General features: G+C 42.7%; 3 protein-coding genes and 2 long non-coding RNA genes across 5 annotated transcripts in view; 2 read left to right on the top strand and 3 right to left on the bottom strand.

The window, feature by feature from the left end:
• The first annotated feature begins 2,703 nt into the window (after positions 1 to 2,703).
• Positions 2,704 to 4,044, top strand: LOC307045234 (uncharacterized protein). Its single transcript, XM_079690758.1, has 4 exons — positions 2,704 to 2,720; positions 2,943 to 3,110; positions 3,277 to 3,425; positions 3,516 to 4,044. The coding sequence occupies exons 2-4, from the start codon at positions 3,100 to 3,102 to the stop codon at positions 3,704 to 3,706; spliced, it is 351 nt and encodes a 116-aa protein (XP_079546884.1). The 5' UTR covers positions 2,704 to 2,720; positions 2,943 to 3,099; the 3' UTR covers positions 3,707 to 4,044.
• Positions 4,045 to 15,139: 11,095 nt separating this feature from the next.
• Positions 15,140 to 18,010, top strand: LOC307042691. The gene is made up of 2 exons (XR_013809219.1): positions 15,140 to 15,217; positions 15,757 to 18,010. It is a non-coding gene; the product is annotated as an uncharacterized lncRNA (long non-coding RNA).
• Positions 18,011 to 18,200: 190 nt separating this feature from the next.
• LOC307042688 (uncharacterized protein) lies at positions 18,201 to 22,895 on the bottom strand. Its single transcript, XM_079686708.1, has 15 exons — positions 22,822 to 22,895; positions 22,460 to 22,629; positions 22,271 to 22,369; positions 21,825 to 22,055; positions 21,558 to 21,736; positions 21,379 to 21,472; positions 20,843 to 21,187; positions 20,584 to 20,701; positions 20,416 to 20,507; positions 20,187 to 20,304; positions 19,739 to 19,855; positions 19,430 to 19,617; positions 19,032 to 19,184; positions 18,562 to 18,761; positions 18,201 to 18,393 (listed from the first exon to the last, which is right to left on the bottom strand). Exons 5-12 carry the CDS (start codon positions 21,614 to 21,616, stop codon positions 19,547 to 19,549), a joined length of 1,014 nt encoding a protein of 337 aa, XP_079542834.1. The 5' UTR covers positions 21,617 to 21,736; positions 21,825 to 22,055; positions 22,271 to 22,369; positions 22,460 to 22,629; positions 22,822 to 22,895; the 3' UTR covers positions 18,201 to 18,393; positions 18,562 to 18,761; positions 19,032 to 19,184; positions 19,430 to 19,546.
• Positions 22,896 to 22,907: 12 nt separating this feature from the next.
• On the bottom strand, positions 22,908 to 24,191 carry LOC307042689. Its single transcript, XR_013809217.1, has 3 exons — positions 24,060 to 24,191; positions 23,603 to 23,729; positions 22,908 to 23,029 (listed from the first exon to the last, which is right to left on the bottom strand). It is a non-coding gene; the product is annotated as an uncharacterized lncRNA (long non-coding RNA).
• Positions 24,192 to 42,500: 18,309 nt separating this feature from the next.
• setbp1 (SET binding protein 1) overlaps positions 42,501 to 72,089 on the bottom strand; it is a 36,982-nt gene continuing 7,393 nt past the window's right edge. Inside the window, exons 2-7 of the mRNA XM_079689419.1 lie at positions 70,944 to 71,530; positions 55,053 to 55,456; positions 52,492 to 54,462; positions 52,190 to 52,397; positions 51,033 to 52,098; positions 42,501 to 47,305 (exon numbers count right to left, since the gene is read on the bottom strand). Coding sequence (XP_079545545.1) covers positions 46,800 to 47,305; positions 51,033 to 52,098; positions 52,190 to 52,397; positions 52,492 to 54,462; positions 55,053 to 55,456; positions 70,944 to 71,372 — 4,584 coding nt within the window. The 5' untranslated portion in view covers positions 71,373 to 71,530 and the 3' untranslated portion in view covers positions 42,501 to 46,799. The remainder of the gene's footprint in view (positions 47,306 to 51,032; positions 52,099 to 52,189; positions 52,398 to 52,491; positions 54,463 to 55,052; positions 55,457 to 70,943; positions 71,531 to 72,089) is intronic.

The raw sequence follows: 72,089 nt of genomic DNA on the forward strand, positions 1-72,089 counted from the left end.
TTACCACTGTCCCTCTGACATCAAAATTCCTATCTCAACTTGATGAGTGCTCTGACCAGCTGGTAAAAGTCTTCATCAAAAAAGGAGGTGCTGCAGGAAAAGAAATCAGGAGCACCATTGCAGTCATGGATAGGGTAAATTATTCTGCTTTATTAATCTATCAAACTTAATCTTTACAGTCAGAACAGCACAAATTCCTATGGATTTTATTTGTCATGTTGTATGGGTTGTAGTATTAGTGAAATAGTGTATGAGCCATTCTCCATTCAGCTGTCTGTGTTGTGCGATGTCAGAGGTTCTGTTAAAGAGCAACTTGCAGGTTTTTTTTTTTCCTATATTTATGCTTAACCTTGCCTGAAAATTAGGTTAATGTCAATGCAGGATTTGATATGTTTTACGAGAGACGAGAAAGGAATTCAGAGGGAAAAGGAGCCTTTTTGAGCTTTTTAGAAATTAAAATCAATGTTTTGATGGTATAATGTAGCTTAAACATACCGTCAGTTTAAATGCTGTTTTATACAGGAAAAAAAACAGAAATTCTCGTGCACAAGCTTAAGCTTTTATTCTGAAAATCCTTCATCTCCGGTTAGCATTTAGCATGTGGCTAATATACTATTTCCTAGAGGTGAATTTAGTAGCGAAATGACATGGAGTGATGCACACCGAAACCTACTGATTTAACACTACAACTATAGATGTTGAAATACTGCCTGAAAATTAGGTTAATGTTAATGCAGGATTTGATATGTTTTACGAGAGACGAGAAAGGAATTCAGAGGGAAAAGGAGCCTTTTTGAGCTCTGCTACTAAAAACTGCTTTTTTTTTAAGGTTATACGTCAAGCGCGTCATATGGGGGAGTCCTTCTCTTTGACCAATTCGCGGTAGTAGTTGGTAGTTGGTTTGAGCGGTTGTGTTTTATTGAGCTGGTATTTTTCGGGAGTTTTACATTGTATTTCACCATTTGTAATCATGGTGAAGTATTGTGTTTGTGCAGGTTGCACACATTCCAGCCTGTCAGGACGGAATGGATAATGTTAGCTAGAATTGGCATCCTATTTTGTAAAACCTACCATTAGGCATAATTGGTCACTTCAGTTTGTTAATGTTATATCCCCGAAGTGTGGTTACGTAACTAGCGTGGGGACTTTATTTGCATAGCTAATGGCGCAGTTGCTATTTATTTTCATGTGTAATGTTGGTGTGTTTCAAGACTTTGGGAGACAACGGTACTGCATGTAACGAAGGGACAGATTCACCTACAGCCAGTGATGCTGGGCTTATAGACCCAGAGCAAGAGCTGATGTCCTTGTTCACCATTTGACCTGCCTATTGTGGGGAAACCCAGGGTAATGTGGAGCAGCAAGAGGGAACGTATGTCAAGATAAAACGAGTAAGAGGATATGTGTGAATTCCACTGATGTAAAAATAAAGGTTGTATCATAACCTGTATGTAAATGTTGGTTTTATTTGTATGTTTTATCAATTCACTGTGTATATACTTCATTAGTTCTATGGTATAATTGATTTTCGACTGACTAAGAGTTGTACTGGCAATGTTCTGCTTTTCACATCTCTTAGGTCTGTGCAACATGTGGGTATGAGCGTTTTTGGCAGAACCAGCCAAATCTGCACAGAAACATGCCAGCCTGCAACCTGTTACTGAGTGGGGCCATCCACTTTTCAGGTTGCATGGCTACCCAGACAATAAGGATGTTGAAACTGTTTGGGCTTCAGTGCATCAGTGCCAGCACCTTCTTCCGCCATCAACGCCTGTACACAATCCCTACTATCGTGCAGGCCTGGCAAAATGAGCAGGCTGGGATTATCCGAGAACTGAAGGAGATGGGGGGGGGTGGGCTAATCCTCTCTGGTGACTGCAGGTAGAACACTTCAGCTTGTATTATTGATATAGAAAAGAGGTCTAAACAATATTTAAATTACATTCATTTAGCTTTATCCAAAGCAACTTACAATAACGGCATTGCATTGTTTTTTAGGCTTTAATGTCTGATTTAAACAGTTTTTAACACTCATAGGTCAGACTCTCCTGGCCATTGTGCCAAATATGGCACCTACTCCTTGATCGAGTACAGAATAAACAAGGTTTTGGATCTTCAACTTGTCCAGGTAAGTTAACATTATCAGTCACACAAATCTGATGTGCTTTCGTCTGATGTGTCACGGTTAGTGATAGGACTGCATAATGTTGTTTTACAGAGCTCAGAGGTCCCAAGCAGCACCTGGTGTGAACTAGAGGGTCTGAAACGCAGCAGTGACTTCCTTAAGGAGCGACACATGCAAGTTTCAGCCCTTATTACGGACAGAAATCGCCAAGTAAAGACACACAAGAACGAACAGACATATGTACACACAAAGATTCTTGGCGCACCATATTAACAGCAAAAAATACATTTCTTACTAGTTAGTAAGCAATTAAGGTGTTGTGTTTCACTCTTTAGGTTGTCAAGTGGGTGCGGGAGGATTTGTGTCCAGGAAGAACGAGTCATTTCTTTGATATCTGGCATGTTGGTAAAAGTATGTATCTTGATGTTGGTAGGTTTGATTAGGCTGGCTTTTGTTTATAATGACATTTTCTTTTTTAACATTTTGTTTCTGTTGTGAAACAGGTCTAGGGAAAGCTTTGGATGCTGCTGCAAAGGAGAGGGAGTGTGAAGACCTGAAGCTGTGGAGGCCAGCCATCATTAATCACCTGTACTCGGTACACTGTTGCTGACAATTCGTCCAAGTGCTTGTTGGTGCTTAGTTTATTTTGGTTCCAGAGCACTCCATCAACATATAACCCAAAATTTGCTAACACATTAACAAGGCATTATATAAATAACACCTGATGGTATCACACAATCGTGCTTTATCAGTGTAGGTAATAAATGCATATGTAGACAATTCTAGTAACATCAGAACAAAATATGTGTTTGTACAGGAACAACTGCAGCCATTAAACTGGAGAGGGTGACTTTGAGAACAGCATTGGTGATGTTCGGAAGTTGTCTCCACAGCATCAGACCTATTCCCTGGAGGCATTTCACCCCCTCATCCTCCACTTTGCACCAAAGCACACTGGGTTCTCCTTCCTTGGGATGTACAGCAGGTAAATATGATGTGATGGTGAAAGAATGTGTACGTCTTTGGGATGTTAATAATTAACCATTTAACCGTTACCGGACAATAAGAAGTTTAACCGATTAATGCAATCAGTTAAACAGTTTATTCACATATGTACAACTTGTGAACTGCATAATCTGCTTTTTCTACAGGCTTCTCATGGCAGCCCTGCACTTTAACCATAATAGCAGCAGAGAGGTTGCTCGAACCAGTGATGGTGAGGTGCATTATGCAGTTGTCTACCCAAGGTTCTGCAAAGGTGGCTGGGTAGTTCGCCCTATCAAGGAGAAGCCATCATACGGTTAGCTGTTTTACTCGGTCCCTAAATATTATTTATTGTGTGATGCATCTATAATATCACTGAATGTGATCACTTGTTTCCTTCCTTCAGCATACGCTGCAGCCCTGATGGAGTCTCTGAGAGAGGGCTACTCCAGGTCACCAGAGACTCTACGAGAGAGCAGAGCAGTCTTGTCCTCCACTGCCCCTGCCCCTCTTTCCACTTCCTGCCAGGAGATCGCCAAGGATGAGGCAGTTGGCCTTTATCTCGCACGGCATTCCCGGTTTAACACAAGAAATTAGTGTGAAACCAGCAGATTCTGTGGTTCACAGTTTTCAGGTTAAGATTATTCTAAATTGACATTTGTTTATTTGTTAGATAAAACCTGGTAAGAGATTTTGATGAAATCTGGTCAATAATTGGGCCAAGGAGGCAAGGATCAAGTTATTTAATAAAAAAAAAACATTGCAAGATTCTCTCTCTCTCTCTCTCTCTCTCTCTCTCTCTCTCTCTCTCTCTCTCTCTCTCTCTCTCTCTCTCTCTCTCCGAGGTAAATTGTGATTTGGGATAGGGACATAATATCTACCCGGAAAACTTGATAGCCTTGTTAAAGGTGACATGTGATGCTTTTCCAGTTATTAGCCGTCCCCTTGTGTGTTATGAAGGTTTTTCTGCATGTAAACGGTGTGCAGAGTCAAAACCCTCAAAGTACACCCTGTAGCGAGTAAAACTCTAACACAAAAAATACCTCCCCAAAACGCCTCGTTGGTGAAACGTCGTAATGACGTCATCATCCATTTGATTCTTCCGGGTACGTGCTTACGAAAGCACGTACCCGGAAATAAATGGGCCAATCTGTGGAGCCGTTACGTTACGTCCGCAGAGCCGTTACGTTAAGCCCCCGCTGATTGGTCCAAATTGACCACTCCACACACACATACTCAGTGCAGGCAGCCCTGCTGATTTCTGCTCCGTGCTGCAGGCTGATAACAGACAGTTGGGATCGCGCGAAATTCTCTCTGCAGACCCATTCTCACAGCGTTTATCAACCTATAAACCTTTTTCGTACTCAATATCAAGCCACACTTATTGTTTTTATTTCGGCTGTGACTTTGTGTGTGTTCAGGTTGAGTTTGGCTGTGTTTGGCTGTGTATCGCTAAACAAGGAAATCACGGAGGGGGGGGGGGGGGGGAGCTGCAGCGAGCAGTTTAGTGGAGAAATTGAATACTGCTGAATACACATACTTTACAGAGATGCTCTATGCGAAACCAATGTGAGTTTGGAAAATTGCACAGTATTTTTCTATTTTAGTATACCTCAACAATGGAATTATGATCAGTGTAAATCGCCATGACACCTCTCCTCAAAAAATGTGATATAGGTATACTATTTGCAATTATTATTAAACCCTTTCAACTTGACAAAAGATGCAGTATAATTAAAATCACAGGTTCTGGGTTTTGAAACCTGCTAAACACTCGGGCTCAATAGCAACTTTATTTTACTGTTCTCCACTGGTTCTCCTCACACCAAAGCTCCATTTCTCTCCGATGGCCGTTATTTCTTGTAATCCTTGGCTCCTGGTCTCTTGTACGCCTAGCAGGCTCATAATTATACGGTTGTGGTCCGTCATATGCATTCGAATATACATGTTCAACCTCTTCTGTGTCAAAACTAGCATTGGGATCCATATTTATTCATACGTTAGACCGGCCGTTAGACGCGGGAGGTCACGTGCGGAGGCTTTTTTATGCGGAAGTGAAAATGTCTTACTTAAACGACGGCAGATGTCACTGTAGTGTATATTTCGGTATATTTTTTTGAAAATCTAGTGTATTCATCATTTTCCTACACATTTATTCACTGGTGTCTCTAACCTGCAAGTTGTTCTTTAAGGTCAGAATGGGGAACACAGGCAGGCAGGATACGGCACTCTATGAATGGGGTTTAATGAGAGATCCGGGACAGGTGGCACAAGTCAAACGGGATCGAAAGATAATATTTCTCTCTCCATTGACTTCAAAACATCATTTTTTCGAAATAAGATCCCATGGAGGTCCACCGGAAGGGGAGGGACTTCGCCACTCTCCCTCACCTTCTAAATTGTGCCACGAATTACACATATGATGTTTAAAAGACAATTTTGCAAGTAAAAAAATAAATGACGTGTCGTAAAACTGTGAAGTAACACATTTGTTTGTGTGAAACTCTCAATCAACTACATCTCTGGTCTCGCAGAACAACACAAGTCACCAATGAATGATAGGTGTGTAGGCTGTCTTTCATTTTGACACACAGAACAATGGGGGCTATCCACCCTTATCCACAATGTAAAGTAATTCACACAGCCTCTTCCCTCTTCTCTCTTTGAGGAGCAGCAGGTTCAGCTTTCAGAACAAAGAAACTAAAAACTAAAATGGCACTCATTTTTTAAAATATGTTGTGTAGTGATAGATTTATTTATTTTTCTTCTCAAGAGAGTAGGCTACCAGAATGTGTATTCTATGTTAGTATTTCAAATTTTTTTTGGGGAGATTCCCCCCAGACCCCCCTGCAGGGGTTGGGTTTTCAGCATGTCAACTCTTTCACTTGTGGGAAGATTGCAGGATTGGCTCCAGGTCGCCCTTTTTATGCACTACAAGACTTTATATACTAATAAAGGACTGGCTTATCTAAAGCCAGTTGAGTAGCACTTGAAATGTTTGGCTCTATGAAACCTGATGTACTTATATGATTCTGTTTTCTTCTACTTTGTATCTTCCTGGTCGAATGTACTTATTGTAAGTCGCTTTGGATAAAAGCGTCAGCTAAATGCAATGTAATGTAATGTAAAAGACAAATGTGCCTCTTTATTTCATACCGTTCAATTTGGATTGAGACAGGGAAATAATCTAAACCTCACGTGTGGCGTTTCACTGTCAAGAGGGGCGATAGCGTGTATGTAATTACATTGCAAATACTGACTTGAGCCCCACCACTGTATGGGTAAGCCCTACCCAACAAAAATACTCTGGCGCCGCCACTGCTACTTACAGATGGACAATGCGATGGCAGAGGGGTGTGTTTATTCCTTAAGCATTTATTTAGTCGTTAAACACAATTACAGAGCTGATGAGCAGCATTGATTGCTGCCGCAGACATCAAGACATCGCCGAAAAGGAAAAGGAGTAGCCTGAAAGACATTTCCAACATGGTTTCACATTTGGACACACGACATGCACATTTTTTCACCAAATCTGTCTTTCCTAGCAAACCCAATACAGTGCTGTATAGTTGTAAAATATACACCAATTACAGTCCTACTTCTATCAATTCATTTATAATGTATGTAGCTTATTTTAATGCTCTTAGAAGAGTGAGTGATTTCAAGCAGTTTAAATACTTTGTAAAATCTGTCGGGTAAACAGACATAACTTGAAAACAAATTTAAGAAAACACAGTCAAATTAAACAACAGCGAAGTCCAGGTATAACTGAGCATGCCTTCAAATAAACAAAAAATACAAACAAACTAAAATCTGTTGAAGGAATGCATCTGTAGGGAGCTCCCCAGTGGGCGGATTCCCTGCAACTGTTTGGTCTCAAAAAGCCTGCTGGTACCAATGTACTTAGGTAAATACATACATGATGTAAAGGCAACCGAACAACAAATATTTGCCAGTGAGGGATATGGTGTGAAGCTTTTCCAGACGCGTGATGTTGACAGCAAATCAGGTCTTCTCTTTTAGTAAATTTAAGATGTTTATTTGGATTGCAGGATGATGACAGCAAAACAAGAGCCGGGTGTTTGACTGATAACTAAACAACTAACTGTGATAAAGAAATAAACCGAAATTAACTCAAAACAAACAGAAAATAAGCGAAAACACACACGGTTGAAAAACTGTGTGGCTTCCCTCTGGTGATTCCCAATCCCTAATGCTGTGCACCTGTGTCCTCCACAAATAGTAGGCTGTACCCTGAAATTGGCTGAGTCCCCGCCTATGCCCAGGTCAATTCAGTAGTATCACAGAACCTTCGTATACAAATATTAAAATACATCAAATTGGCTGCAACACATGACGTTGTACCAAAGATACTGTACATAACCAAATCAAACAGGGAAGTCGCTTTCAAATCATAATAAACTTGGATTAGCAGCACAGGAAATCTCGGTAGTGCTTTGGGGACTTATTAGCATAGCTAAGAGCAGTGGCGGCGCCAGGGTATGGCTGGGGTAGGCTACAGCCAGCCATACCAAGAAATGGCTTAGCCCCACCATGAAAAATGATGTTAAAGTAAGCAAAATAAAGTCCGCAAACTCGCGCAGATTAAATTGCACAGACAGCAGTTAGTACGATTGATTTCAGTAGCCACTTGTCTGGAAATACCGAAGACTAGAAACGGTTTTGAAAACTTTTGTCACGTAGTGATCGTTTTCTCAATAGAACATCTCTGATAATGTCTTCTGGCCATTCAGAATCAAGATAACGGCGTGGTGTTGTTGCAGGAAGTCCCGACGGAGAATACTTTTGCTGTAGTACATCTCTCTATACATCGATGCGATATGACCCCACGGTTTGATGATTGATAGGTGTGTGGGCTGTCTTTCATTTTTTCACACAGAACAATGGGGGCTATCCACCCTTATCCACAATGTAAAGTAATTCACACAGCCTCTTCCCTCTTCTCTCTGCGAGGAGCAGCAGGCTCAGCTTTCAGAACAAAGTAACACAAAACTAAAATGGTATTCATTTTTTTAAATGTGTAGTAATAGATTTATTTATTTTTCTTCTCAAGAGAGTAGAATGTATGTATTATGTTAGTATTTCAAAAAATCTCCTATTGTGGAGAATACCCCAGACCCCCCTGCAGGGGTTTTCAGCATGTCAACTCTTTCACCTGTGGGGAAATTACAGGATTGGCTCCAGGTCGCCCTTTTGTGCCTTTTTATTTCATACAGTTGAATTTGGATTGAGGCAGGGAAATAATCTAAACCTCACGCGTGCCGTTTCACTGTCAAGGGGAGCATGTACGGTGTATGTAATTACATTGCAAATACTGATTTGAGCCCCACCACTGTATGGGTTAGCCCTACCATAGATTACCCAACAAAAATACTCTGGCACCGCCACTGGCTAAGAGTCAATAGAGGGACAATGTGGTATCTATGAACTAGAGCTAAAACACCAGAAACATGAAGTCTGAACTCGAAAGGGAAACCAGCAGTGCTGAGGTAATGTCTGCATCTCTCCCAGAAAAAATGAACTCCTTCTATGCACGGCATGAGAATAAGTTCCCAGATGAGGAAGATCAGAAGGCCCAGGACCCCTGCCCACTTATAATATCAAAGGCAGATGTGTGCAGATACTTTCGAAAGGGATTTATCCACGAAAGGCACCTGGACCTTATAGCAGAGCTCTGTAGGTGTGTTTAGATCAACTGGCAGATGTCTTCAAAGAGATGTTCAAACTCTCACTGCTCCAGTCTGTAGTCCCCACATATTTCAAGAAGACCACCAGTGTCCCTGCCCACGAGTTAAGACCAAAGCTTAAAGAGCCTGTGACACGATTTTCCCCCATCATCCAAACCCATCAATTTGAGTAAATATTGTCCCCTTGAAAACCGTTACTGAACTGATTTTGGATATTTGTACTTTGATAACCATTAATCTGCCCTTCAATGTTGACCATTTCCTGGATCTTCTCGGGGATTCTTCAAATCCCGCCAAATTATGGGTGACGTCAATGCGGGCACAGCGCTCCAGCTGCACTGTTCAGGATCCCAGCATCTGCATGTAAACGCACGATGGCGCACACAGCAGCAAGCTCAGACAGCGATGACAGTTTAATTTTGAACGTGTCTGAGAGCTCATATGAGGCTGAAGGATCGGTTTATTTTGTATCTGTTAGAAGTTTAGGAATTAGGTGCGTCAATATGGGCGATCATACGGTCATGTAGCCAGTGGTGGACTGGGACTAAAAATCAGCCCGGGACTCTCGACCGGCCCACTTCGGTACCACTAGTAAATTGTCAACGGGGGGAGTGGGGGATGTGCTAGTGACTTATCCGACCGGCCCACTTCGGTACCGGCCCATCGGGATTCGTCCCGATGGCCAGTCCGCCACTGCACCCAGCCCAGCCCACGTAAACTGTCAACGGGGGGAGCCTCGCTGCGGGGAAACGGTGGACCTAGTGTCCCGCTCCGAGTGGGAATAATAATAATAATAATAATAATCCGTGCATTTTATCCATTAATTTCCCCAACATTGTGGTAAAAAAAAACACACGTTTAATCCATGTTGGTGTACTACTACAACCAGTGGTGTAGTGGGGATGTTTTTACTGGGTGGACGGGGTGGTGGGTGGACGGGAGACACTATGGACGTGCTCGTGAACTGTCAACGGGGGGGGGGGCTTGGGGACCTCTGTGTCGCCTGTCAGCGCAACTTACATGATGCCGTTTAGACAATATAATAATAAAGGGCGGTGCCGGCTGTCAGCGAACCGATCCGGCCTTTCTGCGCGACTATCACTCAAATGCGGGACATAGTCTCAATGTGTGGGACGCGGGACAAATAATAAAAATGCTGTGTGTGCAGTCTCGCACAGTGCGGGACACCTGGTCACCCTACACACACAGTTCTGCCCCTCACACACACACGCTTCAAATCAAGTTGCATAAATGCTTGAGCTACGTTTTTATTATAATTACTGTGAAATCTGCCTATTATGTTTTCGTCATTATTACAACAAACACACACTTGCAACTGATAACACTGGCAATGATTTTAGATGTATTAGACTATTACAAAAAGAAATCATGTTTCAAATAAGTGGGGGTACGGCGTATCCCCGCGTCCAACGCCCACTACACCACTGACTGCAACTACAAAAAGCTAAGGTTTGTTTTCTCATCAGGAAATGCAGACCGGCTCAAACAAAAGATTTTTAAATCATCATCCTCACGATCATTTAATGTATCATATGTTCGCCGAATTGACATGAAAGCACTAATAAATGTAGTTTCATCCACTTGAGTTTACAAAAATAATCGATTTGTTTTTATATCACATCCGACGGGAGGAAATTCAGCAGATCTCACTACCGATTTTTAATCCTAATTTAATCATCATCTTCACCACGATCATTTATGTTTATGTTCGCCGAATTGACATGAAAGCACTGACAAATATGAATATACTGTAGTCAACTTCATTAAAACGTTATTAACGTGCCTAAACTCAGTAATTCACCATTTCTACGCATGACAACACACTTTGTCCGTGTTTGGCTCTCTCGCCGCACAGTGAAGCGTTCCCGCATTGACGTCACTTCCGGCTTCCCCCAAAACCTCAAAATGAGTCGAAGGAATTTTCCCGCGATGTTCGAAATTATTGATATTTATCGGAACGGTATCGCTTTTTCTTTTTTAAACTGACGGTTCGAGATTACTAGTAGCCCACTATTTCATTGCACAACAGTTGTTGGGTTCGTGTCACAGGCTCTTTAATCACTACAATCCAGTAGCACTCACGTCCAACATCATGAAGCGCTTTTTAGTCAAAATCTGAATCCCCTCCTTCATCACTGACTCACTGGTTCCACTTCAGCTTTATTAACAGGCCAAACAAGTCCAGTGTGAGAAAAAGTTTTTAGAGAGTACTTGTCCATGGACAAGTGAGTTTGGCAATTTACTTGTCCGAATACATTTTCACTTGTCCAGAATGGACACCAATTGGGGCCACTGGAATCTTCTTCTTCGCCATCGTATTTCACATTTTCCCACGGTTTTTACGACACCGCTCACGTGAGTGAGCGGTAAGATTTTACTGCATCACACATAGGGCTGGGTATCGTTTAGATTTTAACGATTCCGGTTCGGCTTTTCGATTCCAGTTATTTTCGGTTCTCGATTCCGGTTCTTTGAGAGGGTAAAAATAAGTCCCATGACAAACTGGGAGAAAAATATATTTATGAAAACATTAAGTCAAATCTGTATTCCTATTTACAAATCAGTTCATACTGTTAAATTTATTACGGTTATTGAATACAATTATATAAACATAATCTCTGCATTGTTTTGTTAGTTCTAAGTGGTGCAGTTTAAGAATGTACAATTGGCCCAGTCTCCTCTGATGTTACACTGCAACCTGCCTGTGAGACAGAGTCCAACCACACAATCTGTGTGTCCAACACATGTCCTGCAACACACATGCTGCAACCTGCCTGTGAGACAGAGTCCAACCACACATGTCCAACACATAGGCCTAATAATAATAATAATAATACATTATATTTATAGCCTATAGGCCTAGCGCTTTTCTAAAACTCAAAGACGCTTACACATGTCCTGCAATACACATGCTGCAGCTGCCCAGCTGTTCACTGTTTGTAAAAGTAAATAGATAGTATTTTAATTTCAATAATTTCTATACCCTGCCTTATAAACAATACTGACATCCCTGTGCTCCTCCGAGTATGGGGGTCCGGGGATATGATTACAGCGCGAGGACACAGGGAGGCTGCTTCACTTCATAAAGGAAATGGCGGTCAATATTAACAACAAAGGAGCTAAAAGTCCTAATAACCTTCATTACGTGTTAGAGAAAGAACATAAGAAAGTTTGACAAAGATGAGGCTGTTAAACGGGCAGTGAATCCGCTGTGTGTAGAGAGAGAGAGAGAGAGAGAGAGAGAGAGAGAGAGAGAGAGAGAGAGAGAGAGAGAGAGAGAGAGAGAGAGAGAGAGAGAGAGAGAGAGACGCAGCGATCAGCTGATCCGGAGCAGAGAGAGGGAGCTGCGGTCCGCGGGGCTCGGCTTCGCCTCCTGTCCTCACAACTCTTATCAATCCCGGGAACGGACAATTGTTATTTGTTCCTACTCGGAACCGAGTTTTGCTTCCCAACCCTGCCACTGTGCTACACTTCCCGCCCCGCCCCTGCACAGAAAGCGGCGAGATGCATTTCATTAGGAATCGACAAACAGAACCGAAACTAACATTTCTAAACGAACAATGGCGGACACGTCCAATTTGCGAATGAGTTCTGCCTTTTGTAAACTGAATCTATCAATAATATAACAATAAATCCGGGCGAAAAACGTCACTTGTCCGCCGGACAAGTCAATTGAAAGATCTACTTGTCCGATATTGTAAATAACACGTCCCGGACGGTGGGACGTGTACTTTTTCGCACACTGATCCATAGGGGCGTTCACACCAAGTTCTTTTCCCACAATAGTTCATGAGAACTCAGTTCATGAGAGCTCTTTTAGTTCTGATGAACTAAAGCATATTGCGTTCACACCGCAATGAGTTCCTGGGGGTGGATTAGGCAAATGAAGCCGCTGACGTCACTTCTTCTTCTTCTGCTTTGAGTTTACTGGCAGGCCGCAAACAACTTCACGGCGAGTACAGTAGGTGGCGGTATGCACCTTAAAGTTGCAATCCGCCAAAAAACCGAGAGAAGAAGAAGAAGTCAAACTTCCGCTTCCACTGTATATGATGCGTCTGTTTACCTTCCGACCTCAGACATGATGGAGTTGACATGCGCACAGGCACAGCCCTTATGAGGCATCTGAACAGCATGTCAATTGTACATTGACAATAAAGCTGATCTTTTATACAGTGGTTTTGGTTCTCTCTTTCATTTACCACAGCCAACAGACAAAATTACAATAGTGCAGATGTAACCTGTGTGGTTAAGCGGCAGAGGTGGGGACTCGAGTCACATGACTTGACTCGAGTCGCATATTTTTTGACTTGAGACTTGCTTGACTAACATTGATAAAAGACTTGACCTGACTTTGACTTGGTATTCATGACTTGAGACTTGACTTAAGCTTGAGATAGATGTCTTGAAAGGACTTGACTGTTTAAAATTAAATATTTGCGTTTGTTTCTGTAGTGGGATATTACGTTTAGTTTTTTCGAAAAACGTGATTATAACGCCATGCGCGCAAACCTGGCAACCCACTAGACGGCAGGAGTGTCAGTTAACATGGCAGCGGCTAGCTTTACTCCAAAAATAGTTACGTTTGGATTCAAGGATTATTTTGTCGATGACGCTAATAAGAATAGAACAGCGGTATGCAGGGTCTGCAGCATAAAGATCAGTGACAGGACCACCACATCCAACTTCATTCGTCACTACAAAAAAAAAACACAGAGAAAGGTAGGCTACGTGACTGTGTTGTGTTAGCTAGAAAGCTAACGTTAAGTTTAAGCTACGTTAGACTTGGTTTCAAATCGATTAAGCAAAGAGAAGACAAAACGGGGTAAATGAACACTAGAACCGCCAAGGGATTCATTTTGACTAACCCTGATACTGACGGGCTGTCAGGAGAGAGAGAGAGAGGGAAAAAGATGCCTCGTTTATTTCCCCTGTGTTATTATCAGAAGTTACTGGAAACTTTTGAATAATGTGGTTCATCTACTTTACGTTTGTTTAAAAGTTTTAATTATGTTGTTTTGTTTGTAGAAGTGCATCATTCCTTGATTTATTGTAAAATTAATCTGAATTTTTTGATCTGTTATGATGATAAACTGAAGCCATTTCTAAATTAACCCAATTAACCGAGTTATTATTAGGAAATTATGAAGAGGAACAAATTAAATGATTTGAAAATGATATCTATGTAGGTGCTGACGCTGTTGGCGGTTTTAGTGTTAACAGACAACCCAGTCTCACGGCATTTCGTGTTCACCAACACGATTTTAATCTATTGATTCGTGTTCACCAACACGATTTCCCCCTTTTTTTCGTGTTGCACAGCACGATTTTAAAAGCAATGTATTTCTATTGGTAGTCTTTCCCCTTTTTTTTCGTGTTGCACAGCACGATTTTAAAAGCAATGTATTTCTATTGGTAGTCTTTCCCCTTTTTTTTCGTGTTGCACAGCACGATTTTAAAAGCAATGTATTTCTATTGGTAGTCTCACGGCATTACGTGTTATAGGAAGACCGGAAGCTGTGTGGTTCATAAAAACATGTTCTTACTCAATATCAAGCCACGATTATTGCTTTTATTTAAAATCGTATCATTTCGGACTTTTGTTGCTGTCTGTGAGGAAAATAAATGGGGCTCATTTTTCCTTCTAATTTGTTATTCTTTTCAAAATAACCCACTGTTATTTAGTCAACAATAACACACAATTATCCTTGTTTTTATTTATTTGTTTAATTCTATAATCTCTGGCTTTTTTGCCGTCCTTCAGGAACTGAATTTCAAAATAAAAATAACCGGAAACAGACGTAGGCCTATAAGGGACATTTCGAGCATCATCGAGTTTAGGATGGCCGAAGACGCTACACTACCCATAATCCCCAATTAAAATGAACCGATTAAACATCTCTCTGACACAGTTTAAATGCATTTCAAGTGGAAGAATTGTTCTTGTCTCCTCTTCGTGTCTCGGGAAGCTTGAAGCTGTATTATTTAAAATATATATATATATATATTTTTTTTTTTAACCATAACGTGTACTTTACACAACATTGAGTCAAACTTATCCTTGTTTTAATCCTTGTTTTATTTATGTTAAATTGTTGTTGTCGGTTAATTTTCCATTTTATTTATTTTGGTTTAAGATATCATTATTTTTTATTTATTATTATCATGTTAGATGTTTAAACTTTTCTGCATTTTATAAGGCAATATATACTTTTTTGTTTTTGTCCGTAGGCTACTTAGGTTATTAAAGAGTTATCGTGTCAAAATATAGGAAATGTATTAATATTTTATTATATAATCGGCACAGGAAATTACATCATTCAGAGCACCACCTATTGGCCAAAGACGCTGCCACCGGCATTGCGATCCATCCTCTGACAAAGTAAGTTGGGTCACTAAAGTCTGATACATGTTTTGCTTAGATTTAATAATTGGGGCTTTTTTTTAAGCCTTTACTCGCATGGTTCATCATACATACTGAACTGTTCTAAGTCTGAGAAATGCTTTCGCCATAATCAGCAAAGCAACATTAATGTGAAATTATTCTTGCGGGCGGCTAGCTAGCTAGCTCACGTTCAACATAAGCTTAAACTAGTTTAGCTACATTTATATCGGCTCATAAGTGGTGTGTGAAAAATATTTGTCTTAATTACGGCTACATACGTCGGTGTTAAAGTGTGAGTTATACGTTATCTTAATCGCTTTTGTTTTACACATGACAGTACTAACGCTGGCCGACATTTTAATATATGTTTGGGGGGGAGGGGCATAGTCCACGTCCATGTGCTTGTTACGCGTATGAAACAGGAAACACGTTAATGAACTCAGTCTGTCTAAAGCTAAAGTAGTTAAACCGTCACAATGTGCATTTAAAAAAGCTAGTTTCACTACATAATTCACTTTTTCTGTTCTCTCCTGCAGCTCCTGTACCCACACCACAAACCCATACACTGATCTACACCATCATAAAACCAACGGCACTTTCAAGAGCCAAACTCAACCTATCTCCCTATCTAGCTCTCTTATATCTATCATCTATTTATTTATTCACCCTTCTATCTATGCTGTGTACTTCTCTACTTTCCTGTGTTTGACAGTCTGTCTGTCTGTCTGTTTGTAACGCACACACGCCGGAAGAACTACAAATATGTCAGCTCTGTGTACTTCGTAACGATTGTTGGGCGCGTATCTAATGGGAATTGTAGTTTGTAGCACTGCTCTCATATCATTTCAATGGGTTAACTTTCTATTCTTCTGTGTTTTTGTATGTTTTGAGCTGAGGTGCCAACTCAACATACAATGTTGATGAAATGAATGAAATTTGGTGATGATTCATGGTTTTTGTGTTAATGTAATAGCAGTTAAAACAGGACCGGTCAAATTTGACCGCGAACACCAAAGTAAGGGGGGAAACGAATACAATAGGAGGGTTTTAATGTAACCATTGCTTATGACATTGATGATATTTTAAATCAAAAAACATATTCCCTAAAATGTGGAAGCTCTGGATGCCATACAAATGAATAGTTGATATATGTTTTTAGGGCCACAACTTTGGCACTAGAGCACCTAGTGTTATCAAACGCATTTCAATGGTGAAACTATCCAAACATATTGCATATGACAACATTTTCCACTACGATGAAAGGCGTGTAAGCCATCATGGGTAACCCCATCCATCCTCTCCACCTGCAGCTGGACAGACGGACTCCAACTTGTGTTTATTAATCAAACAAATAAATACACACAAGGATACTTATGTGTTGTTGAGTAAATAACAGTGTGTGGTTTAGAAAAGAATACAAAATTAGAAGGAAAAAACGATGAAACAATACAGATTTCAGTATTCTGAGCCCCTACTCTCCCCATAACTGACGGCAACAAAAGTCCTACATTATTCAATTAAAATAAAGAAGTAAAAACAATAAGTGTGGCTTGATATTGAGTAAGAAAAAGGTTGATAAACGCTGTGAGAATGGACCTGCGGAGAGCATTTCGCCGCGATCCCAACGTGTCTATTACCAACGTTCAGGGAGCTCTATACACGTGGGTGACGGGGAGGGGCCCTGACCGTCCGTCAACATGTGACGGGTTGGGAGTGAGAACGTGTTGCTGTACAACAAATCACCTCTGGCTGGAAGAGAACTCTCTGCTCCATAGTTTCTCTCTTCACTGTACATTTGACATATTCAGTGTAATATTTAATATTCCATCTGTCACATAGTTATGTAAATATAACACTTTGCATATCTTGTTATTGCTCATTTGTAAATTTAACATGTATATTTTCTTCTTTATTTCTTGTCTTTTTATTTGTATTGTATAATGCCATGTGTTTTAATGCTGCTGCAACGCAACGATTTCCCAAATTGGGATCAATAAAGTTCTATCTTATCTTAAACCAACAACCAGTGTTCCGGATGAGGATCATGTCTAACCCATATGCTAACCCATATTGTTACTTCTAAATGAATTTATTTCCAAATGCATTATAATGCAGTGTGATGTAAACAAAAAAAAGTACCACAGACGTATGCTTAATTTATATTTATTATTCAACCAACCACATCAATAACATTGTTTTTAAAACAATAACATGGTCCTCTCTGGCAATGGTTTACTTATGTGTTTCACCACAATACAAGTAAAAGGCCACCAGGGTGTATGTCTTGACTCTAGAGCGTTGGGGTTAGTCTAACATGAAAAGCATGGACAACAGAACATAAAATCAATTTATGCAAACGGTTATAACATACAGTATTAAGAAATCATACAACACAACCATTTTTTTATGATTTAACTATGTATATTAAACATGTAAATTCTATGTGTAAATCAAATATAACAATTTATAACAATGTATTATTTGGTTTTGAGAACAACAATGAGATGATTCACCAAATAAACTATTTGTTGTTTATCTCAATGTCCCTAATTATACATCCTAAAAGACTGTGCATTGTACATGTTGAAGTACTTCAATCAATAAGGTTAATAGCTGGAGACCAAAAAGGAAATATAACTGACAAAGCAATTAAAGCAAGTAACGCAAAAGAAACAAAAATGAACAATTAGAGGAAAGCTGTTATTGGCCTGCGGTGTAACAGGTGCAGTCATATAAAGTTAATGACAGGTAAATCCTATAAGAGATCGAAAATAATAATGCATAGGCATCCTGTTCTGGGAAAAAAGGGAAAGACCTCCTGCTCTTGGATAAGGATGTGCTCACCAAGTTGTATGGTAACCAGCAAGATATACTTGGAGATTTAGGAATTTACATTGTAGTGTTTCAAAAAGGGTCAAAAGTGAATGGTTCATTGCTCAGGATGCATTCCAGGTACGCTGAGCATTGTCTTCAATACAATTTAAGTTGTGTACAAGTGAAATGTTTGGCCTGATGCTGCGGCGTAGGGAAAAGTCATATGGTCAACATATTCAAGGGTGATCTTCCATTGAGGAGTATGAATACAATCTCTAAATATAAAGTCAGTAAAGTATTTACATTTCTGATAGCACATCAAGTCTTGGCGGATATTCGTGCTTGAGAGCAGCAGCAATCTGGGGAAATACAGAGAAACAAAAAAGAGGGGCAGATCAGAAACCAAATTTGAGGTTTTTGAATACACAATGTATGTTTAGCATTAATGAATACAAAAGTAACAGCAACATGTCTAGGTTGAGGCTAAATCAACAAAGATACTGTACATTAATTCATAAGTAAATTACCTAAATGATGTTTCCTTCTTCATCTTCACTGGTGTCTGGACTGCTTAGGCCACTTTGACTTTCCTCTTCATGTTGAAGGAAACAAGCATCAGGACCTAAAGCAGTCTTGTACTGCTGCAGTACCACCTGCAACCTCTCCAACGCCTCAGCATGCTTCCTTCTTAGGGTGCACCCAAGTCCTCCATTCCCATTGTCTACATCTGAAAATACACAAAATATTGTTATATGGACATACTATAAATTAAATTGCTTCACGAGGCCAGAGCACTTCAATGGAGTATATTCTCTCCCATGTACATATAAAGATGATTGTCACTGTCAAGGGACTTCATTATGGAAAATGGCCGGGTCAAATGGGCAAAGGCCATTATACTCCATCCAATTTCTGTGACCAAGAATGATTTGGGCTGACTTTTTTTCCTTTAAAACTCATACTTTACAAGGTAGGTTAAGTTTTGCTTTCAACTTACCTTCCTCAGCCACCTTATCGTTTAGACCAACTGCCATGTTCTGCAACCATGTGCAATGCTGCGCCATCTCCCACAATAGGATGCATTTCTCCTCTTGCAGTCTCCTTGTAAGCATGACTTGATCAAGTATCTTTTTCTTGGCTGTAAAGTTAGCTAAAATCCAATCACAGTTATGTATATACATGAATCACATTTTCATTATAGCATAACAATATGTTTAAAACTCCAAACATGTACTTTCAAAATAATCAAATGTATACACAATAAGAAAACTTAAGATATACCCTTAAACTAAATGAACGTTCTAACACTCTACATGATATGTGCATAACTCAGCAAGGTATACCTTCATATAACAGAACTTCAAATGAATTATTATGAAATATCTGAAAACTGACCCATGCCATGAACTTCCCACGGACACAGCGCGAACATGATGCTCCCTCCAGAGAGGGAATGCTCCACCGCAGCAACATCTATGCCTCTGGCAGAGTCGTGTACCAGCTGGTTGTACTTCAGTACCTCCTGATTAAGGCGCTTTTTGTCTTCTGCAAGCTTCCTTCGAAGTCGATGGCGGAGCTTGCTGCTGTCAGAAAAAGACATGAAGTAGTGGGATAGGGATATGTGACAAACTATATTTGCAAGTGCAAAAAATATATATAATTCAGTAGGTTGAATCTGCAACCGAAAACATTATATTGTTATACCATTCTGTCGGTAAAGGGATCGCTTCCGCTGCCTCACACTTAGGTAAAGCCCCTCAATGCTTTGCTGCAGTGCTGTTTGAAGGATGTCTTCAGAAGTACCCAAAGTTTCTGATGTTCCTGTAGAAATAATTGGCAGTAAAATGTACTGTTACACAACACTTAACGGTTTTGAGAAACAAAGTTGTGCAACATATTTAACACCTTTTAACACAAATTGATGGTACAACTATGGAAACTGGAACGTATCAGAGATAAACATGGACACATAGTTGGCTTGCTGTTGCTTGAAGATTATGTCCCTGTCTACTGAAATCCAGTGAGGGTCCCATTACGTGGCATGACAAATCAGCCTTATTGCCTTAAAATTGGCTGCTCTTTAGGATCAAATCTGTAAATTCAAACAGTCATGGACAATGATATGTAGCTGGTGTTATCTCGTCGTGCTTACCAGATGCCCATTCCTTCACCTCGGAAATCCACGTCGACACCATGTCATCAGAGGCACAATGTAGCTCTGTCTTGAGTTCCTCAAGACTTGCAGTCTCTTCCAGGAGCCTCTTACTAGTCTGATAAACAGTAGACGATGGACATTTATCAAGATTAAAACGTGCTATGATTAACAACAAGCCATGTGCAAATGACAAAGGACACAACAACACCTTTAATAGGAGGCTCACCTTCACATATCTTGTGGAAAGTGCCTGATGAAGGGAGTCACCTTTTTTCCTGTTCCATCCCATTGCATGCACTGTGAGCATGTCCAGTCGTGCTTTTGAAAGTAATAATGAGGTTATGATGTGTCATCTAAAAAAGTATGCAATAATAGGGCAAAACCTTCCACTCACCTGCTTTGGACATGTATTTTGTTGTCAGGGCACAACGGGACAGGTAGCTGTTGACCTGCTCCACCTCTTCCCCAGCGGTCATCCCTGCTTCCTCCTGGTTCTTCCCACTCCATATAATCTGATGGTAAAAGGTTGCTGGAATGGTTGTGCAAAGAGGCTACATACTACTATACTAAACAGTATAGCTTAGATATTTACTACTTCAGTATTATAAATATAAAAAATATAAATGTACCTGATAAAAAAATATTTCACATACCTCGCATTTGGTAGCATGGGCTCGAGCATGCATTACACTGAGGAATGGCTTCATGGTGGTCAGCTCCTGGAGAGCAGGAAGGACACTTGCAGCTTTCTCCATGTAAGGCCAGTACTTGCAAGCCACATCCATGGCGAAGAACTTGGCTTTGGCTGGCATGAGTTCCTTTTGAAGATACAGGGGGTAGGCGAATATCTCCCCCCTGTACATATTTAAGGCCTTCAAAAGAAACCCATGGCGACATACAGCCACCTCCATCCCTTCTTCATCCAGCTTCGAAGCCCTCCTTGACGTCTCCCTCGCTGCTGTCCACTGGGAGTCCCCACATGTGCCCCTTCCCTGGGTCTAAGACACACATTACATCATGACAAATCAGTTAAAAGCAATGGAATCAGGATCTACACCATTTGTTCTAATTATCTGATTTTGGAGTTGATGGTAAGGAGAAGTAGCTGAATTTGAAGAAAGTCAGGGTCGGATATACATGGCTATTTTTGTGATATACCTATAAGGTAAAATGACGAATAAAAACTTGCATTTTTCAGTGATCTCTGTATTTTGTCGACAAATGCAGCCACCGCGCTGTCTTCTGCTACAAAGAGCCCATTAAAAAAGGCGCCGCCATCAGAACTGAGGAAAAAAAGATTAGCAAATATATCCATGAAATATAAACAGTAATCAAAAAAGTTAAATAACAACATTGTAAAAACAGGACCTTCCACTTCGCCGAAAGCGATACAGCTTCCTGTTTCCATCAGCAGGAACAGCCAACATCTCCGGCGTGCAGGCAGGGCAGATGAAAGGAGCACCACAGCAGAGCTGGTCTTCCTCATACGAGGCATAGGAGAACTCCAGAAAGCTGCGCTGCAGTGCATCTCCGTTGACAGGTCCACACTGGAAGATAATTACATATATTGCTGTGATTTTGTCTATTTACGGAAATGTTATAATGTATTATATGGTAAAGAATATTTACACTTACTCTTCCTCCACACTTTGTGCGATGCTCCAGCAGCTTTGCAAAGGCCTGTCTGGAGAATCCCGGAGATGACCTTGAGCTCTTCAAAGGAGCTCAGGAGGTCCAAGGTGTAAAGTGTGGAAATACTGACCGAAGCTGGCCAGTATCCACTCTTAAGGAGGACTTTCAAGTCGGGGGCCCACTGCTGCTGGCAAGTTTGACAGACATATAGTGGCAGATGCAAGTCGTAACGCCCTTGGAACAAGTAAATAAACATAATTAACATAATTAAGACACATTTTACAACAGTTCCATCTACAAATAGTCAAAGATGAACAGATATTACATGAAGGTTTTACTCCAAGTGGAAGCACAATGCCTCAGCCCACAACAGTAAACATATAATAACAATTCAATAGAAATCCAAATATATATATATATATATATATTATATATATATATTTGTTTACCATTGATGGTAATTAAAATCACTGGTTTGCCTGGTACCACAGTGAAGTTTGTGCCTTTACAGGAGCAGTTGGGTGCCTTCACAGTTGGCAATATGCAAGCTGTCAAAAAAAAAAGAAAAGCACTAATTACCATTATATGCTGGCCGAAGAGACATGTGAACATCAAAATGCAAGTTTGAGAGAGCATACCTTGATCATGGGTGTCATATCCACCTTCCACTCTAACAACACACGTTGTTGGACTAATTGGTTTAAAAAAAACATTCATTAGACTGTCCCTGTTGTGGAGTGGCTGGTTCTTGTGATGAAGTACATCACAGTCTCCACAGAACCACTCCTCGGGGAGACACTCTCTACACCTTGGGAGGAAATACAAAATTATTCTAATATCCTAGAATTACTTTCATTTTCATGTGTTTTTTCTCTAGGTATCCAGTTTTCTAACATCCCAAAAGTCATGCATGTTAGCTGAAATAGCAGGGCACTGAGCATTAATACTGAAAAATTACAATTAGGTAAAGTAATTTAAATAAAGGTAAATATTATCTCACCTAATAACAGCTGGCCCGTGGCAGAGGCCACACAGGGGATGACCAACAGCCTCTTTTTCTAGAAGGCATTGTAGGGGATGTGGTCTCGCTTCTTTCCAGCGCTCTGAGGCTTTCTGCTGCCGAAAAGACCAGGATGAGGCAGAGCTTCTTTGAGGCTCAGGAGGAGGACATGAGGAAAGAATGTCAGAGAGTCTCTCCATATTCTTTTCTGTGAACAGAATGGGAAACTTTAACTGTAAATGACTATATTTAAGTTGAACACTAAAAATCAAGGATCATTTCTTTGCTCAGTATGGAACTGGCCAATATCTTTACTGAATTACATTCCTCGTTCGAGTCCTGAACTGTCAGTTGTGTATAAGGTTATTTTGTCTCACTAACACAATTTATTTAAAAATTGATTTTAGTTTTAAACTTAAAGCCATTTTTGTGATTTACCAAATTTGTGTTGTGCTGAAGGTTCAGTACGCAGAACCTCCACACTGGAAGACTGGAAGCCCTCAGTCAGGCCTCAGGATGTGACTGTAAAACATCACACAGAGGGTTAACAACAGATAACTGATGATTTGTATTATCTACCTATTGTTTAAAAGCTTGTGAAATTAAATAAAGCATAGTTCTTATGACACCAAAGTGGGAATGTCTCCGACTGTAGTGTCACTATGCGTTTATATATTGGAATTATTGTAGACCCTCAACAAGCAATTACTGTGTTTTAATTCGATTTTCCAACCATTTACTTAGTAAATTCATAAAAATGTAAAATAATTGGGATTTCAACCTGTAGCTGAGCCTTGGCGTCGCCCTCCACGCCTCCCTCTCGGCTTGCCACGTCCTACACAGCCCCTTTTAGGGGACTGTAAAGTGTCTCCTACAGAGCGTGCCCGTTTCCTCTCCTCAGCTGCTTTCTGTGACCAAGTAACAACTCATGTAAGGTTGATGTTGCTGATAAACTGATACCATATGACAGTGGACAAATAAAAGTAAATTCATTCACTTGAAGAATATTTTTGCTTCAAGTTTTTCCTACCATATACAACTAATGAAGTAAAACAAGTTGAACAAGCTTTATTTAGTAAGCCTCTGCCCCCCATGTTGTAATGATGAACGGTTTTGCAAAGGCCCTATACATTGATCCAAAATCCAGTTACTCTTGGCCTGTTCAGCATTTTTTGGATAACAGATAGTGCCAAATTCAAGTGGGAAATGAATGAGGTCATATGGGTTAAAACACCAACCTTAGCTTCAGCTAGCATGTGTTCATGCTTCAGCTCAAGAGCCATGCGTTTCCCTTCTTTGGATTTGGGATTATTGGGGTCTGGGTTGTGTTTTGTGGCCATTGCAACACAGCCAGCCAGCCAGCCAGCCAGCCAGCCTGCCTGCCAGCCAGCCAGCCAGCCAGCCAGCCAGCCAGCCAGCCAGCCGCAACAGATATGCAACAGATATGCAACAGATATGCAACAGCTGCTGTATGAGACAAACAGAGATAGAGAGACAGATTGTAAGATTGAGATGGATAGATGAAGAAATAGATAATGAATGATAGAAAAAGATAGAGACAATGGGCCGTATTCACAAAGGATTTTAGGGCTAAAAGTAGCTCTTAACTGGCGAATTTAGGAGAAACTCCTAAACATAATGGGCGTGTCAGTCTTAAATTTAGGACTCCTAATTGTATTCACTAAGAGCAATTCACAAAGTATTTTAGGCCTAAAAGTAGCACCTAAGTTTCGAAGGGCTTAAAAGTCCTTGAGAGGACTCCTAACTCAGTAAGACCTATTCACAAAGAATCTGAAAATGGCTGCGAGACGAAATGTTTTGGAGACAATGGAAGACTGTGAATTGATCAAGAGATATAGGCTAAATCGTGAGGGTATCAAACTTGTTGTGGAATTAGTGCGGGATGCAATAACATCCCCGACTAACAGGAATAACCCGATTAGTCCGGAAATAAAATGTTTGGCAACACTACGATATTTAGCAACAGGGAAAATGCAACTTTGCAATGCCGACGATTTAGGAATATCGCAACCATCAGTCAGCCGTGCCATAAACCAAACCATCAACGCGCTCTCTAGACCACATATCATCCAACAGTTTATCCGGTTTCCTTTGGACAATCAACAACTACACAGGATCAAAGCCAACTTCATGGCAATTGCAGGTATGCCCGGTGCGGTCGGTGCTATTGACGGGACGCACATAAAAATAATTGCGCCCTCAAAAGATGAGGATGTGTTCGTCAATAGAAAGAAAGTACATTACATCAACACGCAGATTGTTTTCATTCATCATGATAAGGGGACTTGAACGGCGGTATGGGCTGTTATTGAAAGTGTTTAAGTGCTGGACATATGCTCATTGGATAATAGTTTGCAGGGTGCTTTTAATTGCCTCCTTGATTTATCAAAACACCTCTGTTAAGCGGTCTCTGTGTTGCGTTTTAATGGACGAGACCCGAGCTAGCGTAGAGTTGAGACGATCTCTGTTTAATTTCTGACAACAGATAAAACGATCAGTTTCACATCAATTTCCCTCACAGTGACTCCTCTCACGTGGAACATTTACAAAAAGGGAAGAGGAAACTTGAGGGAAACAATATATAGGGGGGAAAGTCCTCACAACAATAAACTCCTGAGCACAAGGACCACACTTCAGAGGTTCCGCCCACTGATCTCCGACCTTGCCAGATATTTAACATTCAATAAAATTAAGAACACAGAATAAAATAATATAAAACACAGAATTTGTGTGATTATACAAAATTAAATTAAATAAACCCCACTGCATATTTACACACCTTAGTGCAAAGATAACATGTCAGTATTAAAACAGTGTGGCAATAGTAAATAGGCTCAGCAACTAACACACCTTTATTATATATCCTCCTGAGAGCAACTGCATCCGTCTGCCATGAACCCTACAGAAACCTACGTGTTAGTTTTGGCCCATAGTGGACTCCATTTTGTGTTGTGTAAAATGGAGGAAATAAAAAGTTAGCAAATCCCCATGTCCTCCTCAGAGGACATTCATGAAAACATTTAGTTTTAGGTCAAATAATTATTACACTGCTCTGAAACTCACGCCACTAACTCCTAAGAGGTTCCCTTACTATAATTAATTAAAATATTGAACTCACAACACTGGTAATTACAAACTTAACCATTTCTCTTTCTATAGTGCTTGTGTTGATGGACGCCATTTTGAAATACAATGAAATTATCTTTTTTAAAGCCACATATTTGGGGTGGGACACATTAAATAAAGCTTCGCCAGTTTATAACCGATGAAACACGATGGCATCAGAATAATCACTTACATGTGATGTATAGGATGCTACACAGGTCACTGTAAAGATAAAGTGTCAGAGGAGAAATAAGCAAGATACAGGATCTGTTTAATCGCCATGTCGGTTCTCTTTTATTTATCAGCAGCAGATCAATAAGTGTCAGTAGTATCAAAACAATATAATAAAAGTGGCAATATATATTTAAGCAATAGCTCATGACAGGCCGTGATATATGCTCATTATCACAGCTAAGGGGCGTGGTTCGGCCCGACGCGAAGCGGCTTCCAAAACTATTTCAGAGATTTACGGGGCGTGGTTTGCAATCCGCCCAGCCAATCAGAAATACGAACCTTTTACTCCCACGAAAGTCCCTGCTCTCTGAAAAGGGGGTAAAAATGGTTCTGATTAACTAATTTAGTTCAGGGGGCTTTTTGGTGTGAACGCAAATATATCTGAGTTCTGGTGAACTATTGTGGGAAAAGTACTCCGGTGTGAACGCGCCAAATGTAAGAATGCTGTTAATTGAATACAGTTCAGCTGTCAATACTAATGTGCCCTCAAAGCTTGTCATAAAAACTCAGAGACCTAGGAGTCAACAACGCCCTCTGTGATTGGATCCTGAACTTTGTGACCCCAGGCTGTGTGTATAGGCACCATCTCATCCTCCACACAGGAGAGATGTTGTGCGTGTGTTGTGCCTATGGCTTGAGCATCAGTAGACTCAAGAAAAGTAGGATGTCAGTGACATCTAGTGAAAAGTTAAGGAATTGTTGGGCCTTTATTTAACCTCCTCTCATCCTTGATCACTTAACCTTTAGACCTCACACTGGATCAAAACAAATACAGTTCTCTGGATCCATGCATTTATAACCAGATTCTTCGCTACAGACGAGGATTTCCCGTAAATAATACAAAAACGTTCTAAAAATGTAACTAATCAGATCAGGCTGCACACAGGATCAGACCATCTTGTCCTTAGTTCTACAGACAGAGATCTGACAAGATTAGAAAAGGCAGCAATTCAATTTTTTCATGCAGCCAACACACGCATGCACACACACAAAAAACTGGGCTGTGTGTGTGTGTGTGTGTGTGTGTGTGTGTGTGTGTGTGTGTGTGTGTGTGTGTGTGTGTGTGTGTGTGTGTGTGTGTGTGTGTGTGTGTGTGTGTGTGTGTGTGTGTGTGTGTGTGTGTGTGTGTGTGTGTGTGTGTGTGTGTGTGTGTGTGTGTGTGTGTGTGAGAGATGGGGTGGTGGTGGGTCTCCAGCCTCTGCCAGAGTATATGGAACCTGATACTTGATGACTCCCCATCACAAGAATGTGAGTTTCCTTCTCTTGGAGCATCTGGCCCGACGCCCGGCCACATCTCTGTGTGTGTGTGTGTGTGTGTGTGTGTGTGTGTGTGTGTGTGTGTGTGTGTGTGTGTGTGTGTGTGTGTGTGTGTGTGTGTGTGTGTGTGTGTGTGTGTGTGTGTGTGTGTGTGTGTGTGTGTGTGTGTGTGTGTGTGTGTGTGTGTGTGTGTGTGTGTGTGTGTGTGTGTGTGTGTGTGTGTGTGTGTGTGTGTTACTTGTTACTATTTGCCCCTTTTTTCAGAATGAGCGGCCTCTTTCAGCACAGTGAGACATTCTTTGTATGATGGTTGTCTGATTTGTTTTCTTAGTTTTCTGCTAACATGCTGTCACTTTCATTTGTGACTTTCTCTCAGTGGAAATAGGCGATTCCAGGCTTTGTCCTTCGGGAGTCTAAAGATAGTGGACAGAATCCAGCCATTGAGGGTTTTTTCTACAGTTTCAGATTAGATAAACATTTTATAAAGATTCAAATAACCTCTCAATGAATGCTCTTCCTCACAAACCCACCCAAGTGTAATTTCATGAGCAGTGTTTTCAAACATTCTCATTGTCACAGGAAACTCTTTAGACCGAGTGAAGCAAAGAGACAGTCACATTATATAATATAATGTTTCTGCTTCTCCCCCAGTGGTTTAAATGTATCACCTTGATTTAGCGATCAGGAAACTTCAGGGTCTCTCAGTACGCTGTGACATCACTGCTGTTTGTGGTCCCAGGTGCAACGGACTTCTGACCAGAGAGATTGGTGAAGCACTGCCTTTCAACTTGGCAGTTTTGACTTTTACTATAGTTTAATGAACAAACCTAGAAAACCTACAGAGACGCAACATGAAACATCATGCTGTAGGAAGACTGATGAATATTAGTAAGGTTTCCAGTTTTCCAATTCAAGATTAAAATGATTGGGTGAAAGAAAAATGATTTATGAAATGTTTCTTTATATTCTTATATCAATGCCATTAAGAACTGCTCTGATCGGACCATGATCCCTTTTCCCATGTTTGTGTGTTTGTGTGTGTGTGTGTGTGTGTGTGTGTGTGTGTGTGTGTGTGTGTGTGTGTGTGTGTGTGTGTGTGTGTGTGTGTGTGTGTGTGTGTGTGTGTGTGTGTGTGTGTGTGTGTGTGTGTGTGTGTGTGTGTGTGTGTGTGTGTGTGTGTGTGTGTGTGTGTGTGCTTGCAACAACCTTTTCCAAGCACCTTCTACATTCCCAGCATTTTTGCACTTCATAGAAGTAGAAATAAATGTCCAAAAAAGGTCAAGTATGTTCATCCTCAAGAGCTTCAACATGTAATCTGTCTGGTACTGTATCAAATGCACAGTTGCAGATATTTCTCATCATGAAGACAGTAATGACATGTTCAACATATAAACCCAAAAACAAATGGTTTTTTTCTTCATACATCACAACACAGTAAGATGTCATCTAAAAGTAACAAAACCACCGGTTAGTGATACACTTAATATCTATAAAGCTGCTTTTTATTTAACATTTAAATAACAAAGACAAGATTAAACAATTAGTCATCAATCTGCTGGACTTCCTATAAACCCCTCACACTGTAGAGTATAACAGTTCTTTAAACATAATGTTGACATTCTAAAATATACAATAATGCCACAATTGATGAATGTGTATTCTTATAGCTTATTTTAAACATTTACTCAAACTGTGCTTTAATGGATTCCTAGGCACACTAAGGCTAGTCTATCCAGGCTTAGGGAGGATGATATGATGTCAAAACTGTAAGAAAGGGGCTGATTGTGAGAAAAGGAGTTCTTCTGCTTTTGAAAAATAGAGCTCCTTAGCTTCAAAACATCTATTCTTCACATTTGTGCTGACTATTTCCAATGATATACTTTAAAAGGGTTAGTCAAACACAGTGAACTGCATTGATTGCATTCATTTATGTCGTTGTAACTTTAGCAAATCTGAGATTTTCATCATCAATCATCCAGAACAAAACTAAATTAACATACAATACAATTACAACCAAACAATAATTAATGGTAACCCTGTGGTTACCTAGAATGCAAAAAACTACGTCCAAATAATAAAACCCAGCATTAATAGCAAGCTTGTGTTTAAAGATACGCGTCGTTGATGGTTTCACTCCATTAAAAACTAAAGTAACTGCTGGTGGAACAACATTTTGACTTTTCACCATAACAGATGGTTTTGATAATCTTTTACTCCTATTCTTTTTTTTGCAAAAAAGTGATGGACATGGAATGAATAATGAGAAAGTGGCATTGCCACTTGAAAAACATCACTAAGTGTCTCAATGAAGTGCTGGATTCGGTTTCCCTTCTCTAATATTCAATAAACTGCTGAAACCCAAACACTGAACGGTCGTTGTGTGTGTGTGTGTGTGTGTGTGTGTGTGTGTGTGTGTGTGTGTGTGTGTGTGTGTGTGTGTGTGTGTGTGTGTGTGTGTGTGTGTGTGTGTGTGTGTGTGTGTGTGTGTGTGTGTGTGTGTGTGTGTGTGTGTGTGTGTGTGTGTGTGTGTGTGTGTGTGTGTGTGTGTGTGTGTGTGTGTGTGTGTGTGTGCGCGCGTGCTTGTGTGTGTGTGTGACAGCAGGGGAGGCGAGTGAGAGCAGGTATGAGTGAAGACAAAGGCTCACTTGTTCACAGCGGTGCTTTATCCTCATTACACTCCTCATTTGTTTACACTGTTAACTCTCTCACTTCCTCCATCCTTCACCGCCCTCCCTCTCTCTCCCTCTCTCTCTCTCTCTCTCTCTCTCTCTCTCTCTCTCTCTCTCTCCGGCTACACGCTCATTCAGTACATGATCTGTAATCAGTGTTTACACTCTTGCCGCCCTTCACTCATGACATGAGTTGCAGCACAAACACGTTACTGTAAATTATTCTGTACAAACATTTCACATCTGAATCAATACGCCTGAGGAGCTAAACAAGGTGAGGAGAAGTCAACGGACATCTCTGAGAGGATGATGACAATGATGAGGAGAGGAGCCGGCAGTAACTAAGTACATTTACTCAAGTACTGTACTTTAGTACCATTTTGTCATACTTGTACTTGAGTATTTCCATTTAGTGCTACTTTATAACATTACTCCCTTACATTCTTAAACATCTATTTTACTTTTTTCTGCAGTACATTTATGAACACTTAAAGTTACCAACTACTGTTTGTTTACATATAAAACACATGACATTTGTATCATGATATAATCCAGTGCATTACTACCAATATATATTAAAAAAACTAAAATGATCTTAATATAAACAAACTAGAACATTTAAATGTACTTCATTCATCATTTAATATTCCATAATATTATAATACTTTCAAAATGCCATGGTGCATAATGGGTACTTTTACTTTTGATACTTTGAGTACATTTTGATGGATATACTTCTGCTCAAGTAACATTTTGAATTCAGGACTTCCACTTGTAATGGAGTATGCTCAGACCAGTATTTCTGCTTTTACTTAAGTAGAGAATCTAAGTACTTCTTCCAGCAATAATGATGAGGGTAAAGTGAATCAGATTAAAGCCGCTGATCAGGGAAAGGTGGTGGAAGTGGTGAGTGATATCAGTTGGTGCGAGGACGATGTGAGTGAGGGGGTTAACTATGTTGCTAAGTCTTGGTTCAAAAAGAGACGGCAGAATTAAAATCAGACAGACGGAGAAAATGGGAGTAGAGGAGAGAGATGAAGAGAGCGAAGGAGGGGGAGAAGGGAAGAAAGAGGCAAAGCAAAGGAGAGCAAAAGACAGAAAGTAATTGGTTCTATGATGGCTTCCAGCTGCATGGCACTTGGCCAGACAAACTCTTCATGACTCGAACTCACACACTTACACACACTTACACACACACACACACACACACACACACACACACACACACACACACACACACACACACACACACACACACACACACACACACCCACCCACCCACCCACCCACACACACACACACACACACACACACACACACACACACACACACACACACACACACACACACACACACACACACACACACACACACACACACACTTTAATTCATTGGTGCACCATAAACATAAGATCTTGCTAGTTTCTGACAATGTATGCAAGCAACTGTGACATGCTCGGTTGCAAAATGTAAAAAACGCATTTTGTGAGTGAAATAATGACCTGTTACTTCCAATCCTTTTCTTCCTGTTCTGGTCGATTCTAATGTATGACACAAATATAATACGTCCAGATACTAGCTGCAGGATTTGCAGTTTGTTTTAAGGGGTGCAGACAACTGGGAACCAAACTAAAATGCTGTGCTACCAAGTAAACGATTCAATTATTCTCTCAGGCAATTACAACAGGATCTAATTTAGTGTAAATGCAGATAGAGACACTTTATGTGCTGCTGAACAACTTAAAGCTTGTTAAATGCTTCTATGGTGATTCTCCTGCAAACAGTGGAGGTAAAACTCAGCTATGTATATCAACACTTTGTCACAAAGTTTCACTGACAACTGATTGAAGCACATATGGGCAGATGTGAATGTGTTTGGTGGTGATGTATGTTTGTGTGTATGCAAATGTTGGAGGCATAATGTGGCATCTGTTTTAGAGATAATAAATTAGCAAGTTTCCCTGCGAGGGAAGCGACAGTGTCACTCAAAACAAATTGCTCACACACACACACACACACACACACACACACACACACACACACACACACACACACACGCTAATACACAGCACAACCACAATCTGTCACACAAGCTATTCATAAACATAAACATTAAATGGTGGAGAAATGCAGTAACTCAGGGACAAATCGGGCTGTGTAACAGGAGATGATGACAGATTAACACTCATGTTTACAATCATACGATTTACAAACACTGTCAACAAAGAAACAATTAACAAGAATTATGATATTTTAAACAAACACAATAGTAGTTGAATGTGATATTTTAATAACAAAGAGAAAATCGACCAAACTCAAAAAACCTAAGCACAAATAAGTTGTGACGATCACACAGACAGATGGACTGCCACAAACTAATATGAAATTGGCTTTCCAAGACTTCTTTTCTGTTTTTCACATTTCTAAAATGTGAATTCTGTAACAGATGTTCCTACAAATGACATCTAAAACGTAACCAACAAGAAAACAAGTCAATAATTCTGCCGTTTTATGATGTAGCTGAGCTTGACTGAAATATTCATCGAGACCAAGATGGAGAAGTGAATTTGTCGGCCAGTTTAACAGGTTTAATAGCTGTGTCTGAAGGGAGCCTCTCTAATTGATATGCAGCTAACACTTTGCTCTGCACTGTGGGTTAGTCGAGGGCTGTTCAGTAATACTGTAACTCTAAAACAAGGCTTCAGATGTCTAATCCATGTCTTGAGTCAGTAAAGCCGTCTGCTGTTTGACATTCTCACAGCTTCTTGCTCTCTCTCCCTCCAACCCTAGTTGCCTGCAGGCTTTGTCCACTAAGTCGAAACATTGGCAGCTCCAATATTTTAATTCCTTTTTGAAAACTGATTTTCCCCTTTAAGGCTTACCCTCATCTGTTTTTTATGAGGCTGTGACCAGGAGAATAACGTTATTAGAGTCCAAGTAAAGACAAGAGCTCTGTTTGGATCAGATGGAGCTTGATCAGGGCTGGAAAGAGCAAGTAAACGTATCAGTGTGGCGCGCCAAATGTCTCCCTCTCTCTCTCTTGCATTGATGAACGTCCACCGCTTTGCTCGCAAACAGATGGTAGAAGCATTAGGATCTTCTGAAAGCAGAGAAGTGAAATTATTATCTCTGACATTTCAATACAGCCTTTAGTCCAAGCTTCTACGAAGGCTTCCAAATCCATTCAAGCTAATCTAGACCCCTCTTCACACGGCTTATGCTTTCTCAAGGCTCTTCCTCTTTAAGCCCCTTGGATAACTTGCTCATCAAAATCATTTCAAAACAATTTACAGTGTGTAAAGCGCCCCAACAACATAAAGAAACCATCGTGTAATGACATTTAAGCCCTCAGATGCTGACTTGAAGTGACTGTATCCGTTTCTGTCAGTGTTTATGCTCTCAGCAGGAGACAGGCCAAATCTCATGCTGCGGCGCGGTAAATTAGCATTGCATGAGCTGACTGTGGCCCTCACTCTCGCAGCAATATGAGCAGTTATCAAAATCACACAAGAGAGTATTATTATGCATGCTAGTAAATGACTAATCTTTAATGAGACCCACATTTAACCTTCTAATGAGTCTTTATTAGACTAACAAGCTATGCGTGTGTGTGGAAAAGCGAAAATGTGTGTGTGCAGACTGTGTGTGAGTGCAGCAGTGAAACACTAATTAAGCTGTCGGCTGGTGCAGCAGATTAGGCAGACCCCCTGCAGAGTCTTCGGCCCCGGTAGGCAAACAGGCTTCATCCATCAGCCAGCCAACCCAAATACATCCCAGCCCAGAAGTACTCAGAGCTCAGTAATAACATCAGTGATCGCTACACCCAAATATCTTCAGCCCAGTGAGGCCGGATCAGATGTCCTGCCAGAGCCAACAGCCCAGACCCATGGTGGACTCAGACAAGGCTGGACGGAGACTTCAGCTCCAGCTAAAGGGGAGATTATTCACATTTACTCATTTGAATCGAGGTGCACATTATTCAAATGCACAAATGCTTAAAACATAAACACAGAAGCTGGTGACAGAGATAACATGTGGGAAAGAAAAATAGAGAAGAAGGGAATTTTTTGCTTCATGGTTTTAAAAACCACAAGATTATAAAGTTCTTGTGTGATGTGTGTGTGCAGTTTTTAAGATGTAGTTACTTCGCCACAAAAGGAAGGAAACTCTTCGTCTTCACACAAATAACAGTCTAAACAGTGGAGGCATGATGGGCTGAATATTAAAATAACTTTCCTGTAGTAAATACGATTTATTCTCACACACTTCAATACCTTTCTCTCTTCCAATATTCACATCATTGCTGTGTGTTTGTATGCCACAATCATTACAAAACATCTGCTGTCAGTTTACACAAACGAATGAGGTAAGTTGTGTTCTTTTCTTTTGTAGTCCCAACATGTGCTCTGTATCTCTGAAGGTTTTGTGAGCCGTGTATCTTTGGTTGCTGCACATTCTGACCTGGGTTTAAATAAGTTCAGTGAGGAGGTTGCTGCACAACTCTCACGATATCCAATTATGTGTCTCTGATGGATCTGTGGGTTTTTCATCCAGTGTGGCCACAGATTCTGATCTTGGCTTATTTTACTTTGAGTTCTTCATAAAATCCAGCATCCAGCAGGGAAGACCGCACTGTTACTCCACTTTATAGTGTGTGAACCAACGGACACACTGCAAACAAGGAACAGGATTATTTTGAGTGAGTTTTTACATTGTTTTAAATTGAGACTTCTTGGATTAAAGGTCTACCCTTAGCTGCACTGAAAAACTGAAACTTTGACTTTAATTAAATGTATTATGTCAACAAATTTCACATAACTGTATCAGGTTAATTGAAAGTAATAATATTAAATTGAAATAAAAATATATAATACTATCGCTTTCAACTAACCTAATGCAGTTATGTGAAATGTGTTGGCATAATACATGTAATTAAAGTCAACGGTTCATTTCTCTCAGTGTCTGGGTGGAGGAGGCTGCTCTCCCAGGCTCTTAAAACGGGCGCCTGGAGGCATGAGGAATAGAGCTCCTTTTATTAATGCTACACCTTTGATTAATCTGAGCAAATCTGCACCCCATCCCATGGCTGACAGCTCTGGGGCCGAGGCAAGGACCACATTGCACACACACACACACACACACACACACACACACACACACACACACACACACACACACACACACACACACACACACACACAAGCACGCACGCATGCACACACGCACGCACGCACACACACACACACACACACACACACACACACACACACACACACACACATACACACACACACACACACACACACACACACACACACACACACACACACATACACACACACAAACAGTGTCAGTGAGTGTTGACACAGTCCAGATGTTGGCAGCTCTGTTCCAAATGAAAGCAGGGCGGCCGGCCAACAACCTGAACCACTCTCCCCATCAAATGATATGTTTACAATAATACTGTTCTGAGACTCGGGAGACACACGCACATGTGAACTTGCATGCACACACACACACACACACACACACACACACACACACACACACACACACACACACACACACACACACACACACACACACACACACACACACACACACACACACACACACACACACACACACACACACACACACACACACACATCTCAAAGCAGGGGAAATGAACTAATGGAAAGCTAGCGTACCACATGGGTGCAAAAGTGAACCAAGTTGTGTTGGGACAGAAAAAGAGAGCGATAAAGGGAGAGAGAGTTGGTAAAGCAGAGAACATAACAAAATGCAGAAATAGAAAGGCAGGGTGCAACAGATAAACTGATCAAAAGAGAGGAGTGAGTCATTAGCATTGCCTTGTTTGGATCTGTGTCTCTCCAGCTATGTCAGTCAGACAGAGAGAGGCAGGGGATGGAAAAATAATAGTGTAGTTATGTAATGTGCCTCGAAGGGTTGGAACTGAAACAGGCAGAAAAAAAGCTTCCATTGGTTCCACACAGAGGTGCAGAGGAGGTCAGACTGCACCTACTGTTCTCTATAGCAGCCATACACAAGCATTTTATACCATGTGGTCCCCAAACAAACGATTTGACCTACTCTTGCAGGACAAACAATTGAACTCACCACTCATTTATTTTGTGAACCAGGCCCTTTCACTTAATCCTAATTGGTGGAAGCCTTAGGGATGTAAATACTCATTAGGCTTTTATTACACAGATTAAGATCATGATAATGTATTTTTCCAGTGGTGATAGTAACATAGTACATGTACTCAAGCACAGTATAAAAGTACAACTTCCAGGTACTTCTACTTTACCTGAGTATTCTCTGTTTATTTTTGCTTTATACTTTTATTCCACTACATTTTAGAAGCTAGTATTGTACTTTTTACTCCACTAAATGTATTTGACGGCTTTTTACAGCTATATACTTTTTAGATTTAGATTATTAGCTAATACAAAATAAAAATCAATTATTGATCAAACCTTGAAATATACTTATAGGTTAAGATATTCAGCAGCAGTGTATAAAGTTATTAAAATTAGCTCTACATTTACCACCGGCGATAAAAAAACATCAATAATCTTAATAGTAACCCAGTAACTCAATATGTACACAAGACTGAAATGGGAAATTAAGCATAACAAGTACTTTTACTTTTGGTACTTGAAGTATATTTTGATGCCAATACTTTTGAACTTTTCCTTGTAACAGTAAGTAAGTAAAACATCTGAGTAATGCTCCCATCACTGTGTATTTCTATCATGCAGTTTTCCCCAATAATTATCTTTTTCTCTCAAAGCTGCCTGTGGGGTCTTGAGCTCCGGGTAGAGAGCTGTTTGTCTTTTTCTCACACACACCCTTCAGTTGACAGACTAAAGTATCTGCACAGGTGCTTTCATATAATGACTGCCTGAGAACATTTCTATACGTTGGCATATAACCAAACATTGTCAACATGCGTTTAATGAGCAGCCACTCAGTTTCAGTCTGCTGGCTGTAATCACGCGTTTGTTCTCAGCGTGTTGCTCTTGACTGTCACACAGTGTCAAGCCTTCAAGTGTACCTGACAGCTCAAAGCTTCACTCTTCTTCGTTAAGTGGACACACACATGCCAGAATGCACATTGAGGCGTGTGCATGTAGGCGCATCTGTTCAGAAATGTGAAGATTTGTTTAGGTAATGCACATATCTAAAGGCATTTGAATAAACATCCTACAATCTTTGTCTATATGTACAGCTATAACGATCAGATAATGTGTCCTTGTTGTCAGCCTGATGTAGACAAGCCACTAAAGGCATTACAGAAGAGAAGAATAAAGTGCGTACAAATAGTGTGATAAAGACCTTAATCCATTTATCTGTTCCAACAAGACCAGACAACAAGAGAGGTAGTCCTCACTGTGTGCCTCGGCTTGTTTGGAGGAAGCTTTTTATTCAGATTAGAAGGAAACTGCACATTATAGGGGTATGAGGTGATGTCTATGCACTCACTGTCAGGCCTTAATGCTCCCCTACTTGAAGCCCTTTGAAATGAGACGTTGTTATGTATTATAATGATATGTAAATATTGAATAATGACTTGTTTACTGTACAACAGAATCTCTGGCGAAAGGTGCTTCATAAAGAGTTGCAAATGGCTAAAGGGCTCACACACCTGCCCTCACTGAGAAATAAAGATGATATGAATATACAAATGAGAAAAAGCTACTTATTGTATTTTCTGTTGTGTATTCCTCTTTCCTCCTTCTAGCAGAATGCAGAACCCATTTCACACTCAACAGGAATACCATTTTCTCAGCATATTTTTGAATTTTGTGTTACTATCAATGCTACACATTATACTGTATCTACTATCTATTTAGAGCAGATTGAAGTTTGCAGTACAGGCATGTATGGTGCCCAGAGGATGAATCCTATTGGGTTTAATGATCTCCAGACTTTCCTTTTAGCGTCACAATAAGGGTTACATTTGTCCTTTTGAGTAAAATGTTTTAATGATTATATCTGTGATATATATGGTATCCATATTCATGCCCCTCTCTGGATGAATTGTTATGACATTGGTGATACACTTTTTTTGTGTAGTGCACCATCAGGGCAAAATCTCATACAAAATTACATTTTTGACAATAACCTGAACCACCAGGTTTCTATCTGGTGAAGTACTTTGTGTTTAGTGCTAACGGTTCATTTGGTGAGAGAGAGACAGAAAGAAATAGAAGTGTGACATTCAATAATGGACCCAAACCTCAATCATAGGATGTTGCTCAAAATATATCACGCAATGCAAGTACTATTCTCCCAAAGTGCTCCACATTTGACCTGCTTCTCATTAACAGGTGAACATTTTCATTGTAAGCATGATGTACATTTCACAGAGCTGATAACATGGTGGCAGTCTTCTTGCTCTATAACACCCTGTAAAGGTAAAATATGTAAAACATAAACGCGTTATTTAAGTGTAACATTGCAGATACAACTGAATCTGTTGGGTAATATTTCATCGAAGCAATTTATTATTTGAGCAAATGAGTTTTGGAGGAGCATACTTCACCACAGAGTTTGAAATGCCTGGCACGGCTGAAACATATGGGATGAATTATCAGCACAACACTGAGAAAGAGAGAGAGAGAGACAGAGACGAGAATATTTCCACAAAACGTTTAACTCAATAATTGAACGTTGCCTTTTATTTTGCTGTTTCCGGCCTTTTGAAGCTGCACTGTTCCATGCTATCACTGTACTGATGGAAGGGAAATGAAGTGTGCAGGAACAATGCCAGCTTCAGCAGAAATGCCTGTGGTTCTGCCTTCAAGCCCAATACTAACAACACAGCAGACAAATGGTGCAGATGAAAACTAACCGAGGAGTTGAAATATTTTTTAACGCAGAGACAAGCTCCCTGTGCGTCACATAATCTCATCCACTGAGGGGTGTGTGTGTTCGCTACGGGGGTCCATTAATAAAATATGACTGTATCATATAATAGACTCGTCTGCCAAATTACAGGAGACAGAGAGACAGCTTATTAGGAGGATTCAGGGGGAGGTGTGTGTGTGTGTGTGTGTGTGTGTGTGTGTGTGTGTGTGTGTGTGTGTGTGTGTGTGTGTGTGTGTGTGTGTGTGTGTGTGTGTGTGTGTGAGAGAAACAGAGAGAGAGTGTGTGTGTGCAGATGGAGCCTGAATAAAGAGATTAAGTGGCCTACTCTCATCAAAAAGGCACATTACCTAAGTGTTGGCATCATTAATAGGACTAAGGCAGAGCCAATCTGCTAACAAAGGCTCTATCTGTGACCGAGGACATGAGAGAGGTGGACAATTACTCTCTACTACTGTGCAGAGGAAATTCTCCCCTTTTTTCCGTTTAATCCCACCAGCACACACACATATAAGCCTATATTCATGCCTCTATTTACATAAATGCAGATGGGTACATTTTCACACATGTTTATGCGCATCTACACACAAAACAGGGCACCGCTCTAAATCCACATCAAACTGCCATGAGTCACACTGTCACCGTGGCAACAGTGGCCAGCTCCATGCAGAACACATTCTGTCATATCTCTGGTGTGTGTGTGTGTGTGTGTGTGTGTGTGTGTGTGTGTGTGTGTGTGTGTGTGTGTGTGTGTGTGTTTCAGTGCACCACACTGCACACACATGTAATTCCTGCACTGATCTCTGAGGTGGATCAATGAATAAAGCATTAAGGTGTGTAGGTTTGACTGCTTTGAGGTCATAGTTTAGATTGTTGTGATTGAAATCTATAAAAACATGTATTTTTTATTTTCATTTCAAACTGGAAACCTACATTTGTGTAGCTGTCATTTTTACTGCTGTGAGTGATGGTGCTCTCTGTCCTGTGGATGTGACATGAGGGTTTTGAGCCGCACTGATACATTTCACCACCAGATGGTGTCTCCCATCGCTGCTGTCACTGTGCAGAGGAGAAGGAGAGAGGAGGGAGAGAGCTGAGATATTCCGGCTCTATCCATCTTCATAAACACAAGCAATAGTCGTCCTCTGAAAACACCAACAGAGATAAATTGAAGGGATGCTTGGATACACAGCAGGCGTCCTGGTTAGTTGTCCTGTATCTGTTGTTAGTGGACTGTGTATTTCTGGAAGTGCCTCAAATAGTACAAATAATTCAATACAACAGGCTTTATTGGCATGTAATCTAGTTATGTGGGTAAAATATCCGTTTGATACGGCAAGACACACAACAAGAGTTAATCTACTGATGATAACATAAAGAGATGTAAGTAGGCATAATAATACAAGACATGTAATTTTCTATAGTTAACAAAATAACATATCTTGATGACAACATAAAATAAAGAAATGTTAAAAATAAGGGTTATTAACCGGATAGCCATTCATCTATAAAAAGAGTACTGCAAGGTCAAGGAAAATATGGTCAACAAAAATACATTAATCACTTTCTATGTCCCCTGGGAAGTCTTTCTTATTGTTGCAAGAAGCAAAATATGTTCTCTTTTAACCTTGATTGAGGGCTAATTGTTGCCTTTCTTTCATACTGTTTTCCTTTTTTTCCCCCTTCTAACCTTTTTATGGAAATAAGTCAGTGTTGTCACTGATGATCACATGTATCTTGACCTATGTTTTTTTGGTTAAGAGTTGAAATTGCTTCGATAATGTTGCAGAATAATCAGTGTCACTTTTCTTATTTTTGTACTCTGCTGGTCAGCTGGCCATAAATGTCCCTCTTTGCCTGCGTTTGAGTGCATCTTCAAACAGGAAATATGATGTGACGTATGGAGACGCAAAGAATTTCATCAGTCAACATTTGAGTAAACTCAGATCAGATTCTGCATGTTTTTTCGACGCATTGGACGTTCCCTCAAGCCTAAATCATTAATTCCATAAGAGGCTAAACCACAGAGGTTTGGGAGGAAGATACTGCTTCATTTTTGGAACATTTCCCAGTTCGGGAACAGTAAACCTACATTCCCTACTGATCACCACAATTCATAAGCCCTGTCCTCCTCCTACACCTTCTGACAACAATCCTCCACCCCTACATTCCCATCATCTCTAGACACCATATCATAACACTGATCCAATTCTGCAACTATTTATTATTTAAGTGCATTTTTATAAGTGTACAGTAATATTTATGTCTTTCAAAGATGTCATAGAAGATAATATCTCATAATAGTAATATCGAGCTAAGAGGCTTTGGAAGATTTCTCACACTTGTGGGGCAAAGATAAGAAACACAATTCTGTTCACTTAATTTGACCACCATGGAGCCCCAACTGCTGTGAAATATGCTTGTATTATCTTTATATGTCCATGTGCCATGTGAACATTTTCTAAAATATATGTGCTGTTTATATTTTAGATTCCATCTTATAAGGCTGAATTCCCCCATGTATTACTTAACAGGCTCCCTTTTTTCAGTCTAGCTGTGGATCTTTGAATCATTACTAATTCATCACCACCTTTCACCTCATTAGTGATGGACTTGTTTATATTTCTTTGCAATCTTTGCACCTGGAACTTGTGCAGACGACATCACTGTCTCGTAGGAAACTAAGCCGGGTGATAAAATCCACATTGCACATCAGATTGATGATACTGTTTTTTCCATTTTAAGTGTAGCTCCGGTACATCCAGTACATCCTTCATGCAGGATGTGTTTTGCTGTGCTGTTTCATCGTGATCACAGCCCTGGTGATCCATCTCATCCTCTCTCATGTGCTGGATGTGGAGTGGGGGGGCTTGTGGGCTCATTTACAGGCATCAGTAGAGAGTGATTGGGGTGCAGCCCCACTGCAGCTCTGACTTCCATCAGAGGATTTTTTTTTCAGCATAACACCGGTGGTGCCAACATTTCCATCAGCACCACTAGATACACTGAGACACATTTGGGCAGCTCACCCTGCAACCATGGTAACAGGAGAATTTTACTAGTTGGCAGCAGCCAATAGAGAGGCACTTCCCACTCAGCTCTGTCCAATAGCAGAGCAGCCTGCAGCCCAGCCCACCTAGAGCAGACACTGATGGGCTAGTGCAGGGAGGATTTAGAGATGTAGGCTTGGCTAATGAACGAGTACACGAGTAAGAGTGAGCGTGTGTGTTTGACTGAGTGAAATTGTAGCATTATCTAATGAGGATTCCTTTAACCGCAACGAGCAATCACATGTCGGGTAGTACTCATTCACTGAGACCAGCTGACGTTCAGCACTAACAGTGCAGCAAACCCTCCTCATCTCGCTCCCACGCACACATTTACATGCTGCACACACTCACACACTCATCATTTTATCTGCCTTATCTCGGCATGTGATAAAGCAGTTTTTCAGGTGATCATAATAATCTAATCCAATACAATCGCACCAAGAAAGAAAACATATGTGCCACAATCAGCTGTCAATAAAGTCATTTATTATTTCACACAATGGATAACATGAACAACTTCAACTGTAGTTCTTCTTAATAAGTGCTCAACGCTGCCAGCCAACAGAAGGGTAGCAAAAGAATGAGCTTTTCTTTCTGAGGAAAGAAAACAAACAAAAAACCCTACAAGATCATGAAAGATAAACATGACCAAAAGCATGCCAGCGGACATGGATATACATATATGTTGCATGTATATATGTGCTTAAGACATATATCTGTATGCCAGCAAATGCAAATACAAAATATATGTGTACATTTACACATACATACTGTGAAGGATATATGCATATGCATGCGCATCTAGTATTTACTCTATATGTCAAATATTTGCGGTTTTTAATATTCATACAATGTACAAAAATGCTTCATGAATTAAAAAATTCATTACAAAAAGAAACATATCAAACAATGTACAAGTCTTGCTCCAAATTCTATTGAAATTCAACTTTCGGCTTGTCTAAAATATGTATGCATACAATCAAGTTGAGCATGCAAATAAAGGAAATCCACTCTAGAAAAAGGTTCAAATACACTATGTATACAAACTAAAATATGCCCACACTGTTAGAAGAGCTTGCTTTGTGCTCTAAAGAAGTACATTTATTGGTTTTCTCAATGCTTCATATGCACTTCAGCTTCGAACAACATTATAGCTTAGAACTGTAACATATGCTGTGAGGATGACTACATGTACATTTATGAGGCTCTGTCTCACGTGACCCCTCACTCCATGTGTAGGACACTCATCACAGCATGCTACAAAGGGAATGGGGGGTGACCAAAATGTGGGTGCCATTATATCCCATTGTAGTCGCTGTACTGAACTGCTAAGTGTAGACTTTAGTAAGTACACCCCAATCACTGATGTAAGGTCTAACACGCTGCGATGCCCTTGATGCTAGCACCAAAGACAAGGTGAAAGATCCTTACATCAGTGCTTAGGGGCCTCCTGGAGCCACTGGTCCAGATTGGCTGCTAAATACAATACAACAACAGTGACCTTGAACCCTATTCACAGCCACATCCCCTCTGCAGTCTCTGTGTAGAGTGAAAGCTCTGGATTGGGACAATACTTGTCAGTGTTAGAAGGCACCGGAGCATTGGCTGGTGGGAGAGACAGACAGGACAGACAACACCTGGGGTCTTTAACTCTTACATCAGAAACCGCGCTGACTGACCACAGTATGGAGTAAGCTGCCGAGCGTGTAGTCCCTACACCTCATGGACCACACATCTAGACCTCATCTTCACCACAACAGACTGCAGACCCACCAGAAGTCAAGCAAAGCAAGGTTAAGCACACTGACTTTAGGACGAGTGTATTTTTGGCTATTTCCTCTGAGAGCTCCCCCCACACACAACCCTCTTGCTTACTCTTCATGCTACTGCAATGCCCCAACTGGCTGCGGGCAAAATAGCTGCGAATCAGCGGGGATTCCTATTTTTGGTTGAGTGAACTATAGAGGGGGCTTTCATCTTCGGAGAACTTGTAGAGGTGTGATAAGGCAAGACATTTCAGCATTCTGTGTAATTTAACGGACTGGAATGATGACTGTCAATGTACAGCAGAATTTGTCGAATAGGAAAATCAGTAAGGGTTATAATTGTTTGTATTTTTTGGGGGGGGTCTTGAGCAGTCTATATAGAGAGAGAAGGTCTACTGTGGTTTTAGGAGACAGTCCCCGCATAGCCGAGGCCAACCGGTATCCATGCAGGATGGACATACTAACACTATTTACAACAAACACTTCAATACTGTAGTTTTACATCTGGTTAAGGCTGTACTGCATAGAGCTGCAGTAACTATAGTTTTCAGGAAATGATAGTCACTTTCTGCACAACTTATTACAAATTATTACTGGTATTATTCACAATTCTTGTTACATGAATTCATTTAATTCAGTAAATAAGACCACTTATTTCTCTTTGTCGAAGGGTGGACCCAGAACAGAAATTCCTTTTAAGGTCATCGCCAGGCATGGCCTGATGCATAGCAAACAACAATGTAGGAGAACGTGGTTTCCATGACAACGTCCTCTGTTCCTCCTTTGCCAAGGACGTAACCGGTTACATGATGTGAATAACTGGTTAAATACTGGGCAGAGCAGATGAGCATCAATTATATTGGGGACATTGAGTACAATCAATATCTCTGGATAGAAACACATACAGTGGCACTCTCTGCTTCACAGCACAATGTAGGCCAGTACACAATATGTTTCAATACAGTTATATCACGTTGTATTCATCAGTCCAGCCCTTCTAGTTCTGTTATGATGACATGGGTCAGAAAACTAGACAGGCTAAGTGCCCTGCGACAGAGGATGCTGACTATGGAAGCTGTGAAGGGACACAGGCAGAGTCAGGGTTGAAATGACTAAGACACATGCGTCAAATGCACAATCATGAATATTTTGGGACAATTTCTGGGCCACTCTTTGCTGCTTGATATTTATCAGGTCAAATATAATTGGTGAGAGAAAGAAACAATAAGGCACAAGTTGAACTGCTGCCACTGAGAACCCCACCCAACCCAAAGAAATCAGAATCTCCTGAAACAAAACTAACAAAGTTGCCAAAGAAACACGGATCCATTGCTTTTTTTTTCTGAAATACATATTTGAGAAAATACCAACCACTACCCAAAGTCACACATACTGTAGATAGAGTTTACCAAAGGCTTGACATATTGACACAAAAATCCAAGATGGCTACATTCTAGAGTGCACATAGGAATGCTTTACATTGGTGCCAACATGGTTTGTCAAACTCTGATTTAGATTATTTTAAATAATACATCCTTACACTGAATACTGAGACTTTGGTTTCTAAATCTAAATACTGGATTTACTTTCAAAAAAATATTTCCAAGGATATGGATTAAAAATCATGTAAAGTAGAAAGACTGGGATTAGCTTTTCAAAACACTGACTGTGAGCCCTCTTCATCTGAACGGTCCAATCAGGATTCAGATCTGGGCTGCGGTTTGACGCTTTTGGCTGCGTAGCCTGCATATACAAATTGATTAAAATAATGCATGTTCTCTGGAATGGATATCCACACCATCGAAGGCCAAAACATAAGGCTGGAACAAGCATGTAAGTGCTGCATTTGATTGATGCAAGAGTATGGTTTTTCATAGTGCAATAAACCAATTTGACGGTTTACCAAAAACACACCTGATATTCCTCCTGTATGCAATGCCCCCTGGATATAAACACAATAATGAGTGTATGAATGAATATAGGTGTTTCTTTCTGTCTGAAAACAAACTTGTCTTGAGTCGCACCCATGTCTGTTTTTGGTTATAAAACAATACAGAACTTTCATTGTCTATGGTACAACAATACTATTTGATATACTGTATGCCAGTACATGTCTATGAGCTGGTTCCTCATTGTACAAGGCAGGCAACAGTGGACTTTGTTTCTATGTACAGTCTGGGACAGTCTCATCCACCCTATTGCCTTTACTGTATGTCACTGCGCAGGACAGGATTGAGCAGAGAATTAAATGAGACAGGGGGTAGGTTGAGGGAGCACAAGCAATAGGAGATGTTAAACATGATTGGGAGTAGATGAGAGGACAAAAGGACATGAAGTTGATTGGCAGGCACCAGGGAGGGCTAAAGAGTTGGGGTGAGTGTTGAGCGGGGAGGGGGACAAGGGGTGAGGAGCCGCCAGCAAGTATCGGTTACTCCTCAGACAGAACGGGAAAACCAGGGAGGTACAGATGAGGGTGGGAGTAAGTAATAGGGTAAGGTGGCTTCATTACTGCTGTTTTATCCCACATGTCTTTGACAAGCTTCCTCAGAAAGGCAAAAATAAGCAGAGCTGCACAGTTTTATATTAACCATTCCCCCTCCCCTTTGCTGGTAAATATATGGCTAAAGCCACATTCAGATACAGTATCATAAAGTACCATACACATCACTGTATCAGATACATAAAGAATCACATAATATCCTACACTATCATGAGTACCACACACTTTCATAGCATCAGATTCAGTATCAAATAGTACCATATAGTGCCATTGTAAATGAAGGTCCAATGAATCCTTGAAAGGCTCATCTCTGGTTGGGTTTAGCAAGCAGAGGGATTGTACTGGAAGTGTTCCCTCCTCCTGCTCTGCCACTGACCCACTGCAGTCCTCAAGTCAAAGTGCACCAAGGAGTCCCAGAAGTAAGGGCGCTGCATCTCAAACAGCACCGACGGCAACAACTGCGCTCCGCTCGGATACAGAGTGGCTCTCTCCTGCGGGTCTAATGATTGGAAGGAGCCCATAACTCGTCCCTGCTGTGGGGCCGGCCTCTGCGCTTCCCCCCTTTGGCCAGAGGAAGCACGGACCGCGCCTGATGCACCACGGTCTCGATTGTTGCTGAGATGGAATCGTGATTTGAGAACTCCAGAGGCTCGGGGGTCAAGCTCGGCCTGAGGCTGTGCCTACCTGGTAGGTCATCGCACCTCTCCAGGACAGGCATCCCCAGAGTCCTGCCATCCCCTTTCCTCACGGCAAACATGTCCGAAACCCGAACATCAGCCCGTGCTTCCACCCTCCTGTTAGGCGGCTCACATTCCTCTATGGGTTGTTTACGGGGCCGCCCTGGCCGTCTTTTGACGACATTGTTTCCTGTTTTGGCTTGTCGCTGCAGGCGCTTAGCACGGAGGATCTTCTGCACATGCTCAAAGTTCAAAGAGTGCATCCTCCTCACGTCCTTCTGGATCTGCTCCACCTCGCGCCGCTTATACCTTCGCTTACCAGGAACATCTGTGTGAAGAGAGAGAGCACGAGTGAGGTGAGACATCACAAGGTAAATAAATAGCAGAGCAAACAAGTAAATAAAGAGAACTGAGTTTTTCATGCATGTCAGTCAAAACGAGGAGCATTGGAAAGGCCAGGAAATACATCTTGCCAATTGAGCTCATGGTGAGAATGTGTTTTTTTTGCTTCGAGAGCTTCCTGCTAATTTTGACATATTCATGTAAGCCTTTCAAAGCCCAGCTGAGCCAGGAGAGCAGATCCTATCCTGTAATTGTCTCCTAGAGAGCAGCGAGGAGAGGGGAGAGGAGGAGATCCCATTCTGCGAGCAGGAAACCCACAGAAATGTCTCCTTCAACCATTTTAAATGTCGCTACACAATAACAACCCTGTGCATCTGGAGCAGAGGCTGCCAAAAAGCCAAACACACACACAAACACACATATTGCCACATTTATCCACATGCACCGACTCAGAAAGACACAAATACACACATGGGCAAACACGCACATGCCCAACATGCACAAATAACCATCAGCAGTTCAGAATGGCTGAGCAGAAGAAACTGGAGCCATATTGTTTCCTTCACACTGGTGAACTGGGCAGAATGCCCTTTACACGCTGTTCTATCCTGTCTCTTTCCCCTTTCCCCATCACTCTCTTTCTCTTTTCCACTCTACTCTTCACAGGCGGCAATATGCTACTCTCTAATTTTCAATTAAACTGGTAACAGTGCACCATTTCATTTCCGTCTCTATTTCAGAAACCGCTTCCTGGTCTTGGTCCATCTCTGTCATTCTTTTTGTTTCCCATCTCTGTCCCGTGTCTGAGCCCCCCCCCCCCACTCCTCCTCCTCCTCCTCCTCTCTGCCTGGGCAATGTTCCCAGGGCTCAGACTGAGCCACAGCCAAAATGGAGGAAAAGCACAATCAGCCACCAGTCCCCAAGCAGTGTGCACACAACACGCTTGGTCCGCTTGGTCTCTTTTTTTATTGAGCTTCAACTCCCATTCCTGGATTCCCTAACCATCTCCTCTCTGCTTTCCCTCCAGAATCATGCTTATGAAATGTAGCAGGATTCGGCAGTGCTCGAACTAATGATGACGATGGCAATAAACCGGGGTAAAGCCAAAACACTGCAGGGTAAAGTTAAAATGGATGGAAAACACATTGAGAACATTACTATTTCTTTCCTAAAATAGCATCTTGGGTTGTAATGATTTGCTTTTGAGTCATAATTTGTTGCAACAGCGGATTAAACAAACAATTTAAGAGTGTATAGCTCCACTGTCAAGTGTTTGCTAATGAACTAAGAGTAAGGGAAGATAAAGGACGCCTGACCGCCCTCCATTTAAAACTCAGCCGAACATTTCACTCTATTGTTGCTCAAGAATTCAAGGCAGACAGTGAAATTAGTCTAATGCAGAAAGCACTAAGTAGCAGTGGTTTATGAGCTACACAGAAGTGTGCACACTCTCAGCTCTCTCTCACACACACACACACACACTACAAAGTAGCAGAAATTTATGAGCTGCATACACGGAACATAAAACCAGTGACCTTCAGCAGTGTGAGGGGCCGTATAGCACTGAGGACCTGTTTCTCCGTGGAGCAGGAAGTCCCTACTACACAGGGATGCATGCTCACAGGCCGGGTTTCAGACCAGATAAAGTGAGTCTAGATATTTATCTTTTTGTAAGTGTTTCTCTGGCTGAAGTACATGCATATTTTTAAACAAGTCATGAGACACAAGGGTTTTTTTTCTCACTAATTCAGTAGAAGATGACCTGCTTTTATGCAAATATGCAAGTGAGAGATTGCTGTCAGCTGCAGTAAGACCGGCTGATTAGTGACAAAAACCCACATGCATACAAAATATAATCACTACTAACAAGTTCTACTGGGGAATCATTTAAAACCCGTAGCCTAACCATAGCTGCATTCTCAGACAGTAATATAAATGTTGCATCTGTGTCAGCTTGTGGATGGGGACCTGTCTGACTGTGTGAATATGTGTGTGTATCAGAGTGGGTCCATGTGTACATGTGTGCATGCATGGTTTGTATGGCATGCATGCGTATACACACACGCGCCTGTGTTTTAATTGGGCTAAGGCTGTGAAGTGAGGCGGGGCAGGGAGAATGGGGAAAAGAGAGGGTAATGGGGGAACGAGGGGGAGGGGAGAGAAGGGGGAAAGCAGAAAGAGAAAGGGAAGAGGGGAAGGGAGAGATAGAAGGGGGAGGGGGAGGAAGAGGAACACAGGGGAAGTCAGAGGATGGATGCTGGGATTGAGGGAGAGAGGCAAAGGAGGAGAGCGAGGGCAAGAACTGCAGCAGCAGCACAAGGGGAAAGGAAGAAGGACATGGAAGTAGAAGAGGCATAACAACACTAGAAGGATAACGTGCAGGGGGGGGGGGGGGGGGGGAGTGTGTATATGAGTCATCCGTCCTAGATCCCTTGGGGTGGGGGGGGGGGGGCTGTATTCTAACTGAGCCCCTGGCTTCTCCTCCCCACCACTGGACGAGGCCCCAGTCATTAAACCCCTGGCTGCCAGCCAGCTCTTTTAACACAGGCAAGGGCCTTTTACGGCATGTCTGTAGAAAATAAATCACACTGTGTGAATAATATATCTCTGGCAGAGGCATTGGCAGGAGAGGAGGGAGGGAGGGAGGGAGAGAGGGAGGGAGGGGAGGGGAGGAAGGAGAGATTGGTGAATTATAGTCGTCTCCATCCATGCATTACGTTCTCTCTATCCCCAGCCAGATGTGCTCAAAGACAACAGAATACAGAATGTACCAACATACACATTAGCTTGGAGGTGAGAATTTGGGGCTACCCTACCTCTTTGTACGCTTTGAGTCCTGATAATGCTGTACATTCATGTATAGGATTCAAATTCACAAGGGTTGTGCCATGTACATTCAACTTTGACTAAATATGTGATTAAGTCTCTTCACATGCCAATAACAATCAGGTTATCACTTATGTTATCATTATTGGACACCAATTATTCACCTGATTCAGCTTTGTTTGTACTTCTCAATCTTCAAAGTTTAAGATGATTCACAACTTCCCTTTAACAGCAAAGTGCAACATATTAAAGCACATATTTGCTTTGCTGTACAGTGTACACATACAGCATCCTTAACTGCTAGGAGCACCGGATAAGCACGCTGCAATGCTTGTCTAAGCTATGTCAACATCGTGTTAAACTCACTGGCTAATACATCTGTGGTCATACATGTGACATTTATAAAACACTATCTATGTTAAGCTTTATTTGCTGTGTACAATAGAAGACACTTCAGCTGTAATTCTGTTTCACTATTAAAATGATGATCTGCCCTCCTTTCCCTTGCAAGCAGTTCTGTTATGATGTCCATTGCTGTGTGAAGCTACTGGTAATGTCAGCAGACAACACTCCCCGCTGATGCTTTATATCAAAAGCTTTCCACAGGTGAACCTAGAAAATGCTTTTATTTTGACGTAGCAACAGGAAGTCTGCCGGTAAGTGAACTGGCTCGATAAAGACAAGCAATCAACAGGCTGTTATTGCAGATTGGGCTAACCTCAAACCTCCAACACATCATCAAAGTAGGCAATACATTTCCCCATGCTGCTGAAATTCATTCCTGCTGTAATGCTTTCTGGTCATGGCAAAAAGGACAGTGCACTCCTTTATAAATACAAAGTGTAGTTTGAAAATGAACAGGTAATCCTAATGTTAGTGGTTCTTACCAGGGATGGCGGGACTGGAGCAGTGGTTCATCTGTCCGGGCTCCTGCCGGGCCGTTTGGAACGACAGTAAGCCCTGATCTCCAAACACACTGAGCCTCGTCTTCCTGCTCCTCCCTCCGCACTCGTCCTCCCGTGACCCCAGAAACAGGTCAGAAGCTGACTCCGACCGCTGCGATTGGCTACTGTAGCTGCTCATGAAGCTGTTTATTGGCTGCCGTGTCTGACGGGAGTGGAACTGGCTGTCAGCGAGAGAGTGTGTGGACAGCTGGTCCGACTCAAACATCCCTAAGCTGGATCCCAGGCTTGGGCCTCTACCGCTGCCCCTCTGCTTCTCCAGATGCTTAGAAGAGCCCTGATTGGCCAGGTCCCTCCTGTCACTCAGCATGCTGAGACGTGCATTGGTCTTAGCTCCGCTGAAGAGCCCACCCAACTCTTGCCGGTCTCGCAGGGACAGGAGGGGTTCGTCCTTGTGCTTATGTTTGTGCTTGTGCTTCCTCTTATGGAGGCGAACCCCTGCAAGACCCCCTGCATTGCCACTAACCAGGGACCCCAGGCCCTCTGCTCTTACAGAGGGTCCCTGGAGTGGGCCGCTGGGACCGCGAAGCTTGGCCCCCGGCTGGAGTTTAGAGTGTCCACTGGTGTGGAAAGCCTTTGGAGGGGGCACCGCCGGCCTCATGAAGGGAGATGGAGGTGCAGGTCCCATCGAGTGGTGGGGCAGGTAAAATGGCGTAGCAGGGGGAAAGTAGCCCAGACTCAGAGGAGGCGCGTAAGGCATCGCATATGGTGCTGCATAGTAATTTCCCCCTGCCAGTGGATAACCATATCCTGGAACAAAAGGCAGCTTCGATGTGATTGGCTCGCTGGCTTTGGCTGGACGGCCGCGTCTCCTCTTCGCCTTCAGATCAGCACTCCTGCGGAGGTACGAGCTGGAGTCGCAGGGGTAGGAGTCGTAGGAATAAGGGTAGTAATGATGGAAGTTGAGGCGGAATATAGAGGGGTATGTGTGCTGGGGGTAGCAGGTGTATCGTCTGTGAGACACTCGTAGCTGCTGGAGCTTCACCACAACCTTCAGAGAGAAAACATTTAGACACATTCAGAGAAATACACCAAATAAAAAGGCACACATAACAGGGATGGATCAATATCAATCAACTAACCTCCTCCAGTTCAGAGAGAAAGTGAAGATGATCCCGGCTCTGTAGGCACTTCCTCTTCCGCCGATTATGTTTTTGTTTCTTTTCCTGCTGTGACAGGAAGTTGTCAACAGCAGTACCTTGCCGTTCACAGCGTGCTTTGCTGCTCCTGTTGGACGCTTCCAGGGCAGCAGCCTCCGCAGCCTCAAACCCACACAGATCGAATGAGTACCTGTAAAAATATTAAACATAAAATATCGTAAAAATGTCTGTCTGTGAAATATAAAACAGCCCAAACACATAAATCAAGAAGCAGTTTACTGCACCTGCGTCGAGAGGCGGGCCCCTTCTCAGTTTGATCGGAGGTGCTGTTGTTGTCCGTGCCGATCCCACTGTCGCTTGGTATAGTCTCCTCACTGTGGGACTCGCTGATGGGGGACAGGGTCACCTCCTTCACTGATGCCCCCTCTGACAGGTGGGACGGGGAGTTTGCCAGAAGTCGTGGAGGAGACAATTTCCATCCCCCGGAGAGGAAGCTTCTGCCTGGTGGCTTGGAGGGCAGGGCTAAGATGGGCTGCAAACTGGGCATAGTGGCATCAGAATGGCTGGTTCTCATGGAAGTAGCGCTGGAGCAGGGAGACAAGGTGGCAGAAGGCACTACAGGGCTCTCATAGAGACTGTGAGTGGAGGCAAACAGGGGGGTTTTTAGAGGGTTGGAGGCTTGGGTTTCTGCTCTTGGTTTCCGCCCCCTCTTCTTTCCAATGTAGATGGTTCCTCTCTTGCTGACGTTTATCTGTTTCCCCAGCCTAGCCTCAATAGTGGAGGCCATGGCACTCATAGCTGAGGTAACGGGGGCAGAAGATGATTTCAGAGCCAGGGCGCCGTTCTGACTGGAGCCTGAAAGGATCTCATTCAGGATGCTCTGCATTTTCCCAAGCTTCATCTTATTCACCGGCCTGGAGGGGACCCTGCCACGCTTTAGTTTCAGACTACTCGAGTTGGCGCTGGTGGTTGCGGACGTCATTTGCACTAGTGTGTTTAGTGTGTGTGTCTTCCTCCTACGGTTTAGCCCAGCAGCTGCTTCCTGTGCCAGTGGACTCGGGGGGGATGTGGAGGTCCCCTCATGGATGGTTTCCACCGTCAGGAGGGGCTGCTTCTTAGGGCGTCCTCGTTTCCTTTTGATGGGGGTGTGGACGGTCAGGCTGTCGGTGTTGGTGTAGAGGGGGCTGGAAGGGGTGATGGGAAAGGCAGAGGGGGTGATGGGGAAGGCGGAGGGTGGGTCGGCCAAGGTGGAGGGGCTACCCCGGTTGTCTCTATGGGGGGAAGTGAGGCTGGCATGGCTTTTAGCTTTCAGGTAGGACCACCTGTCCTTGGTCTTGGAGGGTCTGGAGCTGGCTGTGGAGCTGGTGCTGTGGCTGGGGCTGGGGCTGAGGCCCGGCCTGGGTCGGGGGCTGAGGCTGGGGCTCATGCTGGCCCTGGGATGGGGGCTGGGGCTCATGCTGGCCCTAGGATGGGGGCTCAGGCTTGGGCTGATACTGCTCCTGGGGCTGGGGTTGGGGTGTGGGCTAGGGAGCCTGGGGTGGGTGTTCAGATTGGGTTTGATGATGTGATTGTGAGCAGGCTCTCTGTGTTTAAGGGTGTCTGTGCTGATCCTAGGACGACCCACAGAGTTCTTCTTCATTTTATTTGCAATCAAAGCTGACTCTGGATCAGATCCGCTTATAACTGCCTCTCCTCTTTCAGCCCTGTCTCCTTTTTCTCTTTTATCACCTTTATCCGGCCTCTCTGCTTTTTCTACCCTCTCTCTACTGACATCAGTGTGACTTGTGAGTCGAGAATCATTTTTATGAGTCTCCATCTTATGTGCTACTTTGGGTTCTGTGGGCCCCGGCTGCTGCTTCTCGGTGGTGTCAGAGTCCTGCCGCTGATGTAATTGCTGCTCTACAGAAAATGACTCGTCAAAAGAAGGCCTCCTCCGCCTCTTCCTCCCTTTCCCTTCCTCTGTCAGCATGGGCATCCCTCTGTCTTCTTCATCTCCTCTCCTCCCAGTGACCGTTCGTTCTCTTTCCTCTTTTCTCCTCTCCTCTCTTTCTTCATGGAACCGCTCAGCTGTCTCCTCTCGGTACTTCTGCTTCTCCTCTGGATTAGTCGGGCTCTCCGATCCTTTCTCAGGTTGTCTTCCCCAAGGTGTATCAGCACCGTGGGGATTACCCAGCGTCCTCTGGGAGTCCTTCCTGCCGTACTTCCTCTTGATGTTTCCAAAGAGATGTTCACTGACCTCTTGCAACCCCCTCCCCCTGGAGAGATGTATATACAGAAAAAAAAATGTATGACAAAGTGAAACGGAGAAAGGATGTTTTGCATTTCATTAACATTTTATCGCTGCATACATTAACACATTTGATATATTATACTATGTATGTTTTAATGATTAACAAATGACGTGTAAACCTTAAATAAATCATTTGTAAAACATACATAAACATTATACAGATGGATCAGAAACGAATAATACATTATTGACAAAGTATATACAATATAAATTATGTTTAAAGATGCTTTGCAAAGTGTTTATTCATCATTTAACAAGGCATATAAACATATGTTATACAATGTTTTTACAAACCAATTATTAAGCGTGTAACAAATATCTACTCCATCTATCTTTGTAAATGATTTATGAAAGGTTTACAAATCATTTGGTAATCATTCAAAAACACTCAATATAGTATATCAAACATAAGCATAGCAAATATATCTAACTGAAAGTTGAATTTACTCCTTTATGATGTTATTACAAAGGGTTACCTAAATGTTCATTACTAAAGCAAATGTTTGGCTAGTAATAACATCAATAACATCTAGCACACAGGACAACAAATCGTACCTGCTGAGAGAGGTCAGGTTGAGAATACTGGCATCTGTAACCACTGGCAACTGCAGGTCTGGAGTCAGTGATCTCTGAGGCGAGGGGCTTTGTGTCGCTGTTCGTGAGAAAGCTTGAGTTGGATCGAGCAGAGAGCTCCTGCTGGCTCCTGCTGGCTCAGAGTCTGCAGGGTTGGCCGGGGATGCAGAAGGTGCTGTAGACGCGATCCAGTCCGGATTGATTTGGTGCTGATGTGCATGTTGGAATTGTTGCGTGAGGATGTGCTGTGTTAGCTGTGTGTGTGAGAGTGCGTGTGCAGGGGGGAGGGAGCCGCGAAGCTGGTGTTTGGGCGGAGTGTGATCTCCCAGCAGTTGCAGCAGGCCTCCCTCTCGCTGCTCAGGCATTCTGAACTGCCGCTCGTAAGTCTGTGGACGACAGAAAAAGGAAACATTGGTTATATTATAGAAACTGCATTATATAGCTTGATCATGGAACTAGGACGTCTTTTCATAACATCTTCACCGAGATAATACATAACGTCACAAAGCATCCAGGTCTGCATTTGGTTTCTTTTTGTCAACACATATCAACTCAGTGATTTGTTGTGCTCTGATGTGACACCGTTGTCTTTTCACGGCAGGACTGAAGCTTTAATACATCTTGTGTGCAGGAGCAAACAGTGTGCAACAAAACAAAAGGCTTGTTTACAGAGCAATTAAATTCCTGTGGCAAGGATGTTGCATGCTGTGAGAGCTGGTGGTTGGGGTGGGGTTGGGGGTGTCTGACTGCACACAGTATTAAACACAGAAGCCCAGCTCAGCCGTGTCCCTGATTTCCCCAGAATTATTTACTAGCCTATTTATTATGGTAACTCTCCTGTACTGTTTACAAGTGTAACTAACACCATTATACACACCGACCCCTGAACTGCTATTACAATAAATGTTCTGAAACTCTAGGAAATGTACATACATTTCTCCACAAATCGGCAGCCAACATTCACTCAGTACCCTGTGTACATGTTTTTCATATAAAACTGAAAATGTAAAAGATTAATCTGTATTGTACTGAGCTGTATTGGAACAAAAAACCCTGTTTAATGTAACACTGCTGCATAATCAGTGTACTGCTGGAAGATGAGAAATAGAGCAGCGGATGGCCTTTGTGGTTTAGCCTGTTATTAACAGACTCAGTATGACGCAACAAGACACTGTTCTGCTGCGCGGCAGGGAGATGTAACCTAACCACAGGCCTGCCTCTCAGCACACACACACACAGGCACACACTCACACATGCATTCAGTTATGTAGACATGTCTAAGGCTTGATTAAGTCCTGGAGTAGCGCAAAGTGCTAATTCATGAACACGCTTATTATCATTGTTCTTTCTGAGGTCCAATCAGAAATCACTTGGTTACATTTTGTTCTTCTTCACTGGCTATGTATTGGTCAGATGCAAGCTGCCCACACTCACAAGTGTAGAAAACACACATGAATGCCCATCACATAGAACGAAACACACACTGCTTCTCAAACACTGAACGTTGTAAATGATTAACAACGGCAGAAAAAAACACGTGTTTATGTGCACACTCAATTATCTCCCAAAGACACGTGCTGCCCCTTCAGATGAGATGCGTGTACAGTATGTGTGTGTATAAGTATGAACGTGTATGTGTGCACAGTGACACTGGAGAGGAGCTGCTGTGCGTCCACAGAGGGATAAGATGACAGACACCTGAGACACACATGCTTTCTCATTTAACCTGCCCCAGAATACCTGCTGTTTCAGGTTAAAGGAGGGTACGGAAAAAGAGACAGACAGGGAGACACACAGACAAACACATGTACACACATAAAACTAACCACATAACCACCACTGAGAGATAATAAAGAGAGGAGGCATGGATAGCTTTCCGACTAGAGATAGGAGAGCACACACACAGAAATAGGGAGCCCCCCCAGCCTTCTGGTTGTGGTTGGGTTATTGGCATAAGTTCAGCTTTTTGTTCTTAGTTTCCGCCCTTCTACCACCCCTCTCCGCCTTGAAGCATTTCAAGGAAAAATAGAATCACTGTCTTACATTCACACAAGCTGATATAAAAACTGCGAAAAGAACTTCTTACTATCCTTGCTTTCTGCAGGTCAACCTTAGTCACTCAAACAATTCCACAGGTTCTCAAATGATAATTATGCAACATTTGAATGGGCTTCTCTCTATTGCAATGTATTAGAGGTGTTGTCCTGTATTATAAAACGTTAAGTCTTTGCACGGTTGCACCAATGCCACAGAGCCACATGGCTGTACTTGGCAGGTTAATTCAGATATCTCCCTGTTGTACATACAGTGCCCTGCTCTTGTCATGTGCTGCTGTGTGAAGGGGGACTGTGCTACTGCTGACCTGCAGCAGGGGGCAGCGGTCAGAGCACCAGGAAAAGCATGGACTCTGACCCTGGAGCAGCACACAAGCACAAGAGCTGTGAGGCTTCAACCTTTTCCACACTGCCCTTCTTCTACAAGTCCCCTCTGATCAGATTTAGATAAGGAGAAAGGCCAGCACACCAAACCCAAGCCATGTTTAGTCCTGAACCCATTTGATGCGCTCTCCCTCCCTCGAGGCGCTCAGAGCTGTGTTTGGGGGTTAAGGGTCGAACTCCACAGCTAGGTCAACAAACATTTCTAGGATGTCTTCCTCTGGGTCAGCACTGTAACAACATGAACTGGTCTCAGTCAGCCACACAAAGGCTCTCGACAGCCGAATGCAGGCAGATACGGAGCGGCACATTCCTTTCCTCTGGTGATGTAACCATCAGATAAGGTCAGAGCGCAGCGGAGGAGCTCATGGATAATATGTGACTAAGTGCAGCGATCAACCAACTGAAAGGCACTTTGCAGATGAGTTAGCATATTTACAGATGAATTCACGTGTGTCTAAAGTGATGTTCGAATTTAGCAGGCTGTTAATCTGGATATGGAAAGTTAAACTACCCTCTCCTTTAGTTTGACGTGAGGGGAGCAACGGCCACTCATGTCCTTTCCTCTCCTGCAGCCTCTCCTTTACCACCGTTGAAAAAACTGAAAGTCAGTGGAACTTCTCACACACACACACACACACACACACAATTATACTGGGAAAGAACACCCTAAACAGGCACACCCAAAAATCTCACATCCCAGCACACATATACAGCAGCACAAACACACACACACACACACACAAACCACACACACACACACACACACACACACACACACACACACACACACACACACACACACACACACACACACACACACACACACACACACACACACACACACACACACACACACACACACACACACACACACACACACACACACACACACACACACACACACACACACACACACACACACACACACACACACACACACTGCCCTTCAAATAGTTTTTCGCAGCCTTTTATTTGGCTGCACGCCCGGTGGTTAGAGTGTTTCATTTTTCCCTGTGTATGGAACTGGGCAGCTGTCCAGACAGACACACAAAGAGAAAGAGAGAGAGAGAGAGGCACAGAGAGACTGGGGGAGAGAGAGGGAGAAATTGGGAGGAAGGGGGGCGGGGGGGGGTTACTGAAAGAATGAGAGCGGCGGAAAGAGGGAGGGAAGAGGACCAGCAAAAAAACAAGAACAGAGTTGCCTGACCCGTTACCAACTATTTCCCTCCAAAACCTTATGATGATAAGATCCTCTCTCTCCCTCTCCTTGTCACAAGTGGTGTAAAGTGACTGAGTACATTTACTCAAGTACTGTACTTAAGTACTTACTGTTACTTTTTCGTAGTACCTTTAGTTACTTAGCATATACAGATTAATGATAGACAATATGATCAACACTTAAATAAGACTTTATTTACACCTGGATTCAATTCACATGCTACCCAGAAGTAAATAAAATAAATCCAATGTGTTCCACCTTTATGAGCTTGATAAACACATCAATGATTATAATGACAACATATAATATATATTTTTGAGTATATTTAGATGCCAATACTTTTTGTTCTTTTCCTTGAGTAACCTTTTGAATGCAGGACTTTTATTCCTACACTCTGGTACTTCTACTTTTACTTAAGTACAATATCTGAGTACTTCTTCTACCTCTAGTTGTCACACACACACTCGCCTTGGCTTTGACATCACGCTGTCTCCCTCTGCCCCTGTGGCCTCGTGCACTGCCCCCCCCCTCCTTATCACATCCCTCCTTTTCTTCTTCTTTTCTCTTTTCTGTAGCTGACCATTCTCCCCCCTGTGGGAACTACCCCCCCCCCCCACCTCTCCAGCTTCATTCAGAGCGCCGCTTCACTGTGATCTGTGTTTCTGACAGCTCTCCACACACACACACACACACACACACACACACACACACACACACACACACACACACACACACACACACACACACACACACACACACACACACACACACACACACACACACACACACACACACACACACACACACACACACACACACACACACACACACACACACACACACACACACACACACACACACACACACACACACACACACACACACACACACACACACACACACACACACACACCTCCTCTGCAAACAAACACCATGAATACTAACACGGCTTTGTGTCCACAGCACTTAAAACGGGTTAGAAGGAGAGGGAGGGAGGGAGGTAGGGGGGGATTCAGAGAAAAAGGAGGGAAAAGCGATGGAGGAGAAAAGAGGCACTGTGTTGATCTTGTGGCCACTCTCACAGACCTCCCCCCCCCTGCCTCACTCCCTCCCTCCCTGCCACCCCCCTCCCTCATCCCTGTTTCTCGTTCTCTCGTTCTTCCCACCAGTTCTCCCGGGAATAAAGACTTCCATTCATGCGCCTGAGGAGACCCACAGCAGGGGAGAGAAAAGAGGGAGAAGGGGGAGGAAAGATGAGGGGGTGTAAAGGTGGGACAGTTTGTGGATCACTGGGATCAGGCCCACTGCCTAAAATTGTGTGTGTGTGTGTGTGTGTGCGGTTTTGTTTCACTCAGCGGGTTGTGTTTCACCTCAGCCAATGCTTCCCCATCTCAGATCGTGGTGCCAGCCTAAGCATCTTCTGGGAAAGTTGGCTGGGAAAGTTTGGGATTTGGGCTCCATTCACGTTTCCCCTCAGACTAATGCTGCAATTCCACAACTATGTGTTCAGCCTGCAGCTACAATTCAACAAAAAAAGGGCTTGATTATCCGAGCCGAAAACTGCCCTTTTTTCTGCACCTTTTTCTTTCCTACAGGCTGTTACGGACCCTTCCTGCTGGGCATCATCAAACATTCAATCTGTGATACATCTGTTCTTTAATCTAGCTGTCAGGCAGAGGCCAAATTTAAAGCACAGCAGTCGGTCTAAAGCAAAGTGTTCCCTCCTACGTCCACAGCAGTAATCCTTCAGATTGGAGTGCTACTAAAGATAGCAGCGAAACACCCAAGAGTCTCCTTGTGACAATCTCTTCAGACACGCTCAGACTTAGATGACTCAATCTGAACAAAAGCCTGTGATTGGCTGAACCGAAGCATGTTATTAGGGTGCAATTGGAGGTTTTCACTTGCTCAGTAATGACAGACACATTTACATGCTACACAAAGTATACATCTAATCCCCGCTATTAGCATTAATGGTACGGGAGCAGAAACATGTGGGTCCTGCTTATGAATAGCGCTAAGAACGGCATTAGGAGAGTTTTTTCATAGTGATTATTACAGTGATTATGTACTAATGGTTCCTTTCATGAAAGTAGCCGAACCTCCAGTGACAGCGTTTCGGTCTGCGCACATGTTCAGCACAAAGAAAATATACACAAGTGTACCGATTGGCCACACACACACACTGTCTCGTTTTCTATGGAAAAGCACAAAAACAAGTGTGATGCTTAATCAATGCATTGACTGAGGCAAGTAAATACACACACCTACATACACATGCACAACAGCCAGCACAAAACCAAAGGAACGTGTTGTTTACAGCGCTCTGTGCACCATATGACCCACATCGTACCACTTCTGTACAACAGGAAACAATTAACAGCCAATCAGCTGCTCTAAATCCTAAGGGATGGCTTCCTGTGTGGAATGATGGGTAATTCAAAACCGAAGCTCTGCTGAGATGAAACACTTCCTCTCTGGCAAACAGAAGTCTGTCACAGCGAAGCCTCGCTCACTGATTATTTATGCAAGAATAACGCACTCCAATGCATCATTGTCTAGTTACTGGGGCAACACACAACAAAATATTACCTATAAAAATGTAAACGTCAAAATTACTTGGTTTCTTTATAAAGGGGAGGTGAAGAAAACACACCGGATGTGCTGCTTAAACGAATCCATTAATCAATTTGAATTATACAAAATGAAATTGATAGAGCTTTAATAGACCGCAGTAATAAAAACCTGCTCCGTTTTAAGCTTTAAAAACTTGAAATGGTTGATGATTGATAACAAATCCCAATTAAATGACTGTTGTTTGGACAAAAAGGATTTTGAAGATGATTTGTCCTGTTTTGTGAAAACTTTTAGAGTGAATAATTGATTGATAATGAAAATAACTATTGTTTAAAGAACTACAACATCATGCCATGCTTACAAACGGCTAACAGACGGCCATGAAGCATGCCTCCTCAGTCTGCAGTTAAGTAACAATTTCTCTGAATCTAAAGTCCTCAGATGATCCCACCTTACGAGAGAGAGAGTTAGAGAGCCACTTTATGACATCCACTGTGACAGGGAGAATGGGCAAAGTGAGACACAATAGTCTTAACCAATCAGACTGCCCGCCTCCCCTCAGGCCCCCTCACACGAACAATAATGCCTTTGTATGAGGCTGCACTCCACTCACACGTTCACACACACAATATATATATATATATATATATATATATATATATATATATATATACACACACTCAGAGACCAAAGTGTAGCATCCTAGCCTTTCTCAGACAGTCATAACGAGAGGCAAGAGAAGCAGCACATCTAGGACTGCATGAGTGCCAACAAAACTATGCTATACTTAGACTGTGTGCATTTTTGCTAACAACCTGGCTGTGTGTGTGTGTGTGTGTGTGTGTATGTGTGTATGTGTGTATGTGTGTATGTGTGTGTGTGTGTGTGTGTGTGTGTGTGTGTGTGTGTTTCCTTCCAGGCCTGGGCACATGACTGCAGCTGCCCCCTCGCTCCCTTGTCTAAACCAGCACCCCTCCTTGTTGTAGGTGAGAGGTCACACGGAGTGGCATTCCTCTCGGTCTGAGAGCGAGCATTACGCTGAGCAGAGGGAGCAGAGAAAAGAGAGAGAGAGAGAGAGAGAGAGAGCAGGGCAGAAAGCACAAGGGGGCAAAAAAAACCAGCAGAGCAGGGCAGGTAAAAGATGAGGAGCGCAGGGCATTCGGGAGGGTGTACGTTTGTGTGTGCCTGTGAGCATATGTGTATGTGTGTGTGTTGAAATGGACCACTAAACAGAAGACCCTTGTGGCTCTTCTCTGCTTCATAAACACAGCTGTTTGTTTAGTCTGAGCTGCCCCAAGGGACAGACACACAGACAGAAGGACAGACAGACACATTTATATCATTTATTCATGTCCACATCCATACTTAGGAGACATTGAGCATAAATAAACAGCAGAACTACAGACGGATTATTTTACAAAGCCAAGACACGAGAAGCAGCAGAGAACTGGACACACACACACACACACACACACACACACACACACACACACACACACACACACACACACACACACACACACACACACACACACACACACACACACACACACACACACACACACACACACACACACACACACACACACACACACACACACACACACACACACACACACACACACACACACACACACACACAGCTTAGAGGCTTTTTAATGATTTGTATAATTACATGTTATTAAGTTGTTACAGTGAAAATGTTTATATTGTAGTGATGATTGCGTCTAGATTAAACAGCAGACAAAAATGTAAAAATGGTTTTAAAAAAAGTTAAGAAATTTCAAAATCTAAGAAATGACAGTGAAAGAAATTGGAAACTAAATATTTTTGTAAAAGTAGTGTTGGACATCACCTCTACACTTTCAACTTTCTTGCTTTCAGACACGCACACACCCCTTGACAGGCGCGTCACAGACAGCTGATGGGCCCATCAGATTTCACTGACAAACACACTTACACTTTAAGTGAGACACAGTGAAAGTCAATACTCTGTGCCTGCTTCTCCTTTCCTTTGACTCCAACATCCCCCTGCACCGAACATAACCCTCAATCCCTGCTGGACCTCCTCTCAAAACCACAGAATACACTCCTCCTCGCACACACACACAGACATGCTGGCACACACACACACACACACACACACACACACACACACACACACACACACACACACACAGACATGCTGGCACACACACACACACACACACAGACATGCTGGCACACACACACACATACACACTGGCTAACCACAGAGGCAGAGGCATGATGGAGCCACACTCACAAAGCGGCCACCAAGAACACATGATGCTGTGACTCAACATCATCCGTGACCACAGAGGACATCAAACATGGCCGCCCTCTAGATTATCCCACAGTTATGCGAGTCAAACGTGTCCACAAACTAAACTCATGCCTGGATATGTTTTTCATAGAGTCTACAATGTATTGATCTTGCCATGTCAAACCAACGACTGCTTGGATTTGGGAATTCCTTTCTTTTATTTATAGTTGGAGCATGACAACACAGAGTCAGTTGTTTATCATTTTAAGAGAGACCAATTCATTCATGTAAAAAAAGACTTTCAGCAGTAAAGCATCCTGAAAATGTTATTGTGATCCTTAGAGGCTAGAACTTAACTTTTTGGCAAAACGTAAAAAAATGCCTTGATGTTCCTTGGTGGCAGCCCCCTGGCTTAGCCATTGGCTTTCCTTTGAGTGCAAGTAGCTTCTTCAGATCTTCATTAAAATGTAACTTGAGCTAGACCAGCTATTATATTCTGCCTGCATCTGCCTGAAGAGGAATAGCAACCCACTGGGACAGGGGCACAATAGTGAATGAATAGGGCTTGACCTTTGGGACAGATTGAGAAGATGGGATGTGTGTGTCTGATTGAGAAATTAGCTACAGTTCCAACCAAATGGTCAGCACAAACACACACATAGAGACTAAATCCAGCCCTGAGGGTAAGAAAGCAAAGGCCAGACTCCAGTTGTCTCGACCCTGACCCGCACAAACAAACAATACAGCACGAACACACACACACACACACACACACACACACACACACACACACACACACACACACACACACACACACACACACACACACACACACACACACACACACACACACACACACACACACACACACACACACACACACACACACACACACACACACACACACACACACACACACACACACACACACACACACACACACACACACACACACACACACAACTGTGGAGTCCAGCTATCACCTCGGCATGTGAATGTCCGGCAGGGTCAAAGTTCATCTCTTCTTCTGCCAGTTCTTTGTGTGACCGTGTGTGTCTGGGTGTGTGTGTGCATGTATGTGTGCTCACTTTGAGTGACCTTGCAGAGTCATTCGTTGTGGATACACTGCAGCACCAGCACTACTGCTGCTGAGCTGATTAGGGAGCAATCTTGCTTAGTGTAATGTAATGTGTGTATATGTGTGTGTTTGGTGTGAGAAAGATGAACAGATTGTGTTTTGTCTAGATTTTCTTCAGGTTTGAGCAATACTTAAGAGAAGATCAGAGGTTAGATGCTATGAGGTGTGGTGGTCTGTGTGTGTGTGTGTGTGTGTGTGTGTGTGTGTGTGTGTGTGTGTGTGTGTGTGTGTGTGTGTGTGTGTGTGTGTGTGTGTGTGTGTGTGTGTGTGTGTCAGTGTGGATGTCGGTGTGTGTTTCAAGTGTGTATAGGGTGTGTATGGGGGTCAGACACAGATGGACAGCTGGTGTTTCAGCGGTGCTAAATCACTCACCCCTCCCATGCGTGCGTGCGTGCGTGCGTGCAAGCACACACACACACACACACACACACACACACACACACACACACACACACAGACACCATCCCCCATCAACCACAGGGAAACGCCCCTTAAAGCATTTCCAGCTCTTATTCTCAAAGACTGCACACTGAGGGAGCACACACACATGTACACACACACCAAAATAAAGCCTAGCTATTTTCCCTGCAATGACAGATATTCAAAAATCCCAAAATGACAGTTTGGTCAGGCTATATTAGAGGTGATATTTCATGTCCATACACTTTCATAAATCACGAAAGGATTCCTCTCTGTGGGTAGGCACAACGCCACACACACACACACAGCTATTTTATGAGCTCATCAAGTCCCTCAGGTCACCAACCGCCATCTCGGCCAGGGATAAAAAAGCACACATCAAAAGGCTAACCATTTCACACACACACACATATATATAGCAGTACATACTTGGCGTGGCAACTGTGGCAGCATTAATTTCCTTGTGAATGCACTTGACTAACACATAATAATCCCAAACACTGCTGGAAGACCACCAAGCATCAACACACACACAGCCAGGGGGACCACCAAGCAGAGGGGCTGTCAAGACAAGATAAGTGTGTGTCTAGCATCAGGGTCACACACACACACACTCTCACACACACACACACACACTCTCACACACACACACACACACACACACACACACACACACACACACACACACACACACACACACACACACACACACACACACACACACACACACACACACACACACACACACACACACACACACACACACACACACACACACACACACACACACACACACACACACACACACACACACACACACACACACACACACACACACACACACAGGCCTGGACTCCTGGAAAAGCTCTGGCTTATCTCTCCCCACAGATAGTGAAATGGATTAAGAGCCACATTTGGCACGTCCAGAGAACTGGACAGATAACCAGGAAAACACTCTCTCTAACTGCAATCACTGCTCAGCATGATTTGTGTGTGTGTGTGTTTCTTTATGAATGTGTGTATGAGTGTGTGAGAGAAAGAGAGTGCATGCGTTTTAGCTTGCGTTTGTTCCCCCACGTGTAGCTATTGGATCAATAACTGTGTCTATGTGTGTGCGTGTGGGCATGTGTGTCTGGAGGAGTGATGCAGTGGTTGACCCAGTACCCAATCCGTTAGAACACAAACATTCATCTTCCAAACACACACAGCGTGCCCAGACAAAGAGCAGTGTGTGAGGGGACATTCAGCATGTGTGTGATGTCAGCTGGAGACAGAGAAGGGGAGCCCATCATATCCCGTTTATGTGTGTGTGGGTCTGTCCCCTGACACGGGCGCCTGCTCATTGACCTCCCAGTTATAGATGCCTGCTATGAAGATGATAGGTGGGTGCAATTCCCTTCAAGACTGGGAAATTACAACTTTTTCCTCTTCTCCTTAGTATGGCTGTGTCACTACCTGGGTCACTTACTCCTACATAGTTGATACGGAGTAGTTTACTCTATAGTGAGCAGAAAATTCAGATTTTGGACATTTAAGTATTGCTGACAAATGTAAATTAATTGTGGGATTGTCCACACCATGGAGACTACTGTTTTCCTTCTATTGTGGAAAATGTGAAAGCACTATATCCTGTGTATACACATTTACATAACAGCTGTGTGATATGTAAGATCAAAACAGAAAGAAAAAAAAGACTGATGCACATTTCTTTCTACTTCCTTTGTATTGCAATGTCATAAGAACCATGTCCCAAAGCGGCAACAGAGCTATGTGTTCCGACTCTTGAAAGTGGGAACAAAGCTGGAGCAAACCATAAAAGGTGTACGGAGTATAAAAAAAAGCTTTGTGATATTTCATATAGACTATATTGAATGATCAGAAAACATGCTATTTAGTGATATATATCGTTGACAAAGTTAAGAAATGACCTGTATCGAGGTGGAAGTATGTAATATAGCAGGGGGTTAGGTCAAGTGCAATACTTAGTAAATAATGAGTTATTTAATTTGTTTTATAGTCTACAATTATTCTTACATGGACCATTTATGCCTTGTATCTGCTGTTGAATAAGTCAGTTGCAAATTTGAATTCAGTAACCCCTATTTGCATTAAAGTGGACCTATCATGCTATATTTGAATAATATAGTGTAGGACCATACCTATATAAGGCATATTTATACTTTTTATTTTTCAAAATACCAAACAGATCATGCATTTTAGCCATTCCTCATTTCGCTCAATTGAACACTGTCTTTGCATGGGCTGATTCTGTGAGAACAGCACCATCTACAGGCCTGGCATATGTACTACAGCGTCTCCAGCGCTTTCAAACGGCAATGTCCGTGTCTGTCTCCTCCTGATTGGTGGAGTTGGCCCAATAGCCGCAGCGCCACTTCTGTGACGTCATAGAAGTGTTCAAATCTGGATCCGTCTGTATCAGATCCGTTGCAGCCCCCTTTTTAAGAGATTTGGGTATGGAGGAAAATAGAGAGGGTTGTGTTTTCTGACACTTGGTGAGTTCCCTGGAACACCAGGGACACATGTTCATGTATAAAAGACGTACAAAAGTGCATTTTGCATGATAGGTCACCTTTCAATAACAAAGATAAGATTAAAAAATTAGTCGTCAATCTGCTGGACTTCCTATAAACCCCTCACACTGTAGAGTATAACAGTTCTTTAAACATACTGTTGACATTTGAAAATATACAATAATGCCACAATTGATGAATGTGTATTCTTATACCCTATTTTAAACATTTACTCAAACTGTACTTTAATGGATTACTAGGCACACTAAGGCTAGTCTATCCAGGCTTAGGGAGGATGATATGATGTCAAAACGGTAAGAACGTACAAAAGTGCATTTTGCATGATAGGTCACCTTTAAGTGTTTCGTCAAGTTTCTGCATGGGTCCTGTTCCTATGTGAAGTTGGAACATGCCAGTTCCCACAAGTGAGTAACAGAAAGTTTAACGGAGAGAGGTTTTGACAACAGATTCTACAAGAGAGAGACTGGATAAATAGCGCTTTTTTAAAGTCTTTATTTGCACCATTTTACATGTTTACCTACTTATGTGTCTGTCCCTCTCCCCCCTTCTATGTCCATTAGAGTCAAATCTCCCTCTTAATGGGCATCTATTGTATCCTACCTCTCCTCCTTTTCTATTCACCACACTACCACACGCACACACACACACACTCCCTCTGAGGGGGCCCCTTAACCAGGCTCTCCATATGCCTGACCCCCACCTCCTTTCTCCCCCTCCTCTCTCCACAACCCCCTTCTCCTCTCTCCATCTCCTGCTCGCACTCTGGCTTCTGCTCTGCTGCTGCCGCTGCTGCTGCCCCACGCTGCCATCTGCTACAAGACAACAGAGGGTGAAAGAGGGAAGAAGATGGAGAGAAAAGAGTGGTGAAAAAGAGTGAGTGAAAAGAGGAAGACATGAGGGAAGCAAAGACTGAGGAGAAAGCGAAGAAAGAGGGACAGATAAAAGAGGAAGAGGGAAAGAGAAGAAGTGGACACAATACAGCAGAGAGGCTGTCCATCTGCTCCCCCTCTCGCCTCCCCTCCCCTCCTGACACACAGCCTCACACACACCACAAAGAGAGTATTTAACACACACACACACACACACACACACACACACACACACACACACACACACACACACACACACACACACACACACACACACACACACACACACACACACACACACACACACACACACACACACACACACACACACACACACACACACACACACACACACACACACACACACACACACACACACACACACACACACACACACACGGGGAGAAGCAGAAAGCAGCCCAGCCTCTCTCCTTAACCCGTTCCTCTCCACTGAGCCTGCCTGTATTACACCCTTGGGGTGGCAGGTGATGGGTGGTTGGAGGGAAAAGGATGTCGGGGGGGAGCAGGGGGTAGAGGGAAGGGGGATGGGGGTGTGTGATTGAGGGACAGAGTGTAGGGTATGAAGGGTTGAAACTGATCTGAATCAACACCAACACATCCTTCACTACTCCCCCTCCCCTCACCAAATCTCAATAGGGACCAGCTTGCTATCCCTGTCACTATGACAACCTCTGTCAATCATACTGTAGCAGAGGGTTTCCAAATGGGGACCAATGGTGCCGGATTAGTAATGGCTGCCTAAATATCAGAGAGCAATGTTCTGCCTCTGAACATGATCGTGGTAAACAAGGCTTTTCATACACTATTTACAGAAACTCCACAGCAGGTCAGACATACTCATAGCCATTTTTCTTTGAAGATAAAACACACATCCAACAGACAACTAGCTGAAATTGTGGCTTTGGATGACGTTGAAATCTGCCGCTAAATGACAAAGCAACACCCACATGCTTTCTTTCCAATTTGTTTGAATTTCAAAAATGATTCACCACTCAAACGTTGAGGTATCAGATCGTGTAGGGGATTTCAACCAATTCCCCTCTTGTTTGAGAAACACAACATTCATACATGTATAGCAGCCGTTATTACCTGTATGTCTTATGAAGCAAAGTTTATCCGAGCCCCTTGTCACCAATTGCAAATGTCTACTGGTTTATACCGGTTTAATCAAAAGCATGCTTTATTTGAAAATCTGTTAGAATTCTGGATAACCAAAACTACCAACTAATATATATTCATAAGAATACATTATTAAGGGAGAATGCTTTTTTATGTCTCTCTTGTTAATTATCTTGTGACAGATGAAGATTTATCTTTCAGCTCCTTTTTTGGAAGCAGTAATATAGCGAAAGATGTGTACAAATGTATCAGCTGGTTTTATGACATTACAGGTAGCCTAATTGAGAGGATTATCAGCATGAACCCTCTAATTGGCTGACTGATGTATGCCCTTTGATTGACAGATTTTGAAGCCCTGATATCTTTGAGACAATTTGCCGTGTAAGAGGGGTGTTTTTATATGAGCCATTAGACATGTCCACATTTCCCTCATTGAAAGATCTCTCATGGGGCTGACTGGTCAATGTTTTGGGGTTGCGTCAGACCCCTCTTTAACACTGACAGTAGAGATATACCTGACAATGCAGTTACCTTGTGAGCCTCTTATTGATCTAAAACCACAAGACTGAAGCACAACGGAACAAAACGCAGCCCTGCATCATGTTGACAACATGACGCCTTCGCTCCTGCTGTGCCTGTCGGGCTCAGTGACATGGAGATGGCTGTCAGGTTTGGACACACACACCACTGTGTAGGTCAACACACACTACAAACACTAGATTCCCCAAAGGGCCTGTACGTACACAGTGTCACACACACAGAAACACCAGTGCAGTGTGTAAAGGGTGTGATGGAGGAGGGGGAAGAAGGGGCGTGACCCACAAGAGCTGATTTCATTAAAGCAGAGGAGGGAAGAGGAGAGAAGAGGAGACAGGAAAGGTCTCGGTGTATATGACCACAAATGGAGAGAGCAGACACCAGCTGTCACCTGCTTATGTCAGCTCTATTCTCAGCTCCTATGTGAGTGGGAGTGTGTGTGTGTGTCGTGTGCTAGTGTGTGTGTCACTGTGATCTCTGCTAGCCATGACTGGTTTCAATTACGCAGCAAACTTTGACCCTGTGTAACCAAGCAGGGAAACGAGCTACTGGGGGAGAGAGGTACAGAAAGAGGTGGAGTGTACGAGTGGAAAAGCGGTCAGTTTGAAGATGTTGAGATAAAAAGACAGGTTTTTGACTCAGTACAACACACCTACTTAGACCCGAAACAAGGCAGCGATTCCAGGGATATCGACTTACCCTTTTTCTGGGCGGTCCTCTCTCGTCGTCTTTCTGGCCCCGCCCTGCCCCGCTTCCTGTCCGTCCCTGCCGCCCCCCTTTGCCCTCTCCAACCGGAGGTCTGATGGTCATCCTGATCTCCGGTGGGCAAATGTAGTTTTCAAGGTTCTTGGGGGGCTTCTTGGTGCGCTTTGTGGTCTGAATCTTCAGCTTTAGACTTCCTTCCTGGAAACTTGCTTCCTTGATGGAGAACTCCTGCTCCTCCAGAAGCGCCTCCACCTGCTCCTCTAGCCCCTCCCCTTCGCTGATGGCACCATTAATCACATCATCACCACGCGCCAAACCGATGCCCCCTGCTCCTTCCCGAGCCGCTTCATTGGGCCCCACCCTGCCTCCCTGTAACTCCGCCTCTTTGGGTCGGGCCGAGCCAACCAGATCCCTTGGCTCCATCCACGCTCCCGCCAGAGCCAGGTCAGGATGGGGGAAACTGTGGCAGCCAGCCAATAGGAAGATAAGAACAGTAGTCTGTCGGGCTGGTGAGTTGTTGTCAATCAGCTACTGGGGTTGGGTTGGGTGTCCCACAGGAACACGGCAAAGCCAGGGACAGTCTGCGGAGAGAGCAGGTGAAGGATATGATTAGGGAAATAATTAAAGCAGAGTCCTGTTATCAGCATTGCTTACATTCCAGTGTTAACTCTCAGCACAGGCCTGTCTGCTGTCATCAGCATCATTAGTTGCCTGTCTTGTATGAAGACAAACTCACAGGCTCATCACTGTGGGGGCATGCTGCAGCACTCTCATTTGCATTTTGTACCTTGCATAAACACACTCACTTTTGACACCCACCAACACTTGCCTTCCTCTCTCCCTACTCTCTTCTTTACTCACTCTTTGCTAATCTTCTCTACCTCCCTTTCATCCTATCCCCCACCACGACAGATCTGAGAGCCGTGCAGAAACCAGAGTGATCAGTGCAAAATAAGACATTCCTCTTCTCTGCTCTAAAACCAGGGTGAAGTTAGCCTGAGGACACAAGAAAGAAAAAATGAAAGAAGCTGACTTCTGTTTTTTTTTTTTTTTTCTCGTTTTCACCAGAGCAGGGAAGGAGGGGGGAAATCACACATGGGGAGAAGTGAAGGCAGCAGAGAAAGACGGAGGGAAGGAATC

The sequence above is a fragment of the Notothenia rossii genome, assembly GCF_949606895.1.
Source record: "Notothenia rossii genome assembly, chromosome: 6".
Taxonomy (NCBI): Eukaryota; Metazoa; Chordata; class Actinopteri; order Perciformes; family Nototheniidae; genus Notothenia; species Notothenia rossii.

What these genes read in the sequence shown, in the direction of transcription:
- LOC307045234 (XM_079690758.1), top strand. An exon ending in CAAGGAGAAGCCATCATACG is followed by an intron (nt 3,426 to 3,515) that starts GTTAGCTGTTTT and finishes TCCTTCCTTCAG; the next exon opens with CATACGCTGCAGCCCTGATG.
- LOC307042688 (XM_079686708.1), bottom strand. Translation starts at nt 21,616, where the DNA reads ATGTTGGCTGTTCCTGCTGATGGAAACAGGAAGCTGTATCGCTTTCGG. An exon ending in TACAGAGATCACTGAAAAAT is followed by an intron (nt 21,188 to 21,378) that starts GCAAGTTTTTAT and finishes TGTGTGTCTTAG; the next exon opens with ACCCAGGGAAGGGGCACATG. An exon ending in AAAATACATGTCCAAAGCAG is followed by an intron (nt 20,508 to 20,583) that starts GTGAGTGGAAGG and finishes TACTTTCAAAAG; the next exon opens with CACGACTGGACATGCTCACA.